Here is a 72,089-nt window from a genome sequence, read left to right on the forward strand (position 1 = left end):
CTTTGTGGCTCTTAAAATGTTCATTTAGGTTTTTCTCATTCGCACAACCAAAAATGTGTTTAATTATGAATAGATAAAGACCAAGCTGTATCAATCTCCTATTTATTTCCAAGTGCGTAATTAAGTGTAAACCTTTTAAAAGTATTTCTGAAGTCTGAATATTTTCAAAGTGATATGTTCACTTTGGAGTTTAGACTAGTATATATATTAACTATACTTTTTTGAAGCCTTGGACTATAGGAATTTGCTTCAAGATACTCCTATCGATTAACTCTGGCTTGTTAAAGACCATTCCATAAATTATTTGAGGAGAAACAAACTTACAGTGGCTGGGCTGCCCTCTAGGGTTATTTCCTAAAGGCACCGCCAGACGGAGCCTGAGTTCACTCCACGCGGGAGGTGATTCGTATTGCCTCGAACGGTGCTCCTTGACGCCAGGGAGAGGGCGGTCCCGCCTCTGTAGTGTTTGCTTCTCTTCTGGATTTAATGGAACGATCTATTATAAGTGTGGGGCTCCATGGAGCGTGCCGTGGGCTACGGATCTTTTCCACTGAAGTCTCAGTAAAATTTTCAGTTTTATTGCCCATACTTGGAATACTCTAGCTCTTTAACAATCACTTTTATAATGTGTAGAACAAACTTTAATGGCAATTAATTACTTCTTATAATTTGGTTTATTTCACGGCATTAGTTTCTATTATAATCTAGTGTTTCTCACTGCCCATTCCTAACTGAATCTCCAAATAAAGTATGACTTTCAGTTAAACATTCTAAACCATCAGTTAAGTTACAGTCAAAAAACCACTAGACTGCAAAACACGCAAGTAAATTTTGATATGAACATAATTTTTACTTTTTTCTCTTATTGGTGGTGTACATATTGTCATAGTATCTCTTACCTTCACGTTCAGGAAGAAAATTAATAAATACTGCGTAGTATTTATAAACATGTAAGGTATCATTGCATTGTTTAGAGGGGTGGCGCGATGCCGCACCCAGCACCGCTAACGTAGGTTGGGAGTACTCCCATAGGTATATTGTGGGGAGGAATGGGCCCCGATCTTGTTAGACTGCGAAGAGCCGGGTCGCATCATATCGAATCGATAGCAAATCCGACCGGAGCCTCCGAAATGAACTAGGCCTATGCATGTCAAATTTTATGTGGGGAAATATCTAGTTTCTTAAGGAAAGTATTTTCACCATATATGTGTACGAGATGGCGCTTATATTACCGTTGTGACAGGGGTATTCCTTAAATTATCGTTGATATTTTAGGGGTTAGTCATAAAATTTTTATGATAGAGAAAAGTTTCATCCTAAAATTAACGTAAATGTTTTTCGGGCTCTTCACTTTTTATTGAATCTTTCGGTTAGATTGTATGGATGACAAAAAAATAAATTATTTCAATTAAAATAATTCAGTAAGAGTAACAAAAACGTATACTTACAATGCACGACCTTGGCCCAAATACTTAAGCAGTCGACAGGATCACGGGGTTGAACTTTGTTTATTTCATGGTAATATAAGCCTCCCCAAGCGTGAAACCACGGCGAACTAAATTGGTTAAAAAAATATTCTCGTTTCGCGACACGCATGGGCCTAGTTCATTTCGGAGGCTCTTAGCCAGCACTAAAAGAAGCGTCTTAACTCTTAAGGTGTGAACCGAGGCTGTTAAAATCGCTTCGAACTAGCAATAAAGAGTGCTTCAAAACTAGTTGGGCAAACGAGTTGCCAACCGACTCCAGTGAAAGTGTGAACATAGCTAAAGAGTAATACTCGGAAAAACAATTGCATTCCGTTTAATTACACAATTAATGGTGCTTTCGTTCCAAGGAATACATCACCTTCGGATCTTGGTGTAGTTATTGACCAGAAATTAAACTTTAGACTCCACATAGTAAGAACAAAGAGCAATTGCCTCAAGAATCTTTGGGCAATATCTAAAATAACCAAAAATCTATATTGTAAAAGAATTTTAAAATTACTATACGTAGCATTAATAAGATCTAAGATCTAAGATCTAAGATAGAGTACGCCTCTCAAATATGGTCAGGTTGTAGCAATTATTTACTGCTTAAGCTTAATTCTCACTCGGCCGAAAATCACGACGGTAAACTAACGCTCGGCGGTTAAAAATTTGCTTTACGCCGAGATGCGGCGGTAACCGATTCTCACTCGGCCGAAACTTAGACGACGGAAGTATTGAACTGAATCACGTGACTCCACCGAAGGCTGTCTGTCCGTCCCAGTCAATTTTTTTAAAATGGCGGACCTATCCGATACGGACTTTTCTGCTAATATCTTGGCCAGTTTAACTGTTTACAATTACACAGTTTTAACATATTTAATGTACAAAAACTATCAAAATGCTTCTAAAAAACGATTCTGGGTTCGAGAAATATTCAAGAAGCGCGAAAAGCAGGGTTTTCAAGCGAATTTAATTAACGAAATGCGGACGTTGGATTCTCAAAAGCACTTTCAGTAAGCTGTATTTTTATGATCTAAAATAAACACTTGTTATATCATATTTGTTCTGAACCAAAAACATTTTCATTTTCTGTATGTAAAGATACTGCAGAATGAACCCAAGAGAATTTGACGAGATTTTGGAATTAGTTAGGCCACTAATTCACAAACCAGATTCAAGGTTTCGAAGGTCTGTGTCCCCCGAAGAGAAGTTATCATTAACTCTGAGGTATATAGTGTTTCAAATGAAGGAATAGCTCAATAGCTTTCGAAACATAATACCATGAACTATTAATTTTAGATATTTGGCAAGCGGAGATATGCAAATATCATTATCATTTGCATATAGACTCGGTGCCAGCACAGTTTCCAATATTATAAAGGAAACTTGCAGAGCCTTGTGGACCGTATTGGCCCCGATTTACCTCAGGATGCCCAAAAGCCCCGAAGAATGGTTAAATATTAGTAATTCATTTGAAAAAACATGGAATATGCCCCACTGTGTTGGAGCTCTTGATGGAAAACACATTACGATCCAATGTCCAGCTAAGAGTGGCTCTAAAAGTTTTAATTACAAAGGCAATTTTAGCATTGTACTTTTGGCCTTGTGTGACGCTCAGTATAAATTTACCATGGTTGATGTTGGTGGCTACGGCAGCGAAAGTGACGGTGGGGTGTTCGCTCGTTCCAACTTTGGATTAAAATTCAATAATGATTTGCTATCTTTACCCGAACCGTCTCAACTCCCAAATTCAAATAAAGAATTTCAATACTTCATTGCGGCTGATGAAGCTTTTCCTTTAAATAAAAACATAATGAGGCCTTATCCAAAAAGAGGGTTATCGCTGTCGCAGAGAATATTCAATTATCGATTATGTCGCGCCCGTCGAATAATTGAAAATGCATTCGGAATTTTAGCTGCAAGATGGCGTATATATCACACAACAATTAAAGGAAAACCAGAAAACATAGATGAAATCATAAAGGCTACTGTGTGTCTACATAATTTCATTATATCAAAAGAAGGTGAAAAAAGCGACGACCAAAGAATGTACATTCCATCTTCTACCTATCTTGATCGGGAAGGAAAAGATGGAAAGGTTATCCCCGGACAATGGCGTCAAGAACTAGGGCCAAATAATGCTGTTGGCCCCTGTAATTCAAAGCGATTTCACACAAACCGTCACCCAGTTAGTGTTGGAAAAATGAGGGATGTTTTTGCTGATTATTTATGCAACGAAGGGCAAATATCATGGCAAATAGAACGTGTGACAAGAGGTTCATCTTTGTAACTTATTTAACCATTTAAAACAATGTCAGAATGTATGTTTAAGGTGGAATACGAAAACAAAACAATGTATTTTGTTGGCATATTTCATCTTGTATGGTGATTAAACTTTTGTTAAATAATCAATTAACAAAATAGTTTTACATTTTCATTTCATAGTGTATTCTACCTTTAAAACATTTAGATGAAATTTAATTGGTTCATGTATTGCAGTTGATTTTGTATTATGATTTAAAACTGATACCTTTGATGTCATATTTATATTTTGTAAAATTAACAGGTTTATTAATTCAGATGTAATTCAAAAAGAAACTGTTTTTATTCCAACACATTAAAAATGAAAATTATGGGAAAAAATAAAATAAAAAAGTAATGATGGATAGAAAAATAAATGGGTTTTCACGGCCAATCACTAATGACTGTCTTTTTCTATTTCATAAAATATATTGTCCATTTTATGTCTCGCTTCTAATTGGTCCTTTTTTGAAAACTTCCTAAACCTTCCCATTAAACTACTGAAGTAATGAAATATTTCATCTTTCTCGTTTTTTTGATTCGAGGCCAATTGCGTGAGAAGTGTGGTTTGGGAAAATTCTAACATTTTCTCAAATTTGATTTCAATACTTTCTTTTTTCTTCTTCTTCGGTGGTTCTGTGGTCTTCTCTTCCGTTGGCTGGGTTTTTGAAAAGGCTGTACACTTGCCATGGGGTTTTACACTTCCTTTTTGGGCCACCACAGACAATGGTTCTTCGTCTTCATCATCAACATCATCTACAATTTCTTCTCTATGACATTAATTTAAATTAATAATTGTGTAATCTTGATAATAGACTCTATTATCTTTTTTTCTTTTCGGTAGCGGTCTCGTATGGCTTTCCATGAATTATAAGCCTCTAACCCTGTACAAATATCAAATAAATGTATATCCACACTTAAAATATATTATGCTACCTTGTAATCGTACCTGTAATCTTGAAAAGTGCTCCTACCGCTGCCCACCGGTCATCTTTTAGGTTTGTTTCTTTGTAACTTTTGTGACCAAGGTCGTACAAATAAGGATATTTTTTAACTTCCTCAATAAACATTTCCTTGTCTAAAACAAGTTTCTTTCTTGCAACAGAATTACTCACTTTCTTTGGAGGCATTGTCTCACGTAGAAAAGAAACCGACCAAAACAACAAATAAACCGAGGCTTAACCAGTATTGCGCAATGTAGTGAAACTATTTTCTTTCGCCAATGACGTTTTCAAAAACGCCTGCTCATTGGTGGAGAGACTAGGTTTTACGCCGAGTCCGACAGAAAAAATAGAACACACATTCCGTCCGACCGAACGGTCATTCCGTCGGGCTCGGCGTGAAACTTTTCCGTTGAACTCGTTACCGTCGTATTCCGTCGTGATTTTCGGCCGAGTGAGAATTAAGCTTTAGTCTGGAGCGTATTCAACGAAAATTCGTTCACATCGCAAATGAAATTTTTTTGAAACGCGAACACTATGATTACATTACTATCTTAAATGACCTCAGACTTCTAACTATTAGAAACAGATTAACTTACCTGGACATGAGTTTTTTAAATAACCTTGTAAATTTTCAAATAGATTGTAAAATATTACTAGAAAAAATCCTTTTTCATATAACGCGCAAAGTTCTACGTGAATACAAAACAATTAACATAGGCAACACGAAGAAAGTTTTATTAAATTTCATAAAGAATACAAAATAAGTATAATAATTACTCAGAATCATTACTGAAAATAGACTTGTCCGAAAGAAAAGACGTCGCTTTAAATGTACCTACTTTAAAATTGTTATCAAAAACACAATTAATGACCTATTTTAGTGAAACATGTCATCGTTTGTACAGCTGCATAGTATTCTTAACTCTGACTTTGACTTAAAACTATATAACACTAAATTATATTAATATGAAAATAAAGTATTATATGTTTTTATAAAGTGTATATATATAGATATTTAAATTAATTTAACAGTCGGTATAAGAAAGAAAGAAAAATTGTAACTATATCCCATTAACATTAATCCTGTATAACTATGTAAAGTAACATTTCTGTTATGTTGCTTAATAGGATTTAAAAATAAATCAGAATCTATATTCATTCATTCATAATAAAGAATATCTTTGACATCACCCTAGTAGCACAAAATCGCTGGCCCAGCAGGTGCTGGCCACATACTGGCCCAGCAGTGTAGGCGCAGCAGCGGTTCATCACTGGACATGTCCTACCTTGCCAGTGCATGGTTTAGTGCTGGCGTTTTAATTAAAAGCCTAAAGCTTGCCAGCACAATAATGACCACCTTTCCACCCTAAGGGCCGACACTTATTCAAGTTAATACCGACACTTTACGCGCAACTTCACCGCCACTAGGCCATCTTATTTCCAACGCTTTTCCACCACTCGCCCAATCCGTATTCTCACACTTCCCCACCATTGAATCACGATAAATTTTCACAAAACCCATCATTCTCCCTCTGATTTTCCATCACTAGCTCATCCCTAATCCGATCGTTTTTCATTCACCCATTTCACTTTCCTACTCTAACCCACCAATCACTCATCTCATATTCCTACATTTGACCAACACCCTTTCTTACATTAAGCCTACACATATCCCTACATTTGGCCTACACATACCCATACATTTGGCCTACACATATCCATATATTTGGCCTACACATATCCCTACATTTGGCCTACACATATCCATATATTTGGCCTACACATATCCATATATTTGGCCTACACATATCCATATATTTGGCCTACACATATCCATACATTTGGCCTACAAATATCTATACATTTGGCCTACACATATCCATATATTTGGCCTACACATATCCATACATTTGGCCTACACATATCTATGCATTTGGCCTACACATATCCATACATTTGGCCTACACATATCCTTACAATAATTTTCATCTAAACTATTTTAACAATTATTTAAATTCAATTTCAACCTTATGGAAAATTTACTTCGACAGATATGATTGACTTTTGTACAATAACGCAAATTTTAACCAATGTTCAGCTTTATTTCAAAATATAAAAAATTCCCAAAAACATGAATAAATGATAGCTCAATCAGTTTCAGAAAATTGGTTATCAGTTCCACTTTCCAAAGCAGAGGGTTTAGTTTTTGCTTCTTCGGCCCGTTTCCTTCGTTCTGCACGCCCACCTTTTCTGTCATAAGCTCCACTGACATACTTCTTTACGGCTAATTCAGCCTCATATTCTTTAATACCTTTGAAATTCGATTGAATGGCCGCTGGAATAAAAAATTATTTTATTAAGTTCCAAATTAGAAATTTTGTACCAAACAAATCTTACCAACAATAGCATTTTTAATATTTAATTCAGCAAAGGAGAATTTAGTTTCAGAGCCTACCCTTACGGAAATAATGGGTCTTCGTTTAGGAGCAGTTTAGACCAATTGCTTTTTTCACGTTGTTAAGAGGTTTAAGATCTCTTCTAGACATCTAGAATACTTCTATTTGAGGTCTTTTAGAAGTATTCTAGACGTCTAGAAGAGGTCATAAACCTCTTAATAATTTGCACCTGCGCGAAACCATTTTTAGTCTGATTTTAAGATGGTCTACAGACCTCTGTATAGAATAGCCCCATACAACGTCTGTTAAAAGTATGGTTAGAAGATGTCCCTGAGAGGTCTGATTGGAAGATGCTCTGTAGAAGTCTGAATATTAGATGCTCTGTAGAAGTCTGAATAGAAGATGCTCAGCAGAAGTCTGAATAGAAGATGCTCAGCAGAAGTCTGAATAGAAGATGCTCAGCTGAAGTCTGAATAGAAGATGCTCTGTAGAAGTCTGAATAGAAGATGTTCTCGAGAAGTCTGAATGGAAGATGTTCTCGAGAAGTCTGAATAGAAGATGTTCTCGAGATGTCTGAATAGAAGATGTTCTCGAGAAGTCTGAATGGAAGATGTTCTCGAGAAGTCTGAATGGAAGATATTCTCGAGAAGCCTGATTGGAAGATGTTCTCGAGAAGTCTGAATGGAAGATGTTCTCGAGAAGTCTGAATGGAAGATGTTCTCGAGAAGTCTGAATGGAAGATGTTCTGTAGAAGTCTGAATAGAAGATGTTCTCGAGAAGTCTGAATAGAAGATGTTCTCGAGAAGTCTGAATGGAAGATGTTCTGTAGAAGTCTGAATAGAAGATGTTCTCGAGAAGTCTGAATGGAAGATGTTCTGTAGAAGTCTGAATAAAAGATGTTCTCGAGAAGTCTGAATGGAAGATGTTCAGTAGAAGTCTGAATGGAAGATGTTCAGTAGAAGTCTGAATGGAAGATGTTCAGTAGAAGTCTGAATGGAAGATGTTCTCGAGAAGTCTGAATGGAAGATGTTCTGTAGAAGTCTGAATAGAAGATGTTCTCGAGAAGTCTGAATGAAAGATGTTCTGTAGAAGTCTGAATAGAAGATGTTCTCGAGAAGTCTGAATGGAAGATGTTCAGTAGAAGTCTGAATGAAAGATGTTCAGCAGAAGTCTGAATAGAAGATGCTCAGAAAAAGTCTGAATAGAAGATGCTCTGTAGAAGTCTGAATAGAAGATGCTCTGTAGAAGTCTGAATAGAAGATGCTCTGTAGAAGTCTGAATAGAAGATGCTCTGTAGAAGTCTGAATAGAAGATGTTCTCGAGAAGTCTGAATGGAAGATGTTCTCGAGAAGTCTGAATGGAAGATGTTCTCGAGAAGTCTGAATGGAAGATGTTCTCGAGAAGTCTGAATGGAAGATGTTCTCGAGAAGTCTGAATGGAAGATGTTCTCGAGAAGTCTGAATGGAAGATGTTCTCGAGAAGTCTGAATGGAAGATGTTCTGTAGAAGTCTGAATAGAAGATGTTCTCGAGAAGTCTGAATGGAAGATGTTCTCGAGAAGTCTGAATGGAAGATGTTCTCCAGAAGTCTGAATGGAAGATGTTCTCGAGAAGTCTGAATGGAAGATGTTCTCGAGAAGTCTGAATAGAAGATGTTCTCGAGAAGTCTGAATGGAAGATGTTCTCGAGAAGTCTGAATGGAAGATGCTCTGTAGAAGTCTGAATAGAAGATGTTCTCGAGAAGTCTGAATGGAAGATGTTCTCGAGAAGTCTGAATGGAAGATGTTCTCGAGAAGTCTGAATGGAAGATGTTCTCGAGAAGTCTGAATGGAAGATGTTCTGTAGAAGTCTGAATAGAAGATGTTCTCGAGAAGTCTGAATGGAAGATGTTCTCGAGAAGTCTGAATGGAAGATGTTCTCGAGAAGTCTGAATGGAAGATGTTCTCGAGAAGTCTGAATGGAAGATGTTCTCGAGAAGTCTGAATAGAAGATGTTCTCGAGAAGTCTGAATGGTAGATGTTCTCGAGAAGTCTGAATGGAAGATGCTCTGTAGAAGTCTGAATAGAAGATGTTCTCGAGATGTCTGAATAGAAGATGTTCTCGAGAAGTCTGAATGGAAGATGTTCTCGAGAAGTCTGAATGGAAGATATTCTCGAGAAGCCTGATTGGAAGATGTTCTCGAGAAGCCTGATTGGAAGATGTTCTCGAGAAGTCTGAATGGAAGATGTTCTCGAGAAGTCTGAATGGAAGATGTTCTCGAGAAGTCTGAATGAAAGATTTTCTCGAGAAGTGTGAATGGAAGATGTTCTCGAGAAGTCTGAATAGAAGATGTTCTCGAGAAGTCTGAATGGAAGATGTTCTCGAGAAGTCTGAATGGAAGATGTTCTCGAGAAGTCTGAATGGAAGATGTTCTCGAGAAGTCTGAATGGAAGATGTTCTCGAGAAGTCTGAATGGAAGATTTTCTCGAGAAGTGTGAATGGAAGATGTTCTCGAGAAGTCTGAATAGAAGATGTTCTCGAGATGTCTGAATAGAAGATGTTCTCGAGAAGTCTGAATGGAAGATGTTCTCGAGAAGTCTGAATGGAAGATATTCTCGAGAAGCCTGATTGGAAGATGTTCTCGAGAAGCCTGATTGGAAGATGTTCTCGAGAAGTCTGAATGGAAGATGTTCTCGAGAAGTCTGAATGGAAGATGTTCTCGAGAAGTCTGAATGGAAGATTTTCTCGAGAAGTGTGAATGGAAGATGTTCTCGAGAAGTCTGAATAGAAGATGTTCTCGAGATGTCTCAATAGAAGATGTTCTCGAGAAGTCTGAATGGAAGATGTTCTCGAGAAGTCTGAATGGAAGATATTCTCGAGAAGCCTGAATGGAAGATATTCTCGAGAAGCCTGATTGGAAGATGTTCTCGAGAAGCCTGATTGGAAGATGTTCTCGAGAAGTCTGAATGGAAGATGTTCTCGAGAAGTCTGAATGGAAGATGTTCTCGATAAGTCTGAATGAAAGATTTTCTCGAGAAGTGTGAATGGAAGATGTTCTCGAGAAGACTGAATAGAAGATGTTCTCGAGAAGTCTGAATGGAAGATGTTCTCGAGAAGTCTGAATGGAAGATGTTCTCGAGAAGTCTGAATGGAAGATGTTCTCGAGAAGTCTGAATGGAAGATGTTCTCGAGAAGTCTGAATGGAAGATTTTCTCGAGAAGTGTGAATGGAAGATGTTCTCGAGAAGTCTGAATAGAAGATGTTCTCGAGATGTCTGAATAGAAGATGTTCTCGAGAAGTCTGAATGGAAGATGTTCTCGAGAAGTCTGAATGGAAGATATTCTCGAGAAGCCTGATTGGAAGATGTTCTCGAGAAGCCTGATTGGAAGATGTTCTCGAGAAGTCTGAATGGAAGATATTCTCGAGAAGCCTGAATGGAAGATATTCTCGAGAAGCCTGATTGGAAGATGTTCTCGAGAAGCCTGATTGGAAGATGTTCTCGAGAAGTCTGAATGGAAGATGTTCTCGAGAAGTCTGAATGGAAGATGTTCTCGAGAAGTCTGAATGAAAGATTTTCTCGAGAAGTGTGAATGGAAGATGTTCTCGAGAAGTCTGAATAGAAGATGTTCTCGAGAAGTCTGAATGGAAGATGTTCTCGAGAAGTCTGAATGGAAGATGTTCTCGAGAAGTCTGAATGGAAGATGTTCTCGAGAAGTCTGAATGGAAGATGTTCTCGAGAAGTCTGAATGGAAGATTTTCTCGAGAAGTGTGAATGGAAGATGTTCTCGAGAAGTCTGAATAGAAGATGTTCTCGAGAAGTCTGAATGGAAGATGTTCTCGAGAAGTCTGAATGGAAGATGTTCTCGAGAAGTCTGAATGGAAGATGTTCTCGAGAAGTCTGAATGGAAGATGTTCTCGAGAAGTCTGAATGGAAGATTTTCTCGAGAAGTGTGAATGGAAGATGTTCTCGAGAAGTCTGAATAGAAGATGTTCTCGAGATGTCTGAATAGAAGATGTTCTCGAGAAGTCTGAATGGAAGATGTTCTCGAGAAGTCTGAATGGAAGATATTCTCGAGAAGCCTGATTGGAAGATGTTCTCGAGAAGCCTGATTGGAAGATGTTCTCGAGAAGTCTGAATGGAAGATGTTCTCGAGAAGTCTGAATGGAAGATGTTCTCGAGAAGTCTGAATGGAAGATTTTCTCGAGAAGTGTGAATGGAAGATGTTCTCGAGAAGTCTGAATAGAAGATGTTCTCGAGATGTCTGAATAGAAGATGTTCTCGAGAAGTCTGAATGGAAGATGTTCTCGAGAAGTCTGAATGGAAGATATTCTCGAGAAGCCTGATTGGAAGATGTTCTCGAGAAGTCTGAATGGAAGATGTTCTCGAGAAGTCTGAATGGAAGATATTCTCGAGAAGCCTGATTGGAAGATGTTCTCGAGAAGCCTGATTGGAAGATGTTCTCGAGAAGCCTGATTGGAAGATGTTCTCGAGAAGTCTGAATGGAAGATGCTCTCGAGATGTCTGATTAGATTATAAATTCAAGTCATCCGATGTTTAAGAGAAATTCGGGCTGAGTCACGGAATAAACGTATATAATATTTTTTCAATCATCACAATTAGTTTAAGCATTTTAGGTATTTTTATTTAAATGATAATGTCTTCGTGCACATTTCCTTCAATGTCACTCCCACTTTGTTGCTCAACGGCGACGGACTTGCCTTTCCCAATAGATTCTTCATTTGAATCATCTGCTCTGCTGCATGGCTACAATAATCGGAATTATTTCACTATCATTTAAAACTTAGAAAACCATAGAAGAATAAATCTTTTTTTTTAGATTTACCATTTTTCGTTGTTTATAGTCTCAATTAAGTTGGCCATTTCAGATATTTCAGGCGTCGTTGGTAAAATCTATAAATATTTACATGCCACAAATAGAATATTAAGTATACTTTTCCCTGCTTACTATTAAAACAGCATAAAATATTTACTTGGTACAATCAGAAGTAAATAGATTATAAACAAGAAGTTAATATCTCCCCGGCATGGGCGCGTTATGAAAGTTGAGATTCCCGCTCCTATTCCGCGGCAGTGCACAAATGGCGTAGCACCTAGCGAACCACTTGACATGTACCTAACGTATCTGGTGTCGCGCCGCTCAGACAAAGTAGTGCGGGTTGTTGAAGGTTTAATCGACGCGCATGTGTTCTAAAGGTAATTTCAATCAGCTGTCTGCTGTGAGACTGTGACAGTATAGCCTAGGCCTAGTACAAAATCTGTGAAGACTACATGTGAGATGTGATTGCCTATGAATGTGATAAAATAGTAATATGAAAAATGGATAAGGAATATGATTATGACGAATTCGTGAAACAGAAAGATGAACGTTAAACAATACTACAATGTTGGAAGAGCCAAGGACGTTTGAAAACTTTTGTTTGCAACATGATTGAAGAGTATGCGGTATTATTCGTAGGTTTCAGATAAAAATTGCTCTAGGTCGATATCGAAGGCGAAACTAAAATCGTTTTTTACGCGGCATTATGAAACTAATTACAGTTTTAGACTTTAGTGTTTTAATATAATTTACCATAATTCAGCAATTACCCGCACTACTACGGCGCCATTTTCCATCACGTAAGCGCGGCTACCAATGATATTGCCCTAAATTTACTCCCATGATGCTCAGTTATTCGTACTGCTTTCCAATATCTCTTGTCGCTTCTATGACGTCATGCGAACATCCTATTGGTTACAAGCAAGCCACGTGATACTCGATACTCATTTTACATAGCATGAAGGCGGGAAGGTATGATTGACTTAAAGCTATTAACTTTTTGATATCTATTTACTTTTGGTACAGTTTAGTCAAACGATGCGGGTTTAGTATGAAAATTAATCCGATGATACCTGACAGATCTTTTAAAAACGGGAATATGGAAGCGCGAAAAAACCGTTATGTACATAACCGGCAGGCTCTCACCCGACTGTGGCTCGATGCTCGAACGTTCATTTCCCGCCTTTTTATTATACTTCCACGCGTGCGTCAGGCTGTTTCTAGGCTAGAAACCTCTTATTTTTAGACCTTCTCACGCTTTCATGTTTTTTCTTTTGACCTTCTACAGTCTGCATGTTCATTTCCCGCCTTTTTCTTACACAACCTGGCTGTTTCTAGGCTAAAAACCTCTTATTTTTGGAACTGTTCGAACGGAAAACTTATACGAGTTTAACGCTGCTAAGAATGAAAAGACATAACTGTTTCATTACATACCAAAATAGCGACGGTGGCTTAGATTAAGGATAAATTATTTCTTTCTTAAACACGAACCCCCCCTTCAACCGAACCCCAGAATATTTTGCTATTGTTAAGAAACTGATAGTTGATGCTTGCTTTACAACGGAGACCTAGCCTTCTTAAATCGACATCCCATAAAAATGGTTGTTTACACTAGAAATGATGGCACAGAAATAATTTCTGTCAATAATATTAATTCGCATCAGACTTCTGTTTGGGTTGGGGATGATATTTTTCTAAATGTTTATTTAACGTGTTGGAATATGACAAGATCATGAATAAACATAGACGTCTGAAAATGTAGATCATGATTTTCTGCGTCTATAACGACTTGCAGCTTACGACGTTATCCTTAACCCTGAGCATAAGCGTCTATAAGACTGCTTAAACATCTTACTATTAGACCGGACTGAAAAACGTACCTCCTGGAAAGAGGTACAATTAAAACCTTTAAGTTGGTCTACAAGGGCAACAGATTTTAGGTGTCTTCTTTAACCCTGAACATAGGCGTCTTTAAGACGTCTTAAATATCTTAATGTTAGACCGGACTGAAGAACCTCTTGGAAAGAGGAAGAATGAGTCTCAAAGTGGTCTACAAGAGCAACAGAATTTAGATGTCATCCTTAACCATGAAAATAGGCGTCCTTAAGAAGTCTTAAACATCTTATCTTAGACCCGACTGAAGAAACTCTTCGAAAGAGGAAAAAGTAGGACCTCTATGTTGGTCTACAAGGGCAACCGTTTTTAGATGTCATCATTAATCCTGAACATAGGCGACTCTCAGACGTCTAAACATCTTAATGTTAGACCGGACTGAAGAACATATTGGAAAGAGGAAGAATTAAGACCTCTAAGTTGGTCTACAAGGGCAACCGTTTTTAGACGTCATCTTTAACCCTGAACCTAGGCGACTTTAAGACGTCTAAACATCTTAATGTTAGACCGGACTGAAGAACCTCTTCGAAAGAGGAAAAAGTAGGAGTCTATGTTGGTCTACAAGGGCAACCGTTTTTAGATGTCATCTTTAACCCTGAACATAGGCGTCTTTAAGGCGTCTAAACATCTTAATGTTAGACCGGATTGAAGAACCTCTTGGAAAGAAGAAGAATGAAGACCTCTAAGTTGGTCTATAATGGCAACCGATTTTAGATGTCATCTTTAACACTGAACATAGGCGTCTTTAAAACGTCTAAACATCTTAATGTTAGACCGGACTGAAGAACATCTTGGAAAGAGGAAGAATTAAGACCTCTAAGTTGACCTACAAGGGCAACCGATTTTAGATGTCATCTTTAACCCTGAACATGGTCGTCTTTAAGACGTCTTAAGCATTTTTATGTAAGACTGGACTAAAGAATCTCTTGGAAAAGGGAAAAAAGTACGACCTTCATGTTGGTCTGTAATTTAGGGAATCCAGAATTGCTCTTGGCTAAGACCGTGCAAAGACGTATCATAAGCCTAAAATGGATCTTAAGTTAGACCATCTTAAAACTAAAGCTAAATATTGGTCTTATAATAGCCTAAAATAAACCTTCGATCATCCCTATTTTTAACTTAGACTAATCAAGAACAAAATAAGACTTCTTTTAGTGTTTAAAGTGCAAGAATAGACCATGTTTAGACCGATTTATTTTCGTAAGGGTATCCAGTTGAATTTCAAGATTAAGTGATGAGCCAAAACTTTATCAAATAGTCTCTGACAACAGTTTTTTATTTTTTTCCCACCAAAGGAAGCAAACATTTTAATCTATTGTAATAGTTAAATTTTGTTATATTTATAAAATGAACGCAAGAAAATAGAAATGTAACCCTTACAGCTTTTTTCCGAATTGTTTCGTCCTCCAGTAGATTTTCTACTAACTTCAGTTCTTGGAGTGAAGAAAGAGGTAGTTTGGGAAATTCATCTATTTCAGTTATCTCTTGATTTGAGGCACCTGTACTTTCTTTGGAATTATTTATGAGAAAATCTACTTTCGTATTCAAATCACTCAGCATTAGAAGAACGGTTTTCTTGAATTTTTCATTACTTTCATCTGTAAATTGGAAATTTATAATTTTAAATTTGCTCTAAGGTCGATTAATACCGTTTTAAATAAAATTGGACGAATATTTATTAACTAAAGGGTTATGCCTCAGTCCACAAGTCTCTGAGACCATACGTAAAACTAACCATCTATTGTGGTATTTTCTAAACCTTTTGAAAGTGCCACTTGTAAAAGAGACTAAGTTTGTACATAGTAGAAGAAAGTGCTTAACAGTCATACACTGTAAAAAATAATGGTTTCGATTGAAACCATAAATGAATTGGTCGTTTTTGTCCAAAATCAAAACCGGAGAACGTTCCATGATAAACCATTAGAATAATATGCTGGATAAATCATAACTCTAAGGGTTTCATTTAAAACCCTTTGTTAACCTTTTATCGGAAAATGGTTTAGATTGAAACCCTGAAAGTTTTAACTGTAAACCCTTTTAAGACTTTTTATTTGAAAATAGTTTAGACTGAAACCCTGAAAGTTTTAACTGTAAACCTTTTCAAGGCTATTAATTAGAAAATGGTTTTGATTGAATCCCTGAAAGTTTTAACTGTAAACCCTTTATGGTATATATTTCCATTTAAGGTGATTACTTCAGCTCATAATGGTTTTGAAAATAACCATACATGGTTGGCTTGTATTAGGTTGTAGGCGCCTTATAAAACGGTATATGGTATGATAGTGTACTAAAATAATTATGGTAGGAATAATTATAAAATTTCCAAATCAATTATTCATTCATTCTTTATTTTAAAGTACAAAATTTGAAATACATATGTATATACAGTTTCACAATTAAAGCCCGTTACATTACATGTGAATAATATTTTACAAACAAAGGTTTTTATTTTTATTTAGAAATGAAAAATTTAAGTCACCCAATTAAGAGCGACATTAAACTTTAATATTCCTGAACTTATATATTTTCTTTTAAATTTTGAATGTAGTAAACTACATTTTATCATAAAGAGAGGATGGATTTCAGGGCTCATTTTCAATTTAAGAGTGAAGCCCAAAATTAATTTTCTTTTTAAAATCAAATAATAATATTAAAGTATTTCGAAAAGCAATATAATAAAATGGTTTTTCTAACTGAGAAAATAAGTCATAAATGACAAAAACCGAACATAAAACATTTCATTAGAAAGAAAAAGAAAATTTTGGTCCTTGTATGTTAATCATCTGATTAAGCACATATTATATTACATGCTTTAGACAAAGAAATAAGTTTTACTATTTTTCGATTAATTTGAAGATTTTTTTTAAATACAAGGAACAAAGTATTTTCGCTCGAGTCATAGAAGACAAGAAAACTAAGTGCAGTAATATTTTTTTCGAATTATTTCTTACGTGAAAATTAAATGAATTTTTTAATTACTTTGCCCACAGCAGAACCACATTTGGGATTCTTCATTCCCAGAAAGAAAGTTTCTATAAATTTTAGGGACTTTTCGATATTGCAATTGTATTCTATGTTAAAAACAAAATAAACCGCGAACAGTATTTTTGCGGCTGTGTAAAAGCCATCAACTTCTAGAAGTTTTTTCCCGTCTACAAATATCTCATATTCTTCATTGGTAAACCAATCTGGTCCGGAATAGACTATGACGGGGCCAAATAGAAGCCTAACTGTGTCAGAATTTGCGCAGAAAAAACTTCTGTGACTTTCGTTAAAGAGCCCTGGAATCAGTAGTATGGTGTACGCCTTTTTAAGGTCTATGAAATAGATAAATTAAATACATTAAAAATGTCAAAGATTGATTATAAATTTTTCTAAGGCATGCAACACGACTTAATGAGCTAGCAGAGTGATGTGAGATTCAAAATATCGTGCTACTTCCAACTAGCTCCAATGTTTCGGTTTTGAGGGTAGAGATGCTTCCCAAAGTCGCTGTTCTAATGTTTTAACCAGAGTGAACTCGACTTGATATAATAAATAAAGGGCCAGAGATTGCTTGGAAATTTTGCCATACTCTGCTCGAAACTCATTTGTTCGCTATTTTCTTTTTTTCATACCCATTTGAGCTTCATGATCTGGTACGTTTAGAACTAGCTCCATTATTTGTGCACGCAGTTCAACCGAAGCTTTCAGATTCATGCTCCAAATTTTTGATGCGTGGGATTTTAGAGCGGTGTCTATTTTTTCCTCCAAATTTATACCAGTGATTCTTTTAAATTCAATGTAAATCTAAAAATAACAAAAACTTAATAAAACTCATAGCTGTTAGATAATTAAATCAGTTACCTGTCTTATGTTTTTAAGAGCAGGATACTGTTCTGAAATTTTGTACGATTCTACTCTCTTGTGAACTATTTGCTTTTGCCGATCAGAAAACGTTCTGTCCATCTTGATGTCTATCACTTGCCAATTTGGTTGCTTTTTTAACATTGCTTCTTGCATATATTTTTTGTTGGTATTGACACTCGATTCATCCTCAAACTCATCATTAGCTTTTACTTGAGTAAATGAACGGTTAAATGTTTTAGTTTTGCAGTTCTTTTTTGAAAGAGATTTTTGAAGTGAGCTTCTAATGAGTTTTGGTCCAACTTCATCTGACTTTTGGACAAGCGTTTCTGATCCATTGTCGATGCTGCATTCCAATCGCATAGTAGTCCCATTTTGAACACAATTTTCGATTTGAATTGGTTCTTGAGATCGGAGAGTGGCAGTCGGCGTCGGAGATCTGAGAGTGGCAGTTGGCGTCTTAGATCTGAGAGCGGCCGTTGTCGTCGTAGATCTGAGAGGGACCGTCGGCGTCGTAGATCTGAGAGTGGCCGTCGTCGTCGTAGATCTGAGAGTGGCCGTCGGCGTCGTAGATCTGAGAGTGGCCGTCGGCGTCGTAGATCTGAGAGTGGCCGTCGGCGTCGTAGATCTGAGAGTGGCCGTCGGCGTCGTAGATCTGAGAGTGGCAGTCGACTTATGAGAACCACCATTCGAAGTATGGTCAGCAGTTGTAGTCGCCTCTAAATTTCTGTCAGTTTTAGTCGCCTCTAAATTACTCTCAGTTGTAGTCGCCTCTAAATTACTCTCAGTTGTAGTCGCCTCTAAATTACTCTCAGTTGTAGTCGCCTCTAAATTACTCTCAGTTGTAGTCGCCTCTAAATTACTCTCAGTTGTAGTCGCCTCTAAATTACTCTCAGTTGCAATCGTCTCTAGGTTACTGTCAATGGTTATGGTCTCTAGAGACCTGGAAATACTAGTGGTACCACTTAGAAGGGAAGAAAAACATTCCACAGGTGGTTCGCTTGAGTCTTCATCAAGATTTGTTGAACAAATCAAGTTTGAGGATCTAAGTTTAGAACCTTGATTTTTATAAGATGATTTGCCGTACTTCAATTTGGCTGCTTTCACTGTGTCAACTTCATTCAAACCGAACCTAAAGTTCTTGAATTTTGTTCTGAGTTGATGATACCACTTTTCCTTTCAATGAGAGGATGTATTAGTATATAAGTAAAAGCTATCTTAGAAAATTTAAATAAAAGATCCAGCAATTGAGATAGCTAAATTGCAGATAGGAACTTTGGAATAAGGCAAAGTTGAACCAGGAAGAGATAAATTTTTATTCAGATGGAATGTGTAAATTCCCTAGGTCCACGAGCACGATAGCCCAGTTCGCTCTTTCAATCTAGATAGGGGAATGTAAAACGTAGCAGGGACTATTTTGTGGTGTGTTTTCATTATTCGCATCACGCTGAAACGAGTTTAAAAGAACCAAAAGAGATGCTAAATGAATTTAAGAGGCCGAGATAATCTCAGGTGGACTGGAGATAAAGCTTAAAATGCTGTCAATTTATTCCTTTCCTCAATGTAAATACATCCCTTCCTGGTGAAACTATATAAAAACCACTTTGGTTTGGCTTCATTCCCCCTTTAAATGAAATAAACATATTCTTACAAAACCTTCCCCTGGCTGTTGTCTTAAGTGTGGGTAGGTTTGAACTAGTTTTTTGGCTACGTGCATGTGTGAAGATGGATACCTAGTAAATAACTTAGAATTATTATCTCATAACTCAATGCTAAACTCATAGTAATATTATACATACAGGGAATATCTTTTCAAAATATCATTGAACAACACGTTAACAAGTTCTTTGTTTAGAGCTATTTTTCCAGAGGATTCAATTCCGTTGTATAGTTTTGGATTTTGGTATATCATGGGTATTTCAGGCAAGGTATAATTTAATGTAAAGTCAGTCCTTGAACCAAAACCAACAGCTCTTCTTTCGTCTTGAACAATCCTATTATCAAACAATTGAATCTTAAATATAGCTAGGTCATTTATACTAGCTAAGGGAGAAAGGAGGTGTGGTAGGGGAATGGTTTCATTATAAATCGGATGGCTGGATACCATGATACTGTAGGAGGCTCTATTTCTTCGGAGATGACAGCAGGTACCACTTTCTAGATTGAAATACAGGTAAATATATTTTTTATAGCAAATTAGTCTTTAAAAAGAGCATTTAAATCTCACATTTATTGTAATTTCATCATTTTCCAAACGGTGTTTTTTTGCTGGTGGTGTATCTTCAATGTTCTATAGTATTTAAATTTAATTTAAGTTCTAGTTACGCTAAACCTATATATTCAAAACTAACGTCATGAACAACTACGATTTCCATCAGGTCATGAAATTCTGTTGTCGTATCTATATCAATGTTCTTCCGAAACTGTTCGTCATAAACCTTTAAAAAAAATAAACGAACAACCTAGTGAATGAGTGGTAAACGTTCCTGATAAGGACGATTACTAGTCAATTTAAACTTAGGCAGTGCCTATTGATGGTGACTACTAGTCACTGACTAGTACCCCCTAACTCTTAACGTTGCCGCCTACCGCCTACCGTAAGACGGATAAACGCCTTTGGGGGGGGGCAGAGTTAACAACTGATAAAATTAAAAAATATCATTGCATGTGCAGGCGGCGTTGCCTCTAAGCACGGAGCTATATTGTAGAAGGAGTAGAGACTCGGCCACTAGGGCCTAGACAATAGCGTACTGGTGTTCCGCGCTTCATTTTCGCGCATACGAGCCAATGTAAACAATCTCTGAAGTCACGTGTTTTAAAGAAGGCGTCGTTTTCTTCTTTCCCGGCTTAATTCTTTGAATATTTTCCATATGATAGTTAATATAAATAGAAATAATAGAAATAATAGTAAAAATAAAAATTTAAATAAGATTTGCAAACGCTTGAGAAACTCCCGTCGATACACAAAAGACCGAGGCTTAACCCTCCTGAACGTTCGTAGCTCGCGGCCATCTTTATTGTTTACATTTGCTCGCCTAGGTTTGGAGGGAGGGTCAAAATTCATACCCCCTTTTTATGGACAAATAAGGTCTAGCTTTTTTTAGTAGAGGGGAAGCTACGAGTCTCTACTCCTTCTACAATACAGCTCCGCGCTCTAAGACTTAAGCTAGCATGAAGAACCCGCTATTTTTTGAATTGGGATTTGCGTGGTCACGTGATGCGCGTAACTAAGGTGTAACTAGGTGTGCGTTTAAGAATCTCCCGTCGGAGCTAGCCCCCTTTCTCTCTTAGGCTGAAGCATGGCTGAATAGAGGGTTTAGGCCCAATTTTCGCGCCAATTTTTCTTGTCTAAACAATTAGAAGAAATTCGAACCAAGGTAAAAAACGTTTAGTCTCTTTTCCACTATAAGAAAGGGTTCGAAAAGCAATGAACTTGTACAATTTGAAAGTTTTTTTTGGCCCTTTCTAATGGTCAAAGAGACTTTAGTTGAGTAAGTTACTCAAGTATGTTTTTAAACAAAAAGATACTTTATAATTCATAATAAAAGAAATATTAGTTACCTGATAAATTACGTTGGGTCCAACGAAGTCCTTGCAGCTCTCGTCGTTTTTTAAAGTTTCAATAAACGTCGAGTATGACGGATTATTCAAAGATAACTTCCTTCTTCTTTTACCGCAACACAAAAGTATTAAAATGGACATTTTTTCTTCCAAATATTCCTACTTAGTCAAACTCTTTTAAGTCCCGAATCTCCCGATTTCCGAGCGATGTGTCGAACTGAAATCGCGGTACGAAACTACGAACTACAAATCATCGAATAGCCGTTACCAGAAGTGGATCATATTTACAGCTCCCTAGAATTACTGGACGGTATAACATCGCACTGTCTCCTAGCACTGAAGAGACATGGGTATATGCGAAACGCAGCGGCGAATTTGTGAACTAAACCAGATTTTTGGCGCGAAAGAAATTTTTTATAAGCGGGCGAAGCAAATGGAAGTAAGTGGTAGGCTGGTAGCCAATGAGGAAAGGTTTGAGAGAGAAGAGCGCGGAAGGAGACAAGTTGTTCCATACAAAGTGTTGGGTTGTGAATATAATAGTAGAAGTCCACTTTATTTTTCCGATTTTAAAAAATAACTGGCGGTCTATAGATTTTTTAAACGCTTGTGTTGAAAAGGAAATTAATATGAATTCAAATTATCAAAATAGCCTTCATCATGCTAGAATATTTTTAATATATCCCCAGTACAGCACTGAGCTAAGCTTCCACCGATTTATTACTAATTAAAGGTTATGTGCGTCGACATAGAAATTTGTTTTCCTTTTTTAAGTGTGACAAATTTTTTTCAATGCTTTAACGTTTTCCGTTTGCAAAAGATGCTAGTCAATATTTTTCAGTTTAGTTGCTTACGCTTATGTGCTTTTAATATCACATAGATCGTGTTCATATGTCTCTTTAATGTGGGCATGTAATAGAGTGCTGTCAGAAGCGCCGGTGTGACGTCACCCATGCGGTTTTCCCATAAAGAAGAAACGGTAACTGTCATGGCCGCCCATTGCTAAAGGCAGACTCGTGACGTTTAACCTTGGATCTGACGTCACAACTGACAGCACTCTATAGGAGCGCCTTAACTCTTTGCCCACGTGACTCTTGCAAAGAAAATAAACACCTAAGGAATGGAAGGATCTGCCTTCCACTGTTCAAAACGTTTCAAAGTAGAAAATCCGTTTCCTGTTAGAGCATACGTCTACTGGCCGGAAATGAGCTATCAGCCAGCCACATTGCGCAGGTTTAAATTACATTCATTTAGTGTTTATTTTCCATGATTCTTGTGTAGAAGACAAAATAAGGGCGAGGGGGAACTCAACCTTGAGATGTTGAAGAAGTTATTTAAATTCAGCATCAAAATTAAAATTGTAAAAGTAGTCTGAACATTTTTAGCAATTTGGAGATTTTTTTAAAACTTCAGCTATTGAATATCATTTTTATTTTTGGCTTGTTTAAGAATGTAGAAGTTTCTATTCTAATGTTGAATATGTTTTTCTCTCATACCTTGAAAATTTGTATAGATATCGTCGAGAGTGAAAGAGGGGAGGAAAATTTTATACGCTGTCATGTAGGTCTCTAGAATACCAAGAGACATACGTCATAGCAAAATTTCTCTTGCCTCTCCTTTTAGAGTGCATGGGTTCTGAAATACCTACCAGAGTGGGGTCCCTTAGTTCTCAAAAAAAAAAAAAAAAATAGGGGCACCGGGTGAAAGTGTGGGAAAGCTTAGATATTATTATTATTTAAAAAAAGAGTTAGTGAGAGAGGGAACATCTCTGGATCCAACTTAAATCATGCCCACTTTTAAAAAGTTAAAAATAATCATCATTCGTTAGGAAGCCTATTTATCAGTCGGTAGGCGTACCTCCGATTTTAATTAGCTCTCAAAAGTCGTTGCATATTTTCGTGCTCAGGAGAAGGCTATCTTCTGGTGTAGCAATTAACAAAATAAAAATGTTTACACTCTCAACAGTATAAAGGGATAGGGTGTCCCAATTTTTTTCTTTTAAGTGAATTAATTTCATGTCTATCAGAAAGAACAAATACACTTCATTCAGAATATGTATTAGTATAACACGTTTAAATTTTTCAAAACTAAGAAGCGAGCAAGAAGCCTGTTATTGAGCCTCCCCACAGAATGAGTTTTTAACTATCGAGAGGGTGGAATTTGACAACAACCTGATGACGTCACAATCTGATGGGGAAGACTATCTCGATATTTGGCTATTTGAACATCAAAGTTTTCAATGCGATAATGAGATAATTAGGCTTTGCCCTCGCTCATCAGCCATGATTTATGTCGATCTCATAAAAGTCTTGCGTTCACTTATGTTCATCTCATTTTTTATTAAAATAATTCGGGTTATTTTACTCTGACTCTGTGACTCTGGTTCATATACTTTTTTAATTTAAGACTGTTTAATTAGAAAATTTGAGTTTTATAGAGTAGTGTCGGTAGAGAGGGGAGTAGACGGTGTATCCCTCTGGGCGCGCTTTTGTAAGAGGGGATACTGTACGCGCCTGGTAGGGGGATGACACTGAGCTAAGAGATAGAAGGGTATGAGGTTTGCATACGAACGTAGAACTGACATTACTCTATTCAATGGGTATGGAAGAAATTCACCGAATCTGGCCTGCAATCACCTTCGCGTCCTCTCTCTCTCTCTCTCTCTCTCTCTCTCTCTCTCTCTCTCTCGCGACGCTAGCCTCGCTGCTCAATTTCTTACTCTTTTCTTTATTTCGTTTAAGAGGGGCTTGACCCCACAATGCGACAAAGATTTTACTGTTTAACCTTGAAAAGACTGGTTTTTGGGGTAGGACTCTAGAAGTTTTACCTAGTTTTATGTTTGACCAGATTCGGCTGTACAGTTATTGATTTTTACAAGAAATAGGAGTAATGTTAAACAGTTCTAAGAAATCCCAACATTTATATTGCAAAAAGAATAAATTTCCGTGAATCGTTTCACTTCAACATCGCGCGAAAAATGTGGATACTTTAAAACTTTTTAGAATGTCTTGGAGTCACTGAAATTTAGTATCTGAAGTTCCAGTTTGCAAATTAATTTTGCCATATGCAAGTTCCAGGAAAAAAAAAATTGCGAAAAATCATGTTGACCTCCCGGAGAACGAACTTAAAAATAAGTTACCTAATTTGATTCGCAACAACTGTCGCCTAGCGCCACTAGCCTAAAGTTAAGCAATGAATGCGCAATTTTATAGTTGCGTAAGATGCACCTTTTTCGCGAAAAAACTTAGTTTACTTTTGACTCACATGCAAAACAAGCATGGCCACGACCCCAATTTCACCGTTGTGTGCGGTTTAAGTGGTTGCGGTAGGTCATTTAATAACATGTCAACATATCGTCGACATGTGAAATACAAACACAAAGAGTTGTTGAACAATGAATCAGCAACGGTTGAGAATGAGAGAAGCGTGACAAACGAGGATTTAAACATAGTTTCCGACGTATTAACAGAAAACGAGGATTTTCAAAGCCGACGTGAAAACTGTTTTAAACCACCAGAAATACGTGAAACTCTTCTAAAGATAATTTTAAAATATCGGGAGAAACATCATTTACCTCAAGGCGTCGTACAATCTCTAGCTAATGACATCCTAGATTATTGTGAACAATTACTCGCAAAAAACAAAGAAGATATTGTCCTTATTTTAAAGTCCAAAGGAATAGACTTCAACGAAAACGAAATATTTTCTAAAAGCGTTGAAGTCAAGGAAGCTTTTGAAAGCTTGAATTCAACTTACAAGATATCAGTCGCATGCAAAAATCAGTTTAGTATGATTAGTCCCATTCAATATACATTTTCTCAGTCATTACACTCTGGTGTTGTTAGAGTTTTCCACTATGTTCCCATAATTAAAACCATTGAAGCACTCTATTCTTCAGGCGAAATGTTAAACAAACATGTGAGCTTAAGAAAAATACCCAATGATTGCATTGGCCATTTTTTGCAAGGTGAAATTTCAAAAAACGTGATTGAAAATTCAACTAAATATTGCGATAGATATGAAACTATTATTGTTCATGTTCAAATATACCATGATGATTACGAGTCTGTTGATCCTTTGGGCTCAAAAAGGGGAAAACATAAAATCCTTGGCTGCTATTTCTCTATATTAAACCTTGATGGAAAGTACAGGTCACAGCTTAGTGATATTCAATTAGTTTTTTTAGCGAAATCAATTGATGTTGATAAATACGGTTTCCAAGAGGTTATGAAGCCGCTAATTCACGATTTGAAAATTTTATCTCAAGGTATAATTATTGAAAAACTGGGAATACGTCTTATTGTGAATGCTTCCATATTTTCAGGGGATAATCTAGGACTTCATAAATTAGGAGGCTTTACTACCAATTTTAATTCTGGCCGAATTTGCCGGTTTTGTATGGTACATCAAAGTGATATTGCTAATATAACAAAAGAGAGTCAGTCTCGGTCTCGAACATTACCACTTCACAATTACCACTTGCAAGGAATAAATTTAGATCCAAGTATGCGCAGAAATTATGGTGTTAACATAAGGAGTCCGCTGATGGAAATAAAAGGTTTTGATATAACAAAGCAATTACCGCCAGACGCTATGCATGATATAAACGAAGGAGTTATTTTATCAGTTTTAAAATTAACTATTCAACATATGATCACAACCAAGACTTTAAGCTTTGAAATGTTTAATGAAAAACTAACGTCGTTTAGATACGGGAGAACAGAAACAAATCACCCTGAACCCCAAATAAGAAATTCGATTTTAGGAAACAGCAACATTAAAGGGTCGGCTAGTGAGATCTTTTGTTTATTTAGGTTACTACCATTCATTTGTTTCCCTTCTTTGCCAGATAATGATGACAAAATATGGGTCTGTTATTTGAAACTAAGAGAAATTGTAGACCTTGTTTACGCGCATCACTTGCATGCGTCCTTTATAGAAACGTTTCAAAACCTCGTAGATGCATTCCTCAAATCCGCTATTGAACTTTGGGGGGTTTCCGTTATAACCCCCAAATTTCATTATTTGGTACACTACCCCCAAGCCTTTCTTAACTACGGACCACTGAGAGCCATATCGTCAATACGGTTTGAAGCCAAACACAGTTTTTTTAAGAAAGTGGCCGTAGCCTCGAACAACTTCAAAAATATCACGAAAACGATGGCAACAAGACATCAGTATTATCAGTGTTATAATTTATTATCAGAAAGGCAGTACAGTCTTCAAAATACCTCGGCAGGGCAATTAATTTTGAAAAACAGTCTTCCATTAAAACTTCAAGCTTTGTTAGAACCAGATTACCCCGATAGAATTTATTCTGTTAAACGAGCCACTTACGACAACATGATGTTTTTGACTAGTTGTTTTATTAAGCACGAAACGAATGAAAATGAAGTCACTAGCTTAGTTCAAATTAAGTATATTTTTTGTCTGAATACGTACTTACGCCTGTGCGGAATAGTTTTCAAAGTGAAAGAATTTTGCAAACATCTTCATGCATATGAAGTTGAAGAAAGGCCTGATGAATGGGTGGTTTTAATTCCCGATGAGCAAACCGAACACGAATTGCTCGATAAATACCAAATTAATAGCAAACACTACATTCCGTTTAAATCAAAGTTTGTAAGCTACGCGATTCAATAGTGTCCAAAAGGAGGCTTTGTGGATGAATCCATACTTTGCAACGTCTTATTTCGGTGTTATCCCCCCTAATAAGGGAATTTTAGTGTCCCGCCTACAAATGCTGTAGACGTATTAAAGTAGAAACACAACCTACATTTTTTTGGCCTAATAGATAGTAAATGCCCTCCAGTTTTTCTAGTTATTTTCCAATCTTTAAAAATTGTAATCTGTAAATTCACTTTTCAGAAATTCATAAAATACCTTAGCTGTTTAGCAGCGGAAAAATTACTTCCCATTATGTTGTTTACTATTGTTTACTAGTTTTTAAGTCAATAATATTTTGATGACACATATCTACTTTAAGTTACGTCTCACACTCTATGCTTTCCCTCCCTGACGAAATTGTGCTCTCTATAGATTTGTAAATGCTTTTATCTACATGCATATAGGCATTTAAGTAATGTTAGATTTCGCCAGATGTAAATCATTTCGAAGTAAATATACTGTATATTAGCAGTAGCTTTCAGAATATAGAGGGGAGTAAAATGTTACAAAATTTCTTCTGTGTTAATATTTGCTTCTTTCGAAATTATTAAAATTAATTAAATGCAATTTACCAAAATGTCTCTATAATTATTAAAAACGTTTTTTGACCCGTCGCCCAATTTTTATAGCCTGTATGGCATCTCCCTGCCATAGATTGTATAGAGTGCTGTCAATTGTGACGTCAGATCCAAGGTTAAACGTCACGAGTCTGCCTTTAGCAATGGGCGACCATGACGGTTACCGTTTTTTCTTTATGGGAAAACAGCATGGGTGACGTCACACCGGCGCTTCTGACAGCACTCTATTAGGCTTTATGGGGAGATCGCATGGGGCACCATACTTCATATCAAACCACAGCGAAGGTAAATTTTATCGCTAGTTTCTTTTATGTTATTATATTTCATTATTATGGTACAGACTTGCAAAACTATGGTAAATTGGCGTACCAAATAGTGCGCTATCAAATTATGGTACAAAGTAAAAATTATTGTAAATTATCATAATAGACCTTATTCCTATTCCGCGCCACTAGCGGAGGGTCTGGATACTACTCCCATAGAAATGATAACTTAATACACTAGTTGTTAGAGTCAAATAAAAAATAAAATTTTAAAAATTAAAAAAAAAAACCTTTCATCTGACACTATTTAATACCATTACCTTAGCTTAATTAGCCTTATTCCTATTCAGCACCACTTACGTAGGGTCTGAAAACTACTCCCAGAGAGACCGGGAGCGCCGCGCAAACTGACGGCGATTCTGCTAACCTTCGTAAACTACCCAGTCTCTATGGGAGTAGTTTCCAGACCTGCTACTAGTGGCGCTTAATATGAATGAAGGTAAAATTTCCATATCAGAAAGTAAGACATAGCGCCACCTACTAAATTTATGTTAAGTTATATACAACTGATAATTTTTAATAAATAAATTTTTCAAATTTCTACTATCTTACTGCTTGAGATTATTTAATGCCAATGTTTAGAATTTTGTATTATTGAAAAAGAAATATTAATATTTAAATATAAACATTAATTAGCTATATCTGACCACCAGGGGAGCGTCGTTCGAATAATTTATACCATTTTGACAATGGTTCAATATCTGTCCATTATAGTCTGCCTATTGGTTTACAGTAAAAGAATTTTAGACATGGTTTTATATTAAACCATTTAATGGTTTACTCTAAACCATTTGCTAAACTGAATAAAGTTCAAAACCCTTTTGAATACTTTATGTTACATGGCAAGACCAGAATAGGCACATCAAACCATATTTACACCATTTTAAGAACATTATTTTTTACAGTGTAAAAAACTATACCTTTTAAATTATCAGGATTTCTATGATACGCATTTCTATTAGCCACTGGTTCTGATGTTGACGCTAAAAGCAAAGTCATTAGGCTTGATGGCGAATCGAAATTACAGATTATATTACCTAAATCATTGGCTGAATAGCATGTGTTGACAAACACATCTGAAAGCGCAGTGTTTATATTTCGTCGTGGCGTTCCAGAATTAAGGCTGGTTAGAGGCGAATTCCACTCTTGAAGTGATTGCGAAATGGGCAGATTTTTCTTGGGTTTATCGTTCTTTGACGACAAATCTTTATTTCTGGAATCCTTTTCATAGTTTAATGGAAAAATTTCTTCACATTCGAGATCCCTTTTCTGTTTTAGCGGCGAAAATGATTTTAGGCTTTTGCTTGTGCGGTTTCTTTAATGGTGAACGGGCTTTAAAGCTACTTAAACCCCTTGGAAGCTTTGTCGGCGATGCATTTTTGAAACTTTTACCACTTCTGATTTGTTTTTTATGCGAGATAGTTTTTAGAGTTTTAGGACGTATTTTGGATTTTGACGGCGAAGGCTCAAATAGTTTTCTTCGCTTAGATGAAATGGAGCTAGCGCGGGTTGTTTCGAGAGAAACGCGTTCAAAGTTGGTTGTTCCAGGGGACTTTCGTGTTGCAAGTGTTTTATCAGAAGGAAAAGATCCAGAGGCACTTTCATCTGAAGACTCAATTTCTTCTACAAATTCATCAGAATGTTCTGCAAGGAAATTGCGTACATCACCATGTTTAGAGTCTAATTTGTTGGAAAAATAACTATCATCACAGGCTTTGGTTGAAGAGTCACGTTTTTCAGAGACTCTGACTTTAATTGAAGAGTCACGTTTTTCAGAGACTCTGACTTTAATTGAAGAGACATGTTTTTTGGAGACTTTGGTTGAAGCGTCTCGTTCATCACAGTCGTTGGTTGGAGCGTCACGTTCATCAAAGTCTTTGGTTTGAGAGGAATAATCATCACAGTCTTTGGTTGGAGGCTCAAGTTCATCACAGTCTTTGGTTTGAGGATTTCCTTTATGACAGTCTTTGGTTGGAGGATCACGTTCATCACATTCTTTGGTTTTGAATATCACATTCATCACAGTCTTTCGTTTGAGGATCACATTCATCACAGTCTTTCATTTGAGGATCATGTTCATCACAGTCTTTCATTTGAGGATCACGTTCATCACAGTCTTTCGTTTGAGGATCACGTTCATCATAGTCTTTCGTTTGAGGATCACGTTCATCATAGTCTTTGGTTTGAGGATCACGTTCATCATAGTCTTTGGTTTGAGGATCACGTTCATCACATTCTTTGTTAGGCGAGTCACGTTCATCAAAGTCTTTGTTTGGCGAGTCACGTTCATGGCAGTTATTGGTTGGTGGGTCATGTTCATCACATTCTTTGGTGGACGATCCACGTTCATTACAGTGTTTAGTTGAAGAGGCTGGATCATCACAGTCTTTGAATGAAGAGTCACGTTCAATATTTAACATTAGTATCAACTTCAAAAAATATTTTATGGAGTAATTACCTTTGTCATTGGTTTTAGCAATAGTACCACATTTGTCACGGGAGTCGGTGGAAGAATCACCACAAGAATAAGAACTAGTAAAAATATTTCCATCAATGGCTTTAGTGGTACAATGACCACCTTCATTCCCAAGTTTTGAAGATATAGAACCCTTGCTCTTGAAGACTTTTAGATAATGACTTGTAGAGGAATTCCTAATTTGATCCTTCCTCACTTTATTCAAAAAACAAAATTGTAATTGGGTTATAAATCAGAAATATAACGTACTTTTATCATGAGGGGCTAGTTTGTTTTTTTTCTGTTCTTCTCATATCGTTCTTTAACGACTTTGCCATTTCAACTAAAACATTAAAATTAAAAGTTTTTTCATAAAATCCTACCCATTTGGGATACTAAACTTTTGGGGTATTCGCATTTTTTTGTTAACTTACTATTTTTCAATGGGATTGGAGGAGCCTTTGGCAAGACGATAGATTTTCGTCCTTTGATTGTTTGCGTTTTCTTTGCAGAAAGGTTTAATTCTTCATCTTCTGAATAAGATTTATTCAAAACGTCTACGGAGGATAGCTTTTTAACCTTCGTCTCTTGCCTCGCCCACATTCTGCTTCACTGGCTAAGTCGGAGGTCACCTCCGATTTCCTCAGCTTCTCCCTCGCTTGACTATATGAATCTGCGGAAATTTTGTTTATTTATGTTGACAAACCGAATATGTTTTTAAATATTTAGTAACGTACTGGTCTTGTAGATTATTTTCCCCTCGTACAAACTTCAGTCTGAACTAGGTTTTGCTGAAGATGTGATCAGCTTAACAGTGTCGTGGTTCAACCTGCCTGGGGGCCAGAAGCAGGATTTCTCATTCGGGCACCAAGACAATGGTACAGCCTCAACTGTTCCTTCGGCAAAGCTGAATATTACATACATCGATCTGGCCTAAAGTATAGAAACTAAAAAACAAAGGAAAACCAAATCCTATTGGTTTTTCTAGAATCCTCCAATAAAGAAAGTAAATGGTTAATGACGTCTCATTTGTTATCTCCCGTTTTAGCATTTATTTCTTTAAAAAAATAACTCTAAAGCAAAGAGTGGGTCCAAAGTGGATCCCCTACAAGGTGAGTATCCTCATGTACTCAAGTTTTGACTTAATTGTCGAAGGCAGATGGAATTTGTGGGCGGAATTTATGAGTGCACTTATAAATCTCGCCCACTAGCCTCGCCAAGCTAAGCCTGGAAATCAGGAGGAAAGTTACCTTGTAGGAGATTCATTGGATGCGCGATTTGCTTTAATGTGAAAATGATAGCCTGATATTTTAGTAGTCGTTTTTTCTAAACGGACTAAAGAAAAGCTGTTCTATCTTTCAGATTCAATCTGAGTTGCTACTCTTAATCCGTGAAAACTATGCATAGTGAAGAATTGGAATAATCGTGACCAGTGAATTGTTGTCGTTAGAACTAAGGAAGCATTTTTGATTAACAGATTTTGAGATTCTGGCAACAAACATGCCCAGGGCTGACGAAGGTAGAGGATACGTAAAAATGTTATCGTAATATTTACATAAACTTCCTGCTAACATAATTTTCTTTCCTTCTGTCCGATAGATATGCTTTATCTTTATTATTTCACCAGTGGTTAATTTAACACAATTATCACCAGATCGAGTAGTTAAAATAAAGTTGGGGGTCTGTAATTTTTTAAAAGACTGAGCATTCTTTGGTATATTGGGACTGTTGTCTTTAAATTGCTGTTTCAGTAGATTACCACTATCTCTCGTTTGTTTAGCGAATAGTTTCTGACCCTCATTTAAACGTTTACACAACTGCTGAAGTGGTTTATTAGGCGATCGCAATTTTTTCTTTAAAAACTGTAAATGATTTTCAAATGGAAATGCGCTAAAAGCATCTAATGGTCCATATCTTTTCACATCTGCAGCTAAATGTTTTAAACTATGAACGTTCAGACTAACAAATTTTTGACCATAAAAATCAGGACAGGAAGAAACATACGTTTCAAGCAGCTCGTCTGCATAATCAACTAGTGTTCTAGAAAAACAAGGCGAAGCTAAGATATAGATCGCACACTGAAGCAACCTAAAGTGGTCCATTACGTCATTAGCCAAAATACCCTTACAAACAATTGGACCCGTGTATAGGAGAAACTGTCGAAACTCAGTTGCTTTCCAACGATCTACATGTTTCAGTGATCGAGGCTTCCTAGCAAACTCACTTGGAATATATCGGGTACATATGCTTAACCTTGATTATAACTGAGTTACTTGGCGACTACTTAGTATGACTATGAACTTCCCTTTCTTAACCCAAGACCTTAGGAACCTCTTGACTACCCCTAAACATACAAGATGCATATAATCTAATGGAAATTGGGCTACTAAATCCAGGTCTAGAATCTCGAGAGGAGAACGAGCACCTCTTAAATGGTGTTCTTCATTCTCTTGATTTCGGAAAGTGGTATTACTGCGCAGCGATACTGAGTCGTCCGTATCCTTTTCCAAAAAAACCATGTTATGGTCTAACATATATCCTTGAATAGTGCATTTGTCGCAAGAATAATATCCAGTGTGACCCTTTGTATTTTTTACAAAAGACCTAGCTGGCGTATCTAAAATAAATGGTCCATCTAGATTGCATTTGATTGTCCTTGACCCGTATAAAAACCCATTTTGACTGAGATCTGATAATTCTTGAATAAATGGATCTAGGTACTCAGCAAGGGAACCAGGTTTACTCTCACCGCAAAAAACACCTACTGGAAAGACTTCTCCAACAATGCCCTTTGAAAAACTATAAACCCCCACCAGAATTGGCCAAAAAGTAATAGTTGAGCTTTCAAATAAAGGGATGCCATCAATATTGATGGCAAATGAAATATCCTCTGGATAGTCCTGATATTTTTCAAAGAAATTTCTCAAAAATACTTTTAACCCAACATGCCAGTACTCCCCGTTGGTCACTCTAGAAATCCCCGTAGTATGTCTAACAGTTTTCAAAAGTGTTCTGCAATCTTTTGGTAGTTCTGTATGATTATTGGCTCTAAGAATTTTAAGCAAACTGTTAACTTTAACTGTGTCAACATTGTGCTCTATTATCCAATGTTTAAGATCTTGTGCAAGACCTGCACCTTGATCCTCGGAACAATCAGAACTTGAATTATTATTACTATTGGGAAAGCTTTCACAGCTGTCATCAGAACTAGAAGAGATTGCAGATATATTACCCATATCCTCGTTACTAGCTACGTCACTAAGAATATCAGTATGTCTATTATTATCAATCTTTGTGCCATCATTTAAATGGATTTCTAAACCTGTGTTTTCAAAATTATCTTGACATATAGCTTGGGGCTCAATTGATACTCTATGGTTTACATTTTTTAGATACCTGGCTCTTTTTCTTCTCATTTGTCGTTTGCTCAGACCAATTGTGTTTTCCATAATAATAATAATTTAATATATTAATTCCACAAGCTCTGATATGCTAAGAATTTTAAACTAATACTATCCGAATGTTTTAAATAATTAAAATTCACATGTTCTAAAACAGCGCTTACATAAAATCAAAAGTTAGATATAAAAAAATTATCAAGACTTATCTTATATGTCGTACTATTTTTATCCACTCCGACGATTAAACATGCGTTAAATATCAATTACCTTGAATGATATATTTTATGTTCACCAGCTGAATCACTTGTCTTTCAGAAGTTTTTTCGTAAAATCGTAAGCCTTTATTATTATTATTTTAAGTCACAGACTCACAGTACCTTTAAAATAAAAAAAATGGTGACTATTTATTCAGAGTAAATGCAATGACACTTAAACATTATATATAATTAATATTTACCTTTTAAAGATCAGTTGAGAAAAGGGCCGGCGAGTTCCAGTTCCACTTCACACGTGACCAGACGAAGCGTTAAAAAATTTAAAATAACGGCTAACCGTCCACTACCGTAATGCCGCAAATAAGACCCTTATCAGCGCGCGGAGAAACTTAAACCACGAATGAACGAGCCGAGACTTGATGCTCAAAATTCTTCATCCGAAAGCCGAAACACGCGTCAAGCTTCGCCTGTTGCTATTGTTGCTATGGAAGTTTCCTCCAGAGAGAAAACTTACTCGTTTGGTTAAAACTTTCCTTGACGTCATAAGTCACGTGCACTCTCACCTAGAAAAACTACAGTCGACCAGGAGGGAGTGGCATGTAACTTAAAAAAGCACGAGGTGTCGGCCACTGAAAACTGTAACCAAAGTGATATTCAATTTTAAAATTATTTAGAGTATCTTAATTTCAAAAATTATCGCATTTTATTCAAATTAGTACTTAAGTGCTTCGTTCGCTCTTGTTCGTTTTTTAAATTTGGGTTATATTAAACTTTTACCACTTTTCACAAGAATGATTTCGAGTTAGTGTCCGACATTTTAACAAAAATTTCTTTGGTTTTCGCTCGGGGAGGTTTATAGCTTGGGACAGTGTTAGTCGACAGTAAAAAAACGGCAGTTTTTTCAATTGCCGCCTTCGCTTTTGCTGTCAAGATATCAGTGAACGAACCTTCGGAAATAAAAGAGAATAAACCTATACAAATCAAATAATTAGCGAAAATCATCATTTCTATTATTTTTATCGGATATTTTATTGCGGAATATTGTTAGTTAGCGTTTTGGGCTTAGGCTAGTGTGAAAATCGTTTTTCTAAACATACTAGAACTGATTAAATCGTTTTTCTCGTTTAATTCCTATAATTAGACTAATTTAAATAAAACTTCTACTGATTTTAGCGTAATTTGAGGAAAGAAATCGATTTCTGATATGTAAATTAAGGATAATTAAAACTGGTGGAAAAATATGTTCGTATGCTTTTAAAAACATCATTTTTGGATTCCCCACCATAAAATTAATTAGGTAAAATAAATGACTTGTCAAATTACGTTAATTTAAAGCCGTAATTAAATCAAAACTGAAAAATAAATTTGAAAAATATCATGCTTTAAAACGCATTGAAAGTGTACGATAGCAACAAGACAGAGATGTTTTGGAATTTGAGCTAAAACTAAGCGTTTTTCAAAGTTTGATTTTGTATATTCTTATTTTTGCAGGCTCTAAATAGCTTCTTTGCTTAACATATTAAATATAAATGGGGTAATTTGGACCTCGAGATTCCGAATATGTAACTGTCAATTCTTTCACCTTAACCGTTAGTTAGTTATCAAATTAAATGCGGGACCCCCCGTCGGAATTTTAGTATTTTTTGTCTTTCCAACTTCAAATAATCGTTAAAACATAAATTAATTTTATTTTGTGTAATATATTCTGACGTATTACAGTGCTCCTAGTTCATTGGATGGACGTTTTTACGGTTGATTAGTTACTTAATTTGAACCGAGATAACCAGTCATACGCTTCGTAAATCAAGGTTTAAATTAAGTAACTAATCAACCGTTATTCGTAAAAACGTCGGAGTAGGTTCAATGAACACAGAAAACTGTAATACCTCAGAATATATTATACAAAATTAAATTAATTAATGTTTTAACGTTTATTTGAAGTTGGAAAGACACAAAAGCCTAATATTCCGATGGAGGGGCCCCGCATTTAACTTCATAACTAACTAACGGTTAAGGTGAGAGAATAGGCTGTTTCATATTCGGAATCTCGAGGTCCAAATCATCCCATTTATCTTTAATATGTTTAGCAAAGAAGCTAATTACAGTCTGCAAAAATAAAAATATACAAAATCTAACTTTGAAAAACGCTACGTTTTTGCTCAAATTCCAAAACATCTCCGTCTTGTTGCTATCGTACACTTTCAATGCGTTTTAAAGCATGATATTTTTCAAATTTATTTTTCAGCTTTGATTTAATTACGGCTTTAAATTAACGTAATTTGACAAGAAATTTATTTTACCTAATTAACTTTATGCTGGGGAATTCAAATGAAATGTTTTTAAAAGCGCACGATAATATTTTTCCACCTTTTTATTATTATCGTTATTTTACATATGATTAATCGATTTCTTTCCTCAAAGTTCGCTTAAGTCAGTATCAATTATATATAAATCGGCCTAATTATAGGAATTAAACGAGAAGAACGTTTTAAGTAGTTCTAGTATGTTTAGAAAAACGATTTTCACACTAGCCTAAGCCCAAAACGCTAACTAATAATATTCCGCAATAAAATATCCGATAAAAATAATAGAAATGATGATTTTCACTAATTATTTGATTTGTATAGGTTTATTCTCTTTTATTTCCGAAGGTTCGTTCACTGATATCTTGACAGCAAAAGCGAAGGCGGCAATTGAAAAAACTGCCGTTTTTTTACTGTCGACTAACACTGTCCCAAGCTATAAACCTCCCCGAGCGAAAACCTAAGAAATTTTTGTTAAAATGTCGGACACTAACTCGAAATCATTCTTGTGAAAAGTGGTAAAAGTTTAATATAACCCAAATTTAAAAACGAACAAGAGCGAACGAAGCACTTAAGTACTAATTTCAATAAAATGCGATAATTATTGAAATTAAGATACTCTAAATAATTTTAAAATTGAATATCACTTTGGTTACAGTTTTCAGTGGCCGACACCTCGTGCTTTTTAAGTTACACGCCACCCCCTCCTGGTCGACTGTAGTTTTTCTAGGTGAGAGTGCACGCGACTTATGACGTCAAGGAAAGTTTTCTCTCTGAAAGAAATTTTTGTTGAAGTGTCGGATACTAACTCAAAATCATTCTTGTGAAAAGTGATAAAAGTTTAATGTAACCCAAAATTAAAAAACGAACAAGAGCAAACGAAGCATTTAATTACTAATTTAAATAAAATACGATAATTTTTGAAACTAAGATACTCTAAATAATTTTAAAATTGAATATCACTTTGGTTATATTTTTAAGTGGCCGACACTTCGTGGAGTTGAAAATACTACACTGGGGAGGGGGATGAAACAGAATTACATGGTGCTTATTCATCTAGACCCACCCCCTCCGTCAGCGCAGTCAAAATGAACGGGGAGGGACGAAACAATATTAAATGCATCTCACTCGCGGCTGGTTTGCCAACACAATACCAGCAGATGACCAACTTAATTTATCCTAATTCCTAATATTCATCTACATTTCAACAAAATTATGTATGTCGTTCTTAATTTAAAAGCGTTGTGAAGTAACAGCACGAAATTAAGCACAGAAGCGAAGTAAAAATTGATCTGTAAGTCGGCTTATTGCTGGGGTATGTAAGGGGTTGCCAACATCATTCCCGTCTGTATACCAGCTAAAAACCAAAACTCAAGATACCTTTAAATTTATACAATTTAAAAATTATGGAAGCCTACAAATTAGTCAATTTATCAATTATATGATATTTTCAGGCTTTATAAAGTGTTCCGGGTTATATAAAAAAGGTAAAAAAATATAGATGCAGGGAATCTGTCGGGTCTGTACGGGCAAAATGCATATATGGTCTGTAAGTCGGCTTATTGCTGGGGTGTGTAGGGGGTTGCCTACATCATTCCTGTCAGTTCACCAGCTATAAACCAAATTTGAAGATATCTTCGTATTTATACTCAATTAAAAGTTATGTAATCCTTTCAATTAGTTGTTTTAGCAACTATAAGACATTTTCAGGCTATAATAAGTGCCCCGGGTTATAAAAAAAAGGATAAAAAATATAGTTGCCGGGAATGTGCCGGGTTTGTACTGGCAAAATTTGCATTTATGATGGGTCGCGATAATTTGCCAGCACAATGCCAGCGCCAGCAGCATCCCAACACGCCCGGTTGATTGCCCACACCTAACCGACAGGAGTGTGCTACTAGGGCAAGGGTCAATTTCTTATATCATTGACATGTGAAAATCTGACGAAGGCTTACTATAGCTCAGTCAACTTTTGGCAAGGCCTAATACCGATTTGCTTGACGTTCGCGGTCAAATTCCTTTTAAAGCATAGATCATATAGTATCCACCCTTGATTTTCATTTCGCAACACACGTTGGATTCGTAAACCTCGACGCGCACCATGATTAGAAGCATTAAAATGCAAAAACAAGACACTGACCGCGTACATTTTTAGTAAATAACATTTCTCACTACAGCTGTTTTCGGGGCTGAAGCGAGACGGAGATTAAGAAAAATTCTCCGGGGGAGGGGGTAGTTTCGAAGGAATGAAATTCAAATGCAAGGCGCGTCCCTAGAATTCGTAAATAACGACGTTTAACGCAATTATAATATTGAAATCTTATACAATTAAGTTAAATTTAAGAAAACAAAGCACTACTTTCAAAGTCTAAACATTAAAAATACGACGATAAGAGAAAGCGAAGTAACGGGCAACGAGAGGCAAACATTTAAATGGCAAAGATTAACGGTAAGCCAAGGCTTAGCGCAATTTCACCGCCTTAAGAAAGGGCCAAGATTAGAAATAGATTGTGGGACAATAAAAAGGTGGAAAATTATGATATAAGGCTTATATTAAAGCTTGAAACCTACTTTATATTATATTTAAAATCCATCCATGAGCAAATCCTCCAAAATATGAAAATGACCACGAAAAAGAACCCAGTCTCAAATTGTTTCCGCTTAAAAAAATGGCGGCCACAAACGGGGTGATGGGGAAAAGAGATATCCAAATAACGATTTGGCCGGCAATTGGCTTGCCAAATGTTTGGATAGGGTTTAAACCAAATGAAAAGGGATTTGGAGTTGCAGAATACCGATTAGTGTCATTTGGGGATGAATCGACCCCAAATCCAAATCATTTGAAGTTCAAATTCATCGGTAGAATTTGAACTTGTACTACTACTAGTTGGATCCTGTATACTAGTAGGATTAGAAGTAGAGGAACTAAAGTTTATGCTTAAGACGTTTATCGGAGCTCTCGATAAAGCGTCAGCCTCAACATTTTGTACTCCTTTCTTATGCTTAATTGTAAAATCAAAAGTTTGAAGGTACATTGCCCATTTAACTAGACGAGAATTTGGTTCCCTGATATTAAATAACCATTGTAAAGCTTGCCTCAGCAAAGGAAGAGAAGTAGTATACTGGCCAGGCATAACGGAACAAATTAAACACACAATTGGTCAGTGTCATATATGCAACGAGTTTGCCACGGCACAAAATAAAGAGCCTGTTATGACCGTACCACTTGCCTCATTACCATGGCAAAAGATATCACTGGATCACTTCACTCTTTCTGCGAATTCAAAGAAATATTTGGTAATGGTGGATTCCTATTCGTATTATTGGGAAGTGGATATCCACTACTCCCTGAGACCACTAGAGAAACAGTCGTCGAATGTTGCAAGCGCCATATTAGTAGTTTTGGAATACCCGAAGTTGTCATGTCCGATAATGGCCCTCCATTCAACGGAAGAACATTTCAAGAATTTGCAGACTTCTGGAGTTTTGGTCATGAAACTTCATCGCTTTTTCGCGCTCAAGGAAACGGCAATGAATAATCGGCTGTGAAAATTGCGAAGACAATGCTCAAGAAGTACAAAAAATCGAAGGAACACCCTCACATGGCTTAACTAGATGGAGAAATACTCAAACAGAAGGTATTGGATCAAGTCCGGCCCAACGCCTCATGTCTCGTCGTTTTCGTTCAACTTTGTCATTTGCCAACAAACAGTTACGACCAAAAGTAGTCACGAAGTTAACTACACAACTGAATAAACTTCGTCAACAATAGAACACCCAATCCAACTTTAAGACAAAGCATTTGGAGATTAGGAAAGATTATTTGTCAAGTACAAAACAGATCATACATTGTGAACATCGAGGGTAAATAATACAGATGAAATCGCATAGTACTCCGTCGAGCTATCAAAGAACATTCCTCCTCCCTTGTACCTGAACCTCTCTCAAACCCTCCTCTCGCTACTGTTTTACCCGTGCAGTTGTCAGTCACTACAACGCATAGTTCTAGACCGACTCCGGATGAGCCCCACCCTCAGGCAACACAAATGCCAACAACTGGAAATCCTCACATGCCGTCCAGTGTTCCTAGTACTAAAAGAAGTCCGTCCGGCAACTCCTCATCTAATTTGCCTACCAGACTTCTCCGTCAATCACGCAGTGGTCGCATTATAAGACCGCCACTCAAACTCAATGACTATATTTAAACTTAGGCCTGTGCGAGTCCAGTTTTTTGGGGCTTCGAGTCGAGTCTTGAGTCCTAAAAAAAGCTCTTATAGAATCTCGAATCCAGTCTTTTAACTGGTATCGAGTCCTCGAGTCCTTAAGTCAGCTTCAAAACTACGTCTCAAGCCCAGTGTCGAGTCCTGATAAATTATATCAAGTCCCAGTCGAGTCCTGATAAATTATATCAAGTCCCAGTCGACTCCTAATAAATTATTTCATTTCATAACAAGGCTAAATATTTTCCTATCTTTTATTTTTTACTCTCCATTTGTTCAAATACCACAGCTTGGATATAGAAAGTAACAAACGTCAATAAACAAAATTTTAACTTTTGGTTTTTGGTTTGCTCTAGCTGAAGTCAAGTTTTTGTCCAATTAATTATCTGTCTTCTCTAAAATCTAAATCGGTAAAACCCCACTAGATGCCGCGCTTTACTTGAAATTCCGGGTCACCGAGTTCAGGGGATATACATGGATAAAGGATGAGAGTGAAGAAATTTATTTTCACACTAGAGGGTAGGCAACTCCCTATCTTCGAAGGCAGCTTATTCGATATATATTTGTTGCAGCTTCGGTTGTCAGCACGGAAAAACTAGGCCACTATGTACTGGTAGTACAGACAGCGTCTCAAAGTAGCTCATAAATGCGTTGCTTAATTGTAACTTGATATTTTGAGAGTTATGATTAAAGAAGCCTAACAGGTATCAAAGTTTTAAGTGAAATGAACTTCTAAACTAGTTATACGTACAAAAACAATAACATGTAAAATATATAAGAAGCATCGCTATGGATCTACTACACCGTAAAATGTTCTGAAATCCCATTTATAGCCAAGCTTTAAATAAAATTTTCCTCAGTTCCTTTATATCATGCATATTTTCGCTTGCATATAATATTGGTATTATTAATTACTATTCTACAGGGCGGTAGGCCCTTGTAGATATGACTTGACACCCTTCCGTAATGTTAAAGGAAAATTCACAGTTTTTAGGGTTAGCGTCCCATAGAAAAAGTATTAAAAAATTTTCGGTTTTTTAAGGAAATTGAGACAGGCCATACGGAAAAACTATAGCGAAGTTAGTTTTCGGAATGCTTCTAAATTAACAAGCATTTCTTAAATGAGAAACTTACCTGTTTTGTTTTTTAATTAATGAATTCAAATTTTTGTAATTTAACTAATTAAGATAGTACGTCAAAAAATTACTTTTGGGTCAGAAGTCAGCCTAACCTCCTAGCGCGTTTAAACTTATTTCTCCATTTTCGTTCTCATAGATAACTAGAACGGCCTAGGTTTTTGCGTGCTAACAAGTTACGTTGATAAATTTCAAACGTTTGCTTTTATGTGGAAAATTCCTAATTTCATAGCAGACGACAGTAAGGCAACTAAAATTAATTAATTTGGTATTTCATCCGAGCTTGAACACCTTTATTTGGATTTGCTATTTATCTATAACACCCTTAAGAACAAATACTTTGTTATCAGGTCGAATTTTCATCTAAAAAATTAATTCAGGTAAATAATTACAGTTAATTGAGGTTTTTATATCTTTTGAAGTAAATTTTTCGACCTTCTTTACGGCCAAGGCTTAAGTTGTATAGACTAATGGCACTCCATGTTATGTCCCCATAGAGCTTAATACAGTCGAAGGCAGAGGGCTGCCATTCCCCTATTTTAGTTACTCCATGTAATTTTAGTCTCATATAGTGTCTTTCCTCTTTAAAGATTATTAAAAAGGCTGATTTCCAGCTCCCATTTGTTTTTGAATCCTGTAGTCTGCTCTCTTTTATGCTAGAAACATAGCCTAACCGGGTTAACCCTAGGTTTTTTATGCTGTATTTACCATGTGCGCTTCCAATTTGATGTAAAAAATGGCATACCTATTCAAATTATTAACGTGTGGAAATAAAGATAGTGATTTTCACCCTGTGAAAATATCGAAAACTTCAAAACACTACTGGTAAAATGACAAAAAGTTTAATATGTTTTCCCTACAGCAGTTAAAAGAGTCGTGATGTTTACGTTAGCGCAGTTGTTACCAACAGTGGATTTTGTTAATTCATAAATATAAGTAACAGTGGTGCTGATTAATCCAGGAGGACAGTGTCGTTATCTAATTTAATTAGTCAAATAATTTCCATGTTTACATCAGCGCAGATTTTTCCAACGTAACCACGTCTGCAAGGGAGGGTTACGTTGTTCGCTATCTCCACAGTTCACATTGCCGTTTGTTTATTTGTCTAAATTGCTATGAATTGTTTAGGTATTTAATTTAATTACTGTTATTGAAGCCAAAGTTGCTAAACTATAGAATCACATCATTCATTAACATATGTTATAGATGATCTTTATGTTACCGCATATTTAGCACGTGGTATGATAAAAATTTAAAACATTGTGATGGCAAGAATGAAAAACTCTTCTAAACTTTACTATTCAGGTGATTTGAAACTCATTTTATAAGCTAAATCAACACTGCCAAACCTCAATCCTTCATTAATTTGAACTTAATTAAGTATAATAAACGTGAATTTAAACATGAAATATACATATTTGGATGAGAACTCGAGTAACTTTGATATAAAATACATAATTAAGATTAAAAGTGCACAAGCTGTTAGTATAGCCCCATGTTTTCTATCTCATACTTAGTTAATTTAAATTATCTTTAAATTACATTAATAGAAATCAATTAAATATAATTAACGTGAAATTAAACCAGAAATATTCATTTTTTGGATTAAAAGCTCAAAAAACTTTTAAATAAACTGTTTAATTAAGATTAAAACTACCCAAGCCGTAGTTAAATCCCAATGTTTTCTATTTCACACTTCAGTTAATTTCAACTATGTTTAAAGTACATTAATTGGCGCGAAATTCAAAAGTTTAGGGTAAAATAATGACTGTGGCAAAAATATTAAACTGCACAAAACGTTCCAATTAGGGTAAAAAATTCCAATAAATTATTCTTTTAAGCTTAATTGACTCTCCCGAACTGCGGTCAAATTAAGATTAAAACAACACAAGTTTTTCGCACTGCCACAGATGTTTCCTATTTCACTTTCGAATTAATTTAATTCATCATTAAAATACATCAAAAGAGCATACATATTTTAGAGTAATTGCAATTAAAGTTAATATTTCATTGAAACTTGTATTATAAACTAAACCCACACTAGATAAACCGTTAAATTAAACTTAGTCAAGTATAATTAATGTGAAATTAACCCAAAACACGAATGTTTTTGGTAAATTCATGGATACCTTATAATTAAACTAACAAATTATAATTAAAACTACACTTATCTTTCACTCAGCCTCCATTTTCCTGTTTAATTATTACACTTAAAAAATTTTCATTTAAAATCATTTTTCCCATATTGAAAAGAGAGCTATTGAAAGGCGCGAAATTGAAAAGTTTTTGGGGGGGGGGGGGGGTTGTCCAGTATGTGTGCCTTTTAAACAGGAGTATTGTTACAATTGTAACACTACAGACCTTGTATTTCTAATGGAACCGGCAATACCGCAACGCAGAGCCGAAAAACCAGGATGGTAATTGTTTGGACCTATCGGGTGAGGACATTGGAGCATCAAAAACATACCGCGGTGTCACTTGTTGAACCTTCATCACTTTAATTCCCATGACCTGCTCAATCTGGCAATCTTTGAAAACTCAACTTTGAGGTACTTCCGGTCCCTTTTGATATACACGGTCTTCAGTGTAGGAGCTAAGTAGTAGAATTACAGTAGTTAGTCTCGTTTCCTAGCAAAATGCCAATCAATTCCAACAAGGACAAATTGGACAGGATGTTTATTTTGGGTCGGAGTAACGTTCAACTAAAGGCAGTGCTTTATGCCGAACGTTTTCCACACCGACAATACCCGGTGCGAAGCACCTTTTCCGACATTGGCGAGCACCTTCGTGATTTCGGTAGTGCAAGATCGTGAACGTAGAAGAGACTGTATAGTCTGTAATGAGGATAGAGATTTTGACATCGTAGCACGTTTTGAAGCCGATTCATGCTAATAGTAGAGCGATGGAACAAGGAGTTGCACTACGCCATTGTACTTTTTGTGCCAGTTTACAAGGGCATCACTACCGGCATTATCATACCCCCCTACATCAAGCCTTAACGGACGAGGATTTCGTAAGACAGCAATACCATTAGTCTTACTATGCGTCATGAGTTTACTGCTTGCAAATGTATTATTTGCAAGACATGGACAGTCGTCTGGAAGGGTGCCTAAACCATAATGGTAGAAACGTCGAATATTTACGTTGAGGTGTTTACCAAACAGATAAAAGGGCTGTTCGGACAGTGGGACAAACGACGATCTTCCTCATAGAGCTTAACATAGCGGGTGGGTAAAAAAGGAGAGGGGGTCGGACAGCCCCTTTAAGAGGTTGCAATTTGAGGCCCACGTTCTAAGACTAATCATAGGACAGTGCTTTAAAATATTTTGTTGCATTCTCCAGTATTCTTTTTGTACCTTGTCACTCGTTGTCATTTGCATACAATAAAACATGAATTCTAAACATTTATTTACACCCAGTATAATTTAGTATGACATCACCCGTTGGCATTATTGGGGGTTGTACATAAAGGGAGCTGTTGGTCTGATCTCGACACCACTGTATATGTATACAGTGTACGAAACAAATATTTTTCTTCCATATTTCAAATACCGTAGTTTTTAAGTGCAACATTATATGCTTATCGAAATCAATGTTATTGGATATAAGTTAAATGTAATTAACGATACTTAAGTACTTCTTTAAGCAATTAGAAATAGATCAACCCCAAATGTATGACGGTAAAGCAAACATAATTATTCAAAATATAATTCATTAAGACTGAAGTAACAGATATTATAAAAAACGTCTTGGTTTGGACCAAGGCCGAAAAAACAAACGATATGTGTGAGGTTTATCAATTGGCTGAAGTTCAGACATTGCATTTTTTTTAGTTATTTTTATCCATTTAATCCTTAATCAATATTAAATTCAATCAACTGATTTTACTGTTAATAGATCTATTCCCTCTAAATTAATTGAAAAAAATACATATCTACGCTTTTTCAAGAACAATTACATTTTCCGAAAACATTTTATCATGAAATTAATTATTTTGAAGGGCTTTCGTGTAAGCACCTTGACGGACATTGTTTTAATTGTTGCTGGCTTTATAAATTTTCAAGTTTGCATCAAAAAAAAACTTAAATCGGTAAGTTGCTAAGAAGACTGATGTTAAAAAATATGATAATTGAAATTTATTTTGTTCAGACTAGTTAATAAACGAATGCCGTATACTTAAGACAAAGCAACATCGCTTATCTGTGTGGTTTTTGTTAGTAGGTAGCTATCTGTGGCACTGGAAAAATATGATATCGGTATAAATATAACCAAAGGTATAGGTAAAGATTACATAAAAAGAAATACGTTTCAGTACCAATGGCTTGTTATATTCATTTCCATTCATTACCAGTTAAACGAAGAAGGTCACACTTAACTTAACCCCCCCCCCAAGAAAGTCTAAAGTACGAAGAGGGAAATTGCAGTGCAACCTTTCTTTCATAGTCGCGACATTAGAAATGTAGTATTTCGATATACGAAATTAAATGTATGAATTCGTGCAACACCCTGGTTTGGCATCCACTATTAAATATTTACATTTTCCTTTCGAATTATGTCAAAGTTCACCTGCTCTTTTTAGACACAGTATTTCAAATATTCAATATTGATCTCTCAACACGTACTCCCTTCAAAATAATAATTTTCATGATAAAATGTTTTCGGAAAATGTAATTGTTCTTGAAAAAGCGTAGATATGTAATTTTTTCAATTAATTTAGATGGAATAGATCGATTAACAGTAAAATCAGTTGATTGAATTTAATATTGATTAAGGATTAAATGGATAAAAATAACTAAAAAAATTGCAATATCTGAACTTCAGCCAATTGACAAACCTCACACATATCGTTTGTTTTTTCGGCCTTGGTCCAAACCAAGACGTTTTTTATAATATCTGTTACTTCAGTCTTAATGAATTAAATTTTGAATAATTATGTTTGCTTTACCGTCATACATTTGGGGTTGATCTATTTCTAATTGCTTAAAGAAGTACTTAAGTATCGTTAATTACATTTAACTTATATCCAATAACATTGATTTCACATATCGTTTGTTTTCTCGGCCTTGGTCCAAACCAAGACGTTTTGTTATAATTACTACTGTGCCATAGTCAAGTGATGATATGTTTTATATAAAGTGTATTGAAAAGTTTTATATGAAAATTGTCTGTACATGGGACCTCAGAAAACAAAGCTTAGCATATTTTGGCACGTTGGTGTTTTTGTTAGGATCCCACTTCTCTTATAGGTAGTTTTTAATGTGAGAACTAAAAACCATTTAAGAAATTTCAATATTTTTAATTTTTCCTTACTTTATCAATTTAATACTAAATAAATCCCAAATTTCAGGTTTTTACCACTTTTAGAAGTACTATTGGTTTTTCTTTGATCGATCAGTGAGTGAAATAATAAAAGTTTGACTTAAAATATTTCGTAAACTTTATAAGGTGGAAACTTCTAATTTTTCTATTATTTATTTATTTATACTATTATTTACTGAAATTTCAGACTTAACTTTAACTAAAACGAAGATACCGGGGCTTAAAAGAGCCTAAGTTGCTAGAAGAATAAAGTGTTTTGAATGCTTTTGGCGAGTGCACATAGTGATCAATTTGGCAGACCCACTGCTGTGCACTCAGATAATTTCTCTCCCATTTAGTAGGTGAAATTTTCTAGGGGCTGGACCCATAACTTTTCCCGGGGCCCGGAAAGTCTCTCGACGACCCTGCAGTTCAGTTCTAGCAGCAACCAATGAAACCAAATTTTCTCGCGCAGACGCGCTGAAACTCGTACTCATAATGGCGGTTTTCTGTCTAATATTTAACATCATAATAGTAATTCTGTTTGTACTTTCTAGATTCCAGTTTTTGTTAGTTATTATATAGACTTAATTTCGTAAAATATAGAGTAGCATGGCTGCCAGATTCCTTGAAGTTTATACTCCTTGTGCCTTATGCCTCCATGCTACAACCCTCTCCCCTTCCCTAACTGTGATATAGAGAAATCAAATTTCTCTAGTCAGTTCGGTTTTTGTTTTCTGTTGCGCGTGTATAAGCGAAAAGGTTCTCGCTGGGATAGTCCCTTATTAAGTTGAAATTAAAGAAAGTGGTATTTGAATAAAAAATGTAAGTTGTCTTTAATTTATTTTTATGGCCCTCGGGAAATTTTTCCCTTATCTAGAATTAAGTTATTGAGGGTTACATAAATGGCGCCCGAACAGGGACTCGAAGGTATTAGGCTTTAAGCCTCGGCTTTATGGTTATTATTGCCTGTTACCGCGTGCCCGGCATTTTCAACGCCCACCACGCGGGACTTTAAGCCTCGGCTCCTTAAATTAAAAATTAATTAAAGTAGATTCTTGTTAAATTATTTTTTTAAATCGAAATTAATCTTAAATTAATTGAATAAATTAATAGAAATAAACCAATCTTAGAATTTAACTTACTAAATTAAAGCGACTTACATAATTTTATTTTCATTATCATTGTTAAACTAAATAAAATTAAATAATGGCCCACGGCATGGATAAACAACAATGGAGATCTCCCAAAGCTTTTTGAGAATGATGAGGTTGATTATAGAAAATCGAACCAAAGCGAAGAAGACTCCAAAGAAGAAGCTTTTGCTTCTATGAAGGAAGACTGCGATACCTTAGCGCCGCCTGAACCTGAGGATTCTTTGGATCAATTCAACAGAATCCTTCGCTTTGAAGAAGATAAGGACGATGAAGAGAGGACTGCAGCCTCTCTAAAAACTCCTTTAGCTTCAGGATACTCTCCCTATCAGTTATTCCCTCATAAGGGCATTCCCGCTCTACTCCCTAAAATTTCCCTCCTCAAACTGGGTTTGATACCCTTGCTCCTCTCAAACAAGATTCAAAAAGCGTCAGGCCTAAAGTTAGTTTTGCAAAGACTTTACCTAATTGCAGAGTTAGAACTACCGGAACTTTAATGTGTGTCTTGTCCCACTAGAGCTACTGGTTCCAATAGACAAACCTTTCAAATTGGACCAGATACTACGGATGAGGAAAAAAAGAACCTTTATGCTGCCTTTACCTCAAACTTTGACAGATAATTCCACTACTCAGGCTAATGCCGTGTCTCAAAATGTAGTAATAAATGCTGGAATAGCTGCTAGTTTGGAAAAATTAGCCTGGGATTTACCTGCATTAATGAATAGAAGTACAGTGACTCAATCCGTTCAATCGGGAAAAACCCCTATTGAACCTCCAGAAAGATTAACATTTACGGGTTCCCCAAATGATAACGCCTCTTCTTAGTTGCCTTTGAGGAATTGCAAAGTATCATAAGCTATCTAATTACGATATATTAGCAGCTTTACCTCTTCTTTTAAGAGGGCATGCTTTGTATTGTATAGGGATTTAATCAGACAGTACGATGCTATTTGGAGTACAAACCCTAATCATCCTCATCTAGCTTGGGATACATTTAAAAGACATTTTAAGGCTCAAATTCGAGATTCAGAAGCCGACTCGAAACTTAGATTAGAGATTTCCCAGAGAAGGCAGAAGGATAAAGAATCCATCGAAGATTTTAATGGGGAAATATTAAAATTAAATTTAGCCATGAATCATCCTCTATCTGAAAAGGAAGTAGTTCCTATTATTAAGAGTAATTTGACGGACGACTTTAGAAGTCCTCTTCTGTTTTTAGAATTTATCACAATGGAACAGTTAAGGAATGGATGCAAAAAGGTAGATAAGGAGCTCCAATTAAGGAAAAAGCATACAGATAGAAGGGAGAAGAAATCTCCTCCTAAAGCTAAGAATCCTACTAAGGCTGGAGCCGCTTGTCCCGCTAATAAGGATTCTTCGCAGAGTCATTATTCCCCTGGGCAGTATCAAGGCCCTTATTATCATCCTACTTCTCCCCCACATCCAAAATGGGAATATCCCTTACAACCTTTAGACTCTAGAGCTAAAGCTAAAGCTTACAACTCCTATAGAGGTCAGAGAACCTATACAAAATATAATAATCAGAGATCAAAATCCCATGGTCGTCACTTAGTTTTATCATACCCCTCTACACGAGTTATTACTTGTTATAATTGTCAGAAACCAAGACACCTCGCGCCCGACTGTCCAGACAAAAAGACTGGCAGGTCGGGGGAAGCCAAAGCGGGAGAGATCCCTCGTGGTCCCTCTCCCGGTCAAGAAGCGTGTCCCGTTCCCCTTGAGGATTGAATCCGTTAGGAAATGTTCAGTTTTATAAAAGGGTTACTATTCCTGTTATTTTGAACACGCGACAGTACACGCTAAATTAGATAGCGGGGCAGATGCTTCTTCTATTAGTTTAGATCAATGGCAAAAGATCTGTAAATTAAAAAATTCAGAATTACCTGAAGATGAACAGTTAGATTGTGTAGTTTGGGGCGATGGCCGTTATACTTTTACGAAAGGTTCTCAAGAACTAGAGTTCTCTCTTAAGTCAAATGAAATTGAAAACAATTTAAATTTCAATTCTATATAGTTCCTTCCCTCACTAGTGATTTTATATTGCGACAAGATTTCCTTGAGGAAAATAGGGTCAAATTAGATTTCGAATCTCCACAATGATTAGTGGGTAACTCAAAGATCTCCTTTTCAATTTCATCTGAGAACGATCCAATAGATAAGGAGATTGTAGACACACTACCTCCTATATAAGAATCAAGGCCCGAGTATGGGAATTTTTTTATCTTCGAAATGCGGCATTTTAATTCGCGGGATTTAGACGCAGCGCGGCGCTCGTTTCCAGACTTTGACGTCACAGCTATCACGTGTTTGTGACGTCTGCAGGAGACGAGAGGCTCTCATGGTTGTCTTGGCGGATTGGGAGGGACTGCTCGAGACCTTTTGTTCGTCACATTTGTGATTTATGTGTTAAGGCAGAAATATTATAAGAAACCTCCCGACTTATATTGCAGGGAGGTTTCTTATATTACTTTTGGTTAAGGTAATTTCATTAACTTTTTCTTTCAAAACTTTTTCTTTCAAAATACTAAAGAAGAACAAAATATTTGATTATCGATTTGCTTGTATTAAATATTGACTTAAAAGAATTTTTAAAATTTGAAGGTTGCATTTAACCCTTGGTCTATTTTCATAATAGGAAATGTAGAAATAAATTTTCAATTCTTTCTTAACAGTATTTTTAATTTAGGTTCAAAATGGTTCCCTGAATATAATTATTTAAACAAGATAAGTTGATATTTAAGTTCACTCATTTAAATGAGACTCAAAAGTAAAGATTTGATAAGATAATTTTGAATTTTAAAAGATATTGTTTTTATTAAAGGGCGCCACCGGAGGCTTGCGGGGTCAAACTGTTGCGAAGCATAATGCCTAGCCCCCCGCCGCGACAGTGGCGCCACTCCCTATAGCCCAAAAGCTGAGTGTTTTCCCCCGTCCCTAAAGGCAGACTGCCTCGGGAGAGGTCCGGTTAGCCCCTTTAAAACTTTAAAATTAAAACTGATGCACTGAGTTTTAATAAAATTATTTTTCAACTTTAATAACACCTGTTTATTAAGCTTGCCTATAATTATAAATTAAAAGTATGAAACTGGTATTGAATTAAGTCTATTAATATGAACATAATCATGAAATAGTTCTAATTAACCAATGTTGGCCAAATAGTCAAAGTCATTGTGCTAATGCGAACGGGCGTGATTTGAAATAAGAAATCCTGAAACGAGCTCCACCTCACGGGGAAACCGCACAATTATATACAAGCTCAAATCCCCATCTGACGAGGGAGCATACTCGGGCCTTGATTCTTATATAGGAGGTAGTGGTAGACAGTATTAGGGAAGCGGTTTCCGCAGCCCCTGTTTCTGATGAACGACGTCATCAATTAAAATCCCTATAATTAAAATTCCCTGAATTGTTTTCAGATAAAGTAGGAAGATCAGGACTAGTCTTCCGCGAGATTCATACGGGTTCTAGTCCGCCCATAAAACCTCAACCTTATCGCGTTAATTATCAGAAGAAAAAAATAATTGAACGACTTGTTAGGGAAATGTTAAATGAATCATTAGACCCTCCGTATCTCCTTGGGCTTCGCTCGTAGTTTTAATTGATCAAACGAAACGGGGAAAACCCTACAGGTTTTGTATTGATTATAGCAAACTAAACAGTGTTACCATTAAGGACCTTTATCCCTTGCCTAATATAGAAGACATGCTAGCTAGAGTGGGAAAACCTAAATATATTACTACCCTTCACCACAAATCAGGGTATTGGCAAGTAGAAATGCACCCTAAAAGTAAACCTAAAACTGCTTTTGTGACTCATGGGAAAGAAGGAGTTTAAGGTACTCACTTTTGGGCTTTGTAACGCCCCTAAACTCTTTCCAGTGATTAATTAACGAGATTTTTAGAGATGCCGTTATTTCCAATTAATTGATTATTTAGACGATTGAATCTCTGTTAATGAGGATTGGGATCGATACTTAGAATACGTCTTAAATAGATTAAAAGAAGCGGGTCTCACCCTTCAGTTAAAAAAATGTCGTTTTGTTCAGAAATAAGCTGCTATTTGTGGTCACATAGTTTATGAAAAAGGAGTGCATATTGACACCATTAAGAAATTCCCTCCAATACCAAATACCAAGTAAATTCAGAGATTTTTAGGCATGGCAGGGTGGGTTTATGAATTACAACTCCCAAATAGTAGCCCCTACTAATACACTAAAAAGAAAGGACCCGAAATTTATTTGGGATACCAAACAGCAGAAGCGTTCGAAAGGATTAAGGAAAAACTTTTTAAGGACCCTCCTTTAGAAGGGATTCTCCGTGCATTTTAACTTCCGATGCTAGTGAAACAGGGTTAGGTGCCCTTCTTTCCCAAATTCAAGATAACATAGAAGTTCCTATGGCTTATGCTAGTACAGGACTTAAAGATGCAGAAACTAGGTACTCCACTAGCGAGAAGGAATGTTTAGCCATTTGTTGGGCAGTTAAGAAATTTAGACCCTTTTTAGAAGGTCGGAAATATACAGTCCTTACTGACCATCAACCTTTACAGTGGTTATTTAATATAAGGGAACCAAATTCTCGTCTAGTTAAATGGGCAATGTACCTACAAACCTTTGACTTTAAAATTAAGCACAAGAAAGGAGTAGAGAATGTAGTAGCTGACGCTTTGTCGAGGGCCCCGATAAATGTTTTAAGCATAAACCTTAGCTCCTCTACTTCAAATTCTGATAGCAATTTGAATCCAACTAGTAGTAGTACAAGTAATACTACCGGTAGTAGTTCTTCAACTTCCTCTAGCGACTCTGTTGAAGGTCAAATACGTCCCCCCAGGTCCTAGAGCTTTATATTCGGAATTTACATAATAATCTAAGCTTTTTGCCTATGAAGGGATATCCACACTAAGCCTGTGGCTTGTTTACAGGTGGGTCCCTTTACAATGCATAGAGGGGTGGTGCCTAGCCCCTATGCTGCAGCTAACCTACAGCGCCCTATACTAACTATTACCGTTAACCTCTGCAAGTTTTGATGGAAAGGAGAAACCGGGTTAGACCGCGGAGGAAAACTCCTTTTTAACAAGCGGGGAGAGAACTTGCAAACTCTACGCAGAAGGATTTGTTCCCAGGTTTTCACCTGGTGCCACAGTCCGGGATCGAACCCGGGATCCTCTTAATGCGAGGCGAAAGCGCTAACCGCTACGCCACCCCACATTGGAAGATGTGAGAAAATCACAAAGGGAAGACCCTTTTGCTTCCCCTATAATAAATTCCTTGCAAGAACCTAACCCAGTTAGGAATAAATTATTCGAACTGAAGAATAATCTTCTGTATAGAAGACCTTATAGAAATTATCCTGAGAAAATATATTTACCACCCCGCTTAAGGCTACAAGCCATGCGGCTATTACATGACCACCCCTTACCAGCTCAAAGGGGCAAAGATAATACCCTAAGTAAAGTAACATTTAGATATTGAGGGCCAACCATAGTTAGAGATGTCCAGGACTATGTCAGAGGATGTTCTTTATAACAACAATTCAAGGCTAGGAATAGGAAAAAGACAGGGCTAATGCAATCCTCTGAGATAACAAGTCCTTGGGACCAAATTAGTGTCGATATAATGGGACCTTTCCCTCAAAGTAGACACCACTATAAGTATTTAATAGTCTTTGTCAATTATATCACAAAATTCGTGAAAATGATTCCACTAAAGACTTTTACAGCCAAGACTTGTGTCCAGGTTTTAAGGCTTTGCTCCCATTGAACCGAATTCCCATTCGACAGAAGGGTTTTTTTGGGGGGTCCCATTCGACCGAACGTAGCCAAAGGTGCGGTTTTATTATAGTCCCATTGGACCGAAATTCTATTGAACTGGAAGAAGACATACTGTGTGGTTTTGCATTAAATATATTTTTAATTTCACAACTTATTATTATTAAAATAAATGTGAGTTGAAAATGTATTACTGCACTTATTTTAACTACGTTTTAATTACGGCGAACCTCACCTACCCTAGCCTAACCTAACCTAACCTAACCTAACCCAACGTAACCTAACCTAACCTAACCTAACCCAACCTTGTTTGGAGGTAAAAAGATTATTTATATGAGTATTAAAAGCCCGCCTCTTACCACGAACAATTTATTAGCAATAATAGAAATATTTTGGAAAAGATGTCAGATAATTAATTGGAGAATATTTTGGAAAAGTTTGCAGCTAATTAATAGGAGAATATTTTGGAAAAGGTGGCAGCTAATTAATAGGAAAATCTTTTGAAAAAGGTGGCAGCAAATTAATAGGAGAATATTTTAGAAAAGGTGGTAGCTAATTAAAAGGAGAATATTTTGGAAAATGTGGCAGCTAATTAGTAGGAGAATGTTTTGGAAAAGGTTGCAGCTAATTAATAGGAGAATATTTTGGAAAAGGTGGCAGCTAATTAATAGGAGAATGTTTTGGAAAAGGTGGTAGCTAATTAGTAGGAGAATGTTTTGGAAAAGGTTGCAGCTCATTAATAGGAGAATATTTTGAAAAAGGTGGCAGCTAATTAATAGGAAAATCTTTTGGAAAAGGCGGGAGCTAATTAATAGGAGAAAATTTTTGGAAAAGGTGGTAGCTATTTAAAGGGAGAATATTTTGGAAAAGGTGGTAGCTAATTAAAAGGAGCATATTTTGGAAAAGGTGTCAACGAATTATTGGAACCTAAGCTAACCTAACCTAATCTAAGCTAACCTAAGCTAAGCTAACCTAACCTAACCTAAGCTAACCTAAGCTAACCTAAGCTAACCTAATCTAACCTAACCTAACCTAAGCTAACCTAAAATAACCTAACCTAACCTAACCTAACCTAAGCTAACCTAAGCTAACCTAACCTAACCTAACCTAACCTAACCTAAGCTAACCTAACCTAAACCACCCGAAACCAAAATATTAAAATTTTAATTTAAAGACATTGATGGAACTACCATTAAGACTGTACTTCATTTTAAGCACAATTTGATTATTAATTCTATATATTTCTTGCCTTGAAAGGAATGAAAGTGAGCGTTTTAATTAGTATCACGAAACATTTACTTTTAATATTATTAACATACCTTTCGGAGATTCGAACCAACAACCTATCGCTTCGCAGTCCAACATCGTATCCACTACACCACCGAATCGCTGACGGCTACAGTGTTTCAAGTTATATACATGTATTTTTAGGGGCATATTCGGACGATTGGGATTTCGGTCCATCGGGAATATAGCCATTGGGCTGGAAATCTAAAATCATTGCGGGATATTCGGTCGAATGGGATTTCGGTCCATTGGGAATTCGGTTGAAAGGAACGATACCGTTTTAAGTCTATTGTTGCTAGGTGGGGAGCTCCTAAAGCTATTCTTAGTGATTGGGGGGTACAATTTACTTCGAAACTTTGGCTGCAGACGTGCAGAGCTTTTAGAATTAATCCAAGGTTTACCACCCCCTACACGCCTAAGGGAAATCCCACCGAACGAGTAGATAGAGTAATAAGCGAGCTTATATCATTCTATGTAGGGAATCACCATGATAGATGGGACGAATCCCTTGACCTTCTTCAATTTGCTATCAATTCTGCACCCCATGAAACCACGGGCAGATCCCCTTTCTTTTTGAATTTAGGGTGGGAGCCACGTCTCCCTGGGATTTAGATATGACCCTCTAGAATTTGAGGTAGGAACATTTGTATGGATGGAAACCCATCCTTTGTCAGGTACGACAGCTCAAATTATGAGAAAACTCAGTCCTAAATGGGCAGGTCCCTTGAAGATAATTGCCAAACATTCTCCGGTAGTTTATGAGTTAAAAGATTCTAAATCAGGACAGAATGTGGGTAAAGTTAACCTAGAATATTTGAAACTCTACTGGACAAACATAGCTGTCTTCGATAATGCCGACAATGCACCCGTTTCACTGTCAGAAGTTGCAGATGATCCTGAGCCTATTACTTCAATGGACGGTGGTAGCGCGCACCACCAACCTGCGGAGACTTCCTCAACATCATCATCTGATACCTCAACGTCAACTACTCTGGAAGATCAATATCTAGACCAACAGATCATTCCTGATGTTCCAGATGTACCTCGTCAACCTACTGACTCTGATAGTGAACCGGGCATGGCCCTATTTGAAGACGCTCCTCTCCTCATTCGTACTTATCATGATATGAGAGCTTTTCAGCTCACTAGTCCTTTTAGTGACAGTCCGCCTTCTGCGGCAGGGGAGGCTTCCCCGTCTGATCCAGGGAAATCAGTTGCGGAAAACCAGCTACAAATATCGATTTCTTCTGGTTTTTCAGAATAAAGTATTCCACCAGAGCATAATTCTCAATCGATTCGCGAGTCCGAGAGTTCATCGGCCACGTTATCAGAGTCCATGAGGAATTAATCGCCCTCTATATTTCGACCCAGCAAAAGGAATGAAAAATAAAGGAAAACCATACTCCCGAGCCCGTCCAACAAATGTGGATCTGTAGTTTTGAAAAACCTACAAAATTCAAAAATTAGCTTACAAAAAAGCAAGCTATGCCTGCAGGAAGGACATACAGTCATTGATTGCTATACTTCCTGGGAGTATCACCAAAATCCAAGTAGTAATGAAGAAGATAAAGAACAGAGTGAGGAGGTTCTATTGACTTGCTGAACTTGCGGAGGAGAGGGACACGTTGCCAGGGAGTGTGACTCCGTTTTGATATTAAATGAAGAAGGCGAGGACTTAGAAGTAGCGAAACCTATTACTGCTCAACGCAAAACTTAAAAAACAATCGCAGGAAACGGAAGAAGCCAAAAAACAAGAGAGAAACTCGTTTTCTGAATCGGCTAAAACTGTTCCAAAGGAAATAGTATGGGAAAGGTTTGGGTGGATGAGTTGGATCCTGAAAACAACATCTCCTCTCCAATCAAGTCAACAAGAAGTAGTTCCAGTCCACTCTACAAGAGAAATATAGAAGCGGAGAATTCCGTCAAAAATCCCAGGGGCCGAAAAGGCCTATGTATGGTCCGATGCTGAATGCCTCCGTTGGCATATGGTTTGCCACCATTTGGTAACGGACTGCCCTTTTCCTCGAAGCGCCGAAGCTATAGAAAGACGGGACAAAAAACAAAAGTTCGCCTTTCTAGTAAACTACGCTGAACAATAAGATCAGTAAAAAACCACCCCTGCTAAAAATTATCGGGTCTCCTCGGGCTCTTTTTCTGTAGTTGTTTTGTTTTTAATTCGGTTGTGATAAAAGGTGATAAAATAGAAAAGTTCCTAAAGAGGGGGATGTAGCATGGCTGGCAGAATCCTTGGAGTTTCTAGTCCTTGGATCTGGCGGGGCATATCGCCTCCATGCTACACGCCCCTCCCCCTTCCGCAGCCGTTGTTTTTCGAATAATACACTTTTTTGTTAGTCACTGTAGTTCAGTTCGACGGCTGATCTTTTCCAGGACGGAGTTCCTTTTTTTGTATTACTAGTTTGCAGGAATAGCCCTTTTTAAAGAGTTATATAAATATAACCTAAAAGTACTTTTGGATTCAACCAGAAAGTTGTCTTTCATTATTTGATGGCCCTCGGGAATCTTTTCCCTTATCTAGAAATATTCTAATAAGGGTTTCAACCGATATGAGTGTATAGGAATTTGGGTGATTCGGATCACCTTTCTTAAAAATTGGTATTATGACAGCGAGTTTTAAATGATCTGGATAGGTACCGGTGTTGAATGATTGATTTATTAAATATGAGAGGGGGTGTACCAGGTATTGGGCAGCTTCGGTAATATTTTTCGGGGCAATGTCGTCATATCCAGGGGCCAAATCATTTTTCAGTGTTTTAAGAATAGACAGGATTTCCCTCTCATTTACGTCAAATAGTGCCATAGAGTTTGGTTAACCTTTTTATGTGGTGGAGGCTAAGGTTTAAGATAACAGATTTATCAGCAGGTGGCGTAAAAAAATTATTGAATTCGTCACTTGATGATGTGGTTTTAACTACGTTATTATTTTTTTTTATTCCTATAGGTTAGATCATTGATTAACTTCCAGGTTTTTTTTGGGATTGGTACGGGACATATCTAAGGCTGCTTTGCCGTAATTGTTTCGCGCATATCAGGTGAGATTATTGCAATGGTTACTGGAGACTTTTTAGTTGTAAATATCAACATCCGTAGTTCTACGTTTTGCCAGCGTTCCCAATCGATTTCTAGTTCTTGGGGCTTTAATAATCTCACCTGCTATCCATTTGTGTGAGACATAATATTTACTGTGTAGTAGGGAAAAACATTCATTATATCCTTGTATAAAGAGTTGAGAGAATGTATTAAAGGCTTTGTTACAGTCGTCTTTTTGTAGGATTTTGTTCCATTATATGGGTCTTAGATAGTTCATAAAATTGACTATATTGAGTCTGGAGAAGTTGCGTATTTGCATTAAAGGTTTCCTTGAATTTGCTATTTGGACATTAAATTGTATTGGAAAATGATCGGAGGAATCAATATTATCCAGGACTTTTGGTTTGGCTGTAGCAATGGTTAATAAGAGTCGCTTAGTAGTATAGACCCACACTTCGTACCTCCGTAGGTGTAGAATGTCAAGGTCATTGTGTCAATGACCTATGACGTCATTATGCCACGCCCGCAACAGCGCCCCCTGGCGGCAGCGCGCCCCTTTGCGGGAAAACCCGCGCGCCCCCTCGCGGGAAAACTTGCGCGCCCCCTGGCGGCAGCGCGCCCCCTCGCGGGAAAACCCTGCGCGGGAATCTGGCAGTCTTGTATCTTCTACAACTGTATCTGTGACGTCATTGGCGGGAAAACACCGTGCGCCGTCTATTGGGAGACTCCTCTCTTCTACAACTGTATCTGTGACGTCATTGATAAGAGACGAGAATGGATAGCTTTAAACGTACATTGACAAGGGTTAAATCTTCTACAATTGTGACGTCATTCGAGGAATTGTTGTATTGCGTAACGTATATTAAGGGGTGGCGGTAAAGTTTTATCATTGTTAAATGAAGATGTGTCAAGTTCATAGCGTAGCGGATAAAGTAGAGGTTTGGATCGGTAACGTCTTATAACCGGAGGTTTACTGGAAAAGGACTGATACGGGTGTAGAGTTATGCTTACAAAAGGAACTATGGTGTAATATCTTTGAGTATGCCAACGAGATTGATACCTTCTTCGAGGGTAACTCGCCGCGTTTTTCCGTCTGGTTATATATCCTACTACTTCAAATTTGAAATTGGAATGTTTTACCCGTGGAAAGAAACGTATATTGGACATAAGAAAATACACTAGAGGAAAATGTGAAAAATATAACGTCATGTACGCTACTGGCGAGGGAATTTCCCTTAATCATGCTGCTTGGGAACACTTAAAAAAAATAAGAGGACTGTTAGACAATGAGTTGGTGGAGAAAACGAGAGCCGTGGAATCCATGAGAGAAGCTGTTCTTAAGAATCTGACTGAAATATTATTGGAAATAACCAAATATTGTCAAAACGAGGCCTGTCAAAACCAGATTGCTCACGACGTACAATGTGAATTAGAAGAAAGTGATTGGAATGAAAGAGTGCAAAAAACCTCATTAAAGCCTTGAAAAAAATTGATTATGAAAAAGTTTTGGAAAATTATAGAAATGATTTTGGTTCTAACCAGCCAATAGACGAGCCATTTCTTTTTAATTGTATCATAAACGATATTGACTTCTTCAAAATTAAGTTAATCTATACTTGATAATCGAGTAATCTCAACGTTATTTGTTTATGATCTGTATAATTGCTCATTTAAATAAAAAATGTACAAACAACAGACCTACAATCGTAAATTCTGTGTTTTGGTGTGGTTTTATTGTACTTTTAGTGTATGTTACTGTGTTTTGGTGCGTTTTTATTGTAGTTTTAGTGTATTTCAGTGTATTATGTTGTAATTTAAGTTATTCGTCATAATTAAAGTGTGTTTTATTGTACTTACATTTTTTATTATTATTTTTTATTTTTTACACAAAGATGATTTTCTCTCATCAGGTAAAGTTTGTCGCATTTGAAGCAACGGTTTTTCGTGTCGCATTTGGTGGTTTTTAAATGCAAAAAAAAAAACAAATTTTACAGTGTACGGTCATGGTGCCTCTCGCTTTTATAACGGATTTATCCGTAAACCGACAAGTTGCACCTTCTTCGGAACATTCGGCGTTACGAGCGTCCTTCGCTGACGAATACGTACCGCATACTAAACACACTCTATCCGGTCTCAAAGGTTGAAATTTTTCTTCTATCGGGTGTATGTGATTTTTTTTGTTACAAAAACAGTGTGATGTCTTAAAGGACAATTGAGATCTCCATCGCAATAAAACGTTTGTCCGGCGTGATCTGGAAACTCAATAAGGCTTCCGTCGCATTGATAGCATCCAGTCGGATATGGTTTCAATTTATCGGTAGACATATTATCAAGAACTAGAACTAAACGATTTTTTCGACTAATGCGTTAGCAAAAACTACATTGGTTATCCAGCAGATATACTTTTCGTAACGGGGGGAGAAAAATCATATTATATTAATAAATGCACGGTACTATAGTCATCAACCGAATATAACCTCAAGTATCATTGGTTCGCTCGTTAACGTATCTGCATTTAAACTCGTTGTTCTGTGTATCACGAGTTCGAATCCCTAATAGAGAGCCCTTAACAAGCGAACCAAGGTTACTTTTGTAAAGGATATATTTTTATCTCTTATAACTAACAGTTGTTTTTATAAAGCGAAAACAAGGTTGGTTGACGTCAAAGATAATTCGAAATATATTTTTCTCTCTTATAACTAACAGTTGCTTTTATAAAGCGAAAACAAGGTTGGTTGACGTCAAAGATAATTCAAAATATATTTTTCTCTCTTATAACTAACAGTTGCTTTTATAAAGCAAAAACAAGGTTGGTTACCGTCAAAGATAATTCGAAATATACGCATATAAAATATATTTTTCTCTCTTATAACTAACAGTTGCTTTTATAAAGTAAAGACAAGGTTAGTTGATGTCAAATATAATTCGACGTATGACGTCAAGGTTATCCATGATAAAAATTTATTTTGCTCCTTTATAACTAACTGTTGTTGGTTATAGACTTCGTTCCATAAAATACTATCAAACTAGCTAGGACCCGAGGATTCTTTGTACCTGAAGGTGAATAATATAGCGCCTATACCGTGATAAAAATATATTTTGCTTCGTTATAACTAACAGGTGTTTTTATAAAGCAAAAACAAGGTTGGTTGGCGACAAAGATAATTCGAAATATACGTATGACGTCAAGGTTATAATATATTTTTCTCCGTTTTAACTAACAGCTGTTTTTGTAAAACGGAAACAAGATTTTTTTTATATCTATGATAGTTCAAAATGTACTTATTTTAACGTGATATGTCGACCGTTCTAGATATAGTATATAACCCCGCAATACGCAGCGTACAAGCACTTGAGCCAATATCTCTCGACCATCTATCTAAATTCTCTCGATGCCTTTAGACATGGTAAGATTTTTTTCTCCATGTTTTTAAAACTGCATGTCCAATTGTATCATTATTGTCTTTAGACGGCAAATGGGAAACTATCGAAATTCAATTTAATCAGAGTGAAAATATCGGTGTAAAATTAGTTAAATTAAACAATAAATTATATATAGATATCAGAAGATACGCTTTTAAAAAACCCCTTATATATATGGAATATGTATTTCGGTAGATTTGATAGAAGAAGTTAAAAAATGTTTAAGCAAACCATGCGGTATCCTAAAGCAGACCCCATGTTTCCCGGGAATGCTGGAACTGGAAAATTTTAAAGATACGGTTTATTTACTAACAAAATATAGGGGGGAAATGCGCGAAAAACAATTAAATTTAAAGTTTGATGAAGTACCAGAGGTTGTGAGTCTTATAGATAAAGTTGTAAAGAAAATACCTGTAACTGAGTAAGAAATTTGAAAATGTACGCAATAAAGAATTTTTAAAACGTATTTTTAGAAAATTCATACTTTTTATTTTAGAACTTTATAGTGCATATTATTTTAGATATTTTAGTTTGTTTCCTAGGTATACGTCAAGAGTTTTATTTCAAGTCGAGCCTAAGATCAAATAGAAAATATGTCATCAGATGAAGAAGAGCCTTTGGATCTTTCCTATTTTAATCCTAAAAGGTTTTACGAATTATAAAAAGTTAACCAAACTGTCTCTCGAAAATTCAACTGTTTAGCCTCTGAATATAAAATTATTTTTAAAGACCTTCATATGATCAAATTGACAGAAGTATATGAACAATTGATAAAAATCTTTCAATCCATTATAGATACAATTTTAGAATCTTCTCAAGGTTACAATAGCGTTAGATTTTGTGTTAGGTCTGACTTACTGGAAAATGCTATAAATTTAAATTTTATGGCCCTAAATGAGTTAATGGCTGAAAGATTAATGACTGCCATTAGTCAAGTAAGTCAAAGCCGGCGAAATGTTTTTCTCGAGGGTGATGTCAGACTCGACGCTATATTTATAAACGTTAATGTACCAATATCAGGTCGTCGATCTGTTAAAAATAGATCGATGATAGCTCTCGACAAATATATTCAGAAAGGAAGGACATTTTTACCCATAATAAACGATGATGAACTATGCGTATCAAGAGCAATCGTTTGCGGGACGATGGTTGCTGATTTAACATATTTAAAGAAACAAAAGCTTAGTACTTTGACTTTTGATTTTAATCGTTATAGACGTATACAACTAGGTCATAGACCTTTGCAAAAAGAAGAAGCGTTGAAGCTTCATACTAAGCCTAATGTGCCTATTGGTCCCGTTAGTTTAGACAAAATTTCAATGTTTCAAAAAGTATTGCAACCCGAGTACCAAATAGTTATTTTCAGTGCTAATGATAATTTCAAAAAGGTTTATCAAGGTGAAATGTTTTCGGAGAAAATTTTTTTTATTACAAATAGATCAACACATGCACGTCATTAAAAGTTTAGCCAGTATGTTTGGGGCAATACGTGTTTAACAACGTTTACTAAATCAAAGAATGCAAAAAAACACAAATGTTTTAATCAAAAACCCAAATGTTGGCGTTGTTACTCTGAAACCTTTCACGAAGACCCTCAGATTGAAATATCTCGCTGTCAAAACTGTAATACATACTTTAAAGGGTCTGAATGTTTCCAATTGCACATAGAAAATGGCACTTGTTTAAAAATTAAACGGTGCTTAAAATGTTGCAAAGAAATTCACGATGACAAACATAAATGTCTTACAACTTGTTCCAGATGTAAAATTGAGCACCCTCCTAAATACTTTTAAAGAAACTAGATTTTGTTATTTTGACTGTGAATTTATTGATATGAACTCTAAACATACCCCAGTTCTATTAGTTTCGGCCATGCAAATTAATGATACCGAATACGATTATCAAATTTTTAGAGGTTTCGATTGTGTTGATAAGTTTATGAAATATCTGACCCAAACAGAAGATGAGACATCTTATACAAGGAACAATAAACGAATAAAAATAAGTAAACATAAATTTGAAAATTTGACTATAGTGGCCCACAATTTTAAAGGTTTTGATTCGTATTTTATATTAAATTGGTTAATTAATAACCATATAAAACCAGACGTCATATTCGACGGTTCTAAAATTCCAGCTCTCTTTATTAAAAGTCAAAATTTTAGGTTTATTTGTAGTTATTCCTTCGTGGCGCTTCCTTTTAAAACCCATAGAGAAACTTTTCAATTGGGTAGATACAAAAAACAGTTTTTTCCTTATAATTTCTTAAAAGAGGACACTTTAAACTATGAAGGTCCGTTACCTGAAAAGACCGTATTTAAACCTGAATTTATGAATGAAAAGGACCGACAAGCCTTTGATTTATGGTACAGTGAAAAAGGTAAAAAATCCACGTACAAAATAATGACCGAACTAGAGGAATACGCTGTACAAGATGTGGTAGTTTTACAAAAAGGAATTACAAAATTTAGAGAACTTTACAAAAAAGCATCGGGTCTAGATCCTCTTAATTGCGGAGCTATTACTATATCGGGGGCCTGTACTAACGTGTTTTTACACAAATATTTAGAAAAAAATACATTGGGTGTAGTACTTAGTCCAGGTTATCGTGGATCATACAACCAAAGTAGTAAAGCTATCAAGTGGTTGGCCTGGGTTAGTAAAGAAATGAAGGTAGAAATACAGACAGCCCTATCTCCTGAAGGAGAAAAAAGAATTGGACCTTATTTAGTTGATGGTTACTCAAAGGATCCTGAAACTATCCTAGTGTTCAATGGTTGCGTGTATCACGGCTGCCCGAAATGTTTAAAAGGCAGTGAATGGAACAGTTTAGTAAATGATACAAATAAAAACTGTTACGAAAAGGGTCTGGATAGAATAGAATTTATAAAAAAATTACACCCCAATGCAAAGTATATAACGATGTGGGAATGCGAGTTTGAAAATTTGTTAAAGACAAATATCGCTTGTAGTACCTTTTGCGAAACTGTAGAGGTACCTCCACCAATATTAGCCAGGTCGGCTTTATACGGTGGAAGGACAGAAGTTTTTAAATTATATCATAAACCGGACGAAGCAAAAAACGAAAAAAATTATTATTACGACCTCATGTCACTCTATCCCGCTGTCAATAAATACGGAATCTACCCAAAAGGACATGCCAAAATTTTAAATAGTAACTTTAACTATGAAAAAAATGCTTATTTTGGTATAATATCGTGTGAACTCTTGCCCCCGACTGAACTATACATCCCAGTTTTACCATACAGGTTTAATGGAAAATTGTTTTTCCCCTTGTGTAAGTCATGTGCCCTCGAATCAAATAATGAAGAGTGTCAACATTCAGACAAGGAGCGAATTATTTCGGGTACGGTGTTTTCCCGCCAATGACGTCACAGATACAGTTGTAGAAGAGACAGGACTGCCAGATTCACGCGCAGTGTTTTCCCGCGAGGGGGCGCTGTTTCCCCGGGGGCGTGGCATAATGACGTCATAGGTCATTGACACAGTGAACTAGACATTCTACACCTACGGAGGTACGAAGTGTGGGTCTATACTACTTCGCTTATAGTCCTGATATCCGGGTCGGTTTTTCAACTGTTTTAAGCCGTAGGTCTGGGTTAGATCTAGGATTTTGTTGTAGATGGGTATTTTTCTAGGAGATTAAATTTAAAGTCTCCTATAATATTTTTTGTACTTGACGGGTTTTCCAGGTTTCTTATGACGGCCTTGTATTCATCAAGAAAATCTTCTAGATTATTATCTGGTCTGTAGATGACTGAGATATGCACGTTCTTTATCTTGATGGAAAACACTTGACACCCTTCCTTCATTATACAGGCTTTTGTTACTACTTCGAAACTGATGATGAAGCCTACGCCACCGCCTGTTCTCTGCATGCGACGACATCCCGCAAAAGTGTAGTTCGGGACGTGGTCCGAATTTAAACCAAGTTTCTGCAAGGGCATAAATATCAGGTTCTTCACTGTTTCTGTCATGACAAGCTAACATTAGGTCAAAAATGTTGGCGGTAACACTTCTAATATTGTTAAAGATTACTGTTAACATACGAAACATATCCACAGCTCAAGGTACTTGTGGTTTATGGAGACTAGTTGGTTAAATTGTTGTCCTTAGCTGAAACTTTATTAAATTTCTAGTTGTAGTAGAGTCAAAGGCAAGTCTTTATTTTAAACACTAACCGCACTAGTTTAGATTTAAACGGCCAAGGCTTAAGTTTAACAGTTTCTATGCGATAAAATATTTCGAACACTGAACACAGAGGGAATTAAAAAAAGCCCCAATACGGAGTGGTAAAAAATTGCGACCGCTCGCTTCAACTGCCTATCACAATGGTTTAGAAGAAAAAGATTATGTAAACATAGCGGATTTACTGTTAACATGATAATGAACAAACTAAATATCTGTCTGTAATTTACATCTATTGGAAAAATGTTCACTCTTTACAATTTCTTATGCTGAGGCCCCCATAAAATTCCAGATTTGATGCAGGGAAAAACATTCCGGGGTTACTTAAAACATAGTAATAGCAGAAGTAGATACGGGAAAGTAGGTATGAGTACCTTTAGCTAGAGCAAGTCGTCCCTCTCTCCTAAAAAAACACTTCGCGCCACAATATATTTAAATAAGTCAATGAGCGAGAGGCAGAGAACCTAGAGAAATATTTCCCGGTGCGCCACCATACCCTGACCCTGTATTCAAGATCGCCAGCATCATACCGAGCACTAAAAGCTCTGCAGATTTTTAATTTACCAAGTGTACACACTATTAAAAATAAGGTTCAGATGATGAAATGTGGCGCGGGCATAAATATAGAATATCTTTTTAGAGAGACTGGAAAGTTTAAGGCAAAATTTCAAAGATATCCAGAAGCTGAAAGACCACCTCAAGAGGGTATTTTAGTATTGGATGAGGTGAAGGTAATCGGTAAAATGATATGGAATGCAAATATCAATGAATTCATTGGATTAGCCATGTATAAAAATGAGATTCCGTCGCTTCATAACTTTTTAAAAATAAGTCTGTAAATTAGAGCCTATCTGCTCAGTATGTTCTCCAATTTATTTGGAGATGTGCCGGACAAAAATTCGATGTCATTGGACCTTCTTTTCCCAACCACGTTCCCTTCACCCAGGAAGAATTAACAGCACTGACAAAGAAGTGCGTATTCGCTTTCTAATTTGTTGGATTTATTATATCAACTATTGTTTGCGATGGTGCTAGATGGAACCACGATTTCGAAACCCGTTATTGCCGGAACGCTGGATCTATTGGATCATATGCCCTAGTCACCAGTTGAAAAATCTCATAAATGGGCTCAGTCATCTAAAGATGGTGGTACAAGAGCATTTAAAAAGGAGGACACTGACTTTGGCAGGAAACAAATCGAAGACGTGGAGGCCAGGGAAGATGAAAAGAAGAAAATCTTTGAACTGTCTCAAGTAAAAGGTTTACACGACGCTTATATTGAGAGGGACGCATGACCAAAGTTAAATAACACACCTGCTAAAATACTTCAACAACTACCATTTATAAATGAACTTTTCAACTATACTCACCCAAAATGGAACTTTTCTGTCCGTTGAGGCTAATTCGTATGATAAGATCGTAGTAGAGCCACCCCATGATTGGAAGGAAGTCTTTGCGTGCTACGACTTTCTGCAAGCATGCCCTTACTTATTTGAAGCTGGCTTTCTTTCGCACAAAAAGGTGTATTCCGTTGAAAGTGAACCAGCCCAAAACATTTTGAAAGATTTCCAATATTTTGAAAACTGGGCGGCAGAAACTATTAAAAGTGGAAAACCCTTGTCAGGAAGCGAAGGAAATTCTTTCTTAGCGTGGCAAACTTGGGATCTCTCACGTGTGATGGTATTTGGATTCCTCGGATTTATTAGAGACTTTCATCAAGAAAATCTAATTTTTATATCTATCCCGTCAAAGTAAATCGTAGTGTAGTAGAGTCCTTTTTCAGCCTGTTCCGTTTTGTAACAGGTATCAATCTTACTAGCATTAATTACAAAACCGCTCGACAATCCCTTCTTATAAATACTGACATGAAAAGCCCCGTGAAAAATGTAGTGAAAACCGGCGAGAATGATTATAGAAACATCGACTTAAATGTGTCGTCTATATTAGATTTGACTAGCGAAGGTCAATGAACTATTGAGTAGGCTTATTAGTCATAACATAAGAAAATAATATATAGCTCCCTATAAGTATGAAACGTAGTACATTTTCATACTACAGCATTTTCTCCCAAATTTGGTACGCTTACGCTTTTACGCCCCGTTTGAGAAGTTTCGGTACCACGAGTAAAAGGGGGGCGAAACCATCGACGCCACCTAATTTGTCCGCGAAAGGCACGATGGGCCGGGGAAATATCGCCGAGCCCGTTGAGACATAAGATGCTCCTTACCTCGTTCCAGTGTATGCGCTAGCCTCGTTCGTCAAAATCTTGCGCCATGTATTAATTTATTATGATAATTTTGACATGCACTTAATCAGTTATAATTTTCATAATAACAACTTCTAGACCTTTAACTATTTAATTGCAATATAAAATTTGAAAATTTTCTATACAAATATTTTTTTTAACGCCAAAAACTCTTAATATGTGGCACTAGAAACTTTTTATTAATTTCAATGGAAGAAAATGCTGTTTAAATGGCTTAAATGGAGAGTTTCATACTTATAGGGAGCTATATATTATTTTCTTATGGTCATAATAGATATATTTTATTGAAGAGACTGATAATTTTTGACTGATATGTTTAAGGGGGAAGAGTACTTAAAATGATCTGTTTTAGTTCGAATCAAGCATCTATAATTATAATTTTACATAGATGAAATTTTTTTCGTATATATTCCGAACCTTTCTCTAGCGATTAAAATATTTTTCATTGGTATTAAACCAATATTTAAGTAAGAATAATTATTCCGGCGGAGACTGTTTTTGGATGTAGTTATTCGAATCCAGTGATGGCAATAATTATCACAATTTTTTGACTGATATATCGACGTATAGGTCTTTCACAGCTTGATAAATTAAAGTGATTTTTATTTCAATCAGACCATTAATGCCAATGTTATAAGAGAAAAACGGAAAAAAGGCAATTAACTCATAGATGGCGCTCATTCTACAAAGAGTTAATAAATAAACCTCTTTGAAAATGTAGGAAGATCTCCTCCTACAGTCCTACTACAGCAAAATTCCCCCTGATATTTATGAGATGATAGAAGGGGTGAGAATAGTATGTCACTCTTCTGCCGCACCTGCATTACGGTTTATTGAAAGGGTTTTTCAATCCCTTTTGTTATCATGTTTAGGCATACGACCGTGGGGGTCGGATATTAGTGAAAATAATTCGCCATGTTTCTGAATTAGGTACGAGAATTCGCAGCACTGTCCAACCTCTCCCATATAATCCGAGTTTGCGCTTCCATTTACTTTATCTTAACAGATCTTACCCTAAATCTAGGAGGTTAAAAAATTGGTTGCTAAAACTCATTTTCTTTTCAATTCGGGCTTGTTAGTCTTGTGCATTTTACGCTTGTAGTGGACTAGAAGCAGAAGTGCACAATCCCTCTTAGCTATAGTATATTTGTAGTTTTTATTTAAACCTCGCTTGATTACGTTACTCTTTTTGAACATGGATAAAAACCAGGAATTATTAAATAATGACAATAAAATTCAATCGTCCATCGCTAAAGTTTTAAACCGAAAAAAACGACCGCCAAGTAAAACTTTGTTCAGAAAGAAAAAACATAAGGAATTCCAAAAGAAAATTTTGCGTAAGAAAACTACTCAAGTAGCTTTCAACGCATTGGAAACTCAGAAATTTCCAAGCTTAGAAACGATTCCTTTTGAGACCAATTTCTCTGAAGCCAGAAACTTCATCCGTGAGTGATTTGAATATGTCATGGGTCGTTGATGATGGTCAGAATATGGTCCCACACTTTAGGGACAGTGTGATTCAGAACCACAAACTCTTCGATTTCAAAACCCATATCTTGCGCGTTGATTAATCTAAAAAATTACTCCAACAAAGGACTGTGGAGGGCCGATAAAACTAGTTCAGAACGGCAGCAGAAAATTCCGTCCATAACGACACCGACTAACAGAAAATCTGTTTTATTTACTACTTCAACCCCTAAAATTGACTATATTGCGCCATCCAAATTGAGTGAATTGGAATTAAAAAGCATAGAGGAAGGATTTTCATTATCAGAGCCGCTGCCAGAGTTGAATGTTGAATACAATCCACCTCATCCCATGGAAGACAAAAACGCGCAACTTTTAGAAGGAAGACGCATTGTTGACATAAAACATTTCATCAACCAAGTTAGAAGCCTCGAAGTTCATCGCTGCCATAAAGACACTAGAGGGTCATTCAAGTTTGTAAAAGAAATAAGATACGGTTTCTATTCTTATTTTTACTTCGAGTGTGCGTACTGCACCAAAAGTGTGAAAGTTACCACGGACTCAGTTGAATTAAAGCAAACTGGAGAAACTAAGGACCTAACAATAAATGACTCAGTCGTCTGGGCATCTATGAGCACTGGAGGAGGTCATGCGAAACTAGATGAGCAATTTTCCGTAATCGGTCTTCCTGTATCATCAAAGAAACGCTTCATTAAGACAGAAGAAAAACTCGCAACGGTAAGTACCATAGTTATAATGCATAAGTTTTTTTCCGAAGTGCACGTGAAAATGTTTAAAAACAAACGTCACACCTCCTTATAAAACCATATTGCTTCTACTCTCCATATTCTTCTGCCTTAACTTTTAATACGATTTATATTATATTTACGATTTTCTAAGAAATGGGAAGAAGTTTTCTATGAAGAAATGCTTTCAGCTGGGAAAGAAGAACTTCGAATGGCAACTGAAGCGGGAGACGTTCATGAGGGTGTCCCTTTTATTACCGTTATTGTAGATGGAGGATGGTCCCACAGGAGTTACGGTCACCGTTACACTGCTAACTCGGGGGTAGCAGTGATCATTGGAAAAAGGTCGAAAAAACTTCTCTGGTTAGGAGTCAAAAATAAGTATTGTGAAGCGTGTGAGTTTTGCAAGAGACAAGGTAAAAACCCTGCCAACCATGTTTGCTATAAAAACTAGAGCGGACCATTAGCCAGCATGTAGGCTGACATTCTAGTAGAAGGCTTTCGACAGAGTGAAGCTATGCATGGATTAAGGTATAAAAAAAGTATCGGCGATGGCGATTCCTCCGTGTAGAAGAAACTTTTACAGAACGTAGCATATGGCACAAAAGTTTCCAAAATTGAATGTTCTAACCACGCGGTGAAGAAATTTACTTCACATTTGTACAAACACTCTGCTTTGTCGGCGGAGTACAAGCGATACCTCAATCCAGAAAAAATTAGGAAAATGACTAAAGCAGCTAAAGGAGCAATTTTTCACGCGTCCAAAAATAGGGAGACTGTTTCGGACCTGAAAGCTGACTTAGTTAACATTCCAAAACACGTTTTTGGCAACCATAAGCACTGTGAAAATAAAAACGATAAGAGAATGATCATCCCGCGTAATCTATACCTTAAATTAATGTCTACTGTAAACAATTTGGCGGCCAAAGCTGACAAGCTAATCATAGACGATACCAGCAACAGAGCCGAAAACTACATGTCCCTGCTTGCCAAGTTCAATGGAGGAAAACAAGTGGATCATGGGAAGAAAAACAGTTTTCAAGGAAGATGTTTTGGAGCCGCACGGAATCAACATCACGGTAGAATGTGGCATAGGCAGCTTTGGAAAAAAATGACAACTAAAAGTCCTAATAGTTTTTTGAAAAAACACTTTGAGAAAAACCGTAAGCATTTGAAAGCTAAGAAACGGTCTCTAGCCAGAGAATTTACCAAAGAGGAAAGACAGAGGAAGCATCTTATGAAAGCTAAGGAGGTTGCCGAGGGTCAAGCAGATTATGGACCGAATTGCCAGCAACCCGACACACCAGCCGAAGAGTTTGAAAGACGAAAAAACCGTTTACTATCCAATTTGTCAGTTGACGAACTGAAGCGCGCCAAAATTGAAGAGAGCACTCGCGGGAGAGCTAGTAATGAAACTTGGCTAGAAGAAAGAAGACAACATTTAACTGCCTCCAGCTTTGGAGCTGTGTGCAAGAGACGCGAATCTACAAAGAGCGAAAATCTAGTCAAACGTCTTTTATACTCCCCACTCATTAGCACACCAGCAATGGAATTTGGCAAGGCTAACGAAGAAGTGGCCATAGACTCTTACACTGCTGCAAATGACACCCCTGTGGTTCAAAGCGGGATATTTATTGATCTGGACAAACCATACCTTGCTGCCTCACCGGATGGTCTCATAGATGATGATGGTCTCGTTGAAGTGAAATGCCCAAAAATCCATTGAAAACATTGAACCGCTTAAGGCACCAGATTTCGTCAAAGGATTTTGTTGTACGAGGGAAAACAATAGATTGAAGTTACGTAGAAATCACAATTATTTCTATCAAATACAGAGACAACTTCACATCACCCAAAGAAATTATTGCGATTTTATCATTTGGA

General features: G+C 36.5%; 1 protein-coding gene across 1 annotated transcript; it reads right to left on the reverse strand.

Moving 5' to 3' along the window:
• Window positions 1-14,787: 14,787 nt before the first annotated feature.
• LOC149685904 (uncharacterized) lies at window positions 14,788-29,779 on the reverse strand. The gene is made up of 5 exons (XM_089870880.1): window positions 29,541-29,779; window positions 28,828-29,105; window positions 28,711-28,773; window positions 15,199-15,416; window positions 14,788-14,841 (listed from the first exon to the last, which is right to left on the reverse strand). Exons 1-5 carry the CDS (start codon window positions 29,777-29,779, stop codon window positions 14,788-14,790), a joined length of 852 nt encoding a protein of 283 aa, XP_089727006.1.
• Between the last annotated feature and the right edge of the window lie 42,310 nt (window positions 29,780-72,089).

This window comes from Phalangium opilio, unplaced genomic scaffold (assembly GCF_054372755.1).
Source record: "Phalangium opilio isolate 3A_F unplaced genomic scaffold, DU_Popi_V2 ptg000032l_1, whole genome shotgun sequence".
In the NCBI taxonomy this organism is placed as follows: Eukaryota; Metazoa; Arthropoda; class Arachnida; order Opiliones; family Phalangiidae; genus Phalangium; species Phalangium opilio.

Excerpts from the sequence above, each read along its gene's own strand:
- LOC149685904 (XM_089870880.1), bottom strand. The coding sequence starts at position 29,779 with ATGAACGTGATCCTCCAACCAAAGACTGTCATAAAGGAAATCCTCAAA. Across the intron at positions 28,774-28,827 it reads CTATTCAGCCAATGATTTAG|CGTCAACATCAGAACCAGTG; the intron begins GTAATATAATCT and ends CTTTGCTTTTAG. Across the intron at positions 14,842-15,198 it reads AAACAATTCGGAAAAAAGCT|GCTTATGATACGTCTTTGCA; the intron begins GTAAGGGTTACA and ends GATCCATTTTAG.